Source organism: Mixophyes fleayi, chromosome 8, assembly GCF_038048845.1.
Source record: "Mixophyes fleayi isolate aMixFle1 chromosome 8, aMixFle1.hap1, whole genome shotgun sequence".
Taxonomy (NCBI): Eukaryota; Metazoa; Chordata; class Amphibia; order Anura; family Limnodynastidae; genus Mixophyes; species Mixophyes fleayi.
Window position 1 is genome coordinate 81,563,361 of NC_134409.1, and position 61,971 is coordinate 81,625,331.

Sequence of the window (61,971 nt, forward strand, 5' to 3'; positions counted from 1 at the left end):
ACATGAAACACATAAAAAATAATATTCGAATAGCCTCACCAATGAAACGCAGGCATATAGGAGAAGGGACAGACAAAAGGACTAACGAGGGGGAACTAAAAAGGCGAAAGAAGAAATACATTGTCACACAGCGGGCCCGCTTTTAGGTCCCGGCATACTTACCTGCTCCATACAGGTCTTTCCTCCAGCACTGAGCACCACGATCCTCGGGTGTGCCCACCAAATTGGATTTATTTTATAACCTCTCTCCCCTTCCATTATTGTTTCCTCCTCCTCCTCCTCAGGATATTAAAGACATCTGACGCTGAAGCCAGTTCCAGGGCCTGTTCTTAATGGCCATCGTCTTGGAAGTGCAAAACGTGGCTCCTACTGCTCCACAGCATTTACGTGTACTGTTACATGTTGACTGTGTATTATCTTCCCCGCACTTCAGCTTGTTGTATAATGATACCTCTCTGCAGACTATCACCTTCTGTGTGCAGCATGCTGTTCTGGTGACTCTCAGTTTGTTGTTCAGTGGAACTCTTTCGCAGATTGTTCCCTGCTCATATTCAGCTTGTTGTATAGTTATACCTCCCCACAGACTACCACCTCCTGTGTGCAGCTCGCTGTTCCAGTCACTCTTAAATTTGCTATTCATTGGAACTCCTTCACATATTACCATCTTCTCATGTCAACTGTCTGCTTTCACCTCTTGAACTCTGCTTACTGTTCCAGTGATCTCTTGGTGAGCTGTTCAGTGGTACCCTTCAGCAGCCTGTCACCTAATACTTCATTCTCCTAACGGGTCTCGTCTAGTACTCTCTCAGAGGGCGGCGACCTGCAAGGCAGAGGCCGCAAAGTCCATTCCTTTTTGCAGGGGATTACTAGCGAATTCAACCTGACTCATTAGATTCTGCAAATTTGGGCAGAGTAGTGTTAAACTAGACAGATAAGGGGAATCTGAATTTCAACCTTGTCTTCGTGACATACATATAATTAATGATGATACACTGAATGGCATTTTCAATCTGTCCAAATACCAGCTCAATAATTTAGAATTTTCCATATTATGCAAAGGACTTTCCTTTGCCCCTACTCAAAAACCTAGAAAGTTTCAGATGTACATTGGTATTAATAAATATACTAGGAAGCTTACCCTTAAGAGATACTTTGCAAGGGAAGAATCAACCACAAATTCTAATTATGAAAATATTTCTAAATCAGTTCTTAAAACTGCATCCAAATTTTTTATCCCCTTGAACTAAGGAGTAGCCATATTGATCTTTTTCAGGAACTAGTGGTTAAAGATTTATGCCAATGTGAATATGATCGCCCCGCAACAGGAATCTAACTAGACAAGAATCCAAGGCCTTGAATAAGTTGAAAAAGAATCAGGATTTAGTAATTAAACAAGCGGATAAAGGTGGTGGAGTGGTGTTGCTAGATCAAACTGACTACGTTGAAGAAGCACAGAGACTCCTGAATGGTGTAAATTCATATACTAAACTTTCTAAGGACCCTACTTCAGAATTTGCAGAAGAGAGATTTTGGTTAAGGGTCTATGCGAAAAGTCAAATTCGAATGTAGGCCCATCCAAGAGGGCAGTCCCTAGCAAGTTACTTTAGAGGACTTAATTTTTCCACCATGATTTGGATGGTCCAGATGAGCCTCATCCTATACTTTCAATGGGATGCATTTTGCACCTTCCAGTGGAACTTTTATAGAAAATTCTATCTCTACATGCTGTTTTACAGTCCTTAGGTCTCCTCACACCAATGATTAATTTAAAAAATAAATGAGGCTAAACTGGGCAGTTTTTTAAGAGAAAAATGTAACTTAATTCAAAAAAATGAGTGGTCCTTAAGTGATAATAGTGATAATAGGTTGGATTTTGTAGTAATGTTTGAAGTTCTAAAAAGCGGGAAGTGTGCATGCTTGAAATGCAATTGAGTGACAAATAGGTTCCTTACATAAACACTGAGGCAGTGCATGTCTTTTTAGATTACATAGCTTTGGATAATGTGAAATACATAAACATTTAAAAATTTTAATTCCGTAAAAATAGAAAACAGTACCCCCAGGTCAACATGACTTCTTCCATACAATAGATTTGATGAATTCCATATGAATGCACCAGCTTGGTTAGTAATGAAGGCTCTGCTTTTGTCAGGCAGAACATGATTATTTATATATTACTTTTAGTAAAATATACATATACAATTCAACTTGTTCCCCATGATTGGTTAATGATTGGTTAATAGCTTCTCTCTCCTCTTAACAAAGAGCCATAAATTATTCTAGACACAAAATACATTTAGTCATGTACTAATATGAAGTTATTCTTAGGGTCTTGGTGGTATATTTACTAAACTGCGGGTTTGAGAAAGTGGACATGTTGCCTATAGAATCCAATCATATTCTAAGGCCCGATTCATCAAGGTACACAAACTCAAATGTATGCGAATAATCTGCTAGTCGTCTCTGCGCATGCGCGAAAACGGGACTTGAGCAGCGGAAAGCACCACATATGCTGATCAAACACAGCAGATACAGCACTGAAAGGCAACTCAAACGCAAACTACATCGCAAATAAATTTGAGATGGTGTTGCGATGGTGATTCACCACTTGAGTAGAAAGGGGTGGGAATGGGAGGAGAGTGGGCGCGGACTGGGCGCAGATGAGAGATCACTTGAGTAAAGTAGGCGTTATGGAATGTAACTTAAGCACAGTAGGCGTTCCCTCTCTGCTGTGAAGGCAAACTGACGTCACTCATGCCTCAATTCCTTGCTAAAAATTAAGGAAGCTCTGGGTCATGTTTAAATCCAAAACAGCTAGCGCAAACAACTATTAAAAGCCTTTACTTTGCGGATAAAAAATGCAAAACAAACAGACATATCAATACAGACATTTTTTAGTTTTTTATTGAAAAAAAATAAAAAAAAATATTTTGATATATATATATATATATATATATATATATATATATATATATATATATATATGTCTCAAATGTTCCATTACTGTGATTGTGTAATGAAAAGCCTCTTTGCCTTACAGACACCTTTCTAATAAATGCCACTGGCAACTGTAAAATGTATAATGATATGTAGACCCTTTCGGTTGAAATTGGAACTGCCGGAACGCCGGAATTATTTAGCTTCATATAGCGCACTATCTCCTTGCTGGCTCTTCATTAAAGAGGCCTGGCTTTTATAAGCCTCTACACTGCAGTTTGGTATGCTAGGCAAATATTTTCTCTACTATCACTCCCCATTAAATCTGGCTGCTGGAATGGAGTGCACACTCACACCCCATTTATTCCGGCTGCCAGAATGGAGTGCACACTCATTCCCTATTCATTCCACCTGCCAGAATGGAGTGCACACTCATTCCCCATTCATTCCGCCTGCCGGAATGGAGTGCAGTTTGCATGGTGGAACAAAAAAAACCTTTGTATTCTAGCACTGACATTCAATGTTGGCATCAATATTGATGTTAATTCTCTTTACAATCACCACAACCACCATTCAAATTACTGTCAAGCTGGAATGGATAATGTGACAGTTGTTGATGGTGCTGTTGCATGAAAAAAACACTATTAATCGAAAGGAAAATATTACTTTTTTTGCTAATTAGACTCATGCTTTATGCAGAGCGTAATGTGGCCCCAGGAACACTTTTAACGGTAACACAAATATGGCAAGGATATTAATGATCCCTCAGAGACAAGAGCATTGGTCAGGACTTGAATAGCTAACTGCTATGCCAATGTACAAGTGATGAAAACAACATGTCAAGGAAATGTAATCAAACGAAAAGCTGACCACCTACTTCTATCAGAAGTAGTTTTCCTTTCAGCTTTGTTAAAAAGGACAAATAATAGAAATATTAAACACATACCACATTACAAACAACTCGAAAATACATCCTCATACAGACTTTGGAAGTTGGAAATGCTAAAGTTTCGGTGTTCTGCTGCTGGTGATTTCATTAGTGGCCTTTTAGTTTTACGGAGTAAGAGGTCAAGTGAATGTGTTTTAAAGAATTGTTGGGCATTTAAAAAGCACAACTAAATATACACAACATACATATACATCAATACAGACATTTGTGACTAGCTTTTTATTGTTTACAACAAAAAACATTTATTAGTATTTATATATATTACAAACGTTCCATTAGTATTTGTAGTTCACAAATACCTTTTTTCCTTACATACACCGTTCTAATAAATGCCAATGGAAAGTGCAAGATGTTGGCTGTTATTTTGGCCCATTGCCCTCAATCATGAATTGCTGTAATGGTAGAAGGATGGAATTAGTTCGCTCAATATAGCGCACTCTGCTGCTGAGTGGGTCTTCAGTAAAGAGATTATACTGCTACATTGTCACTTTGAGCGCCACAACTGGCAGAAAATAGAGCTAGCTGACTTTCACTATATAGACACTTTAGTACATCTTATTCATAGAAACTAAGTTCAAAATTACTGATTACATGCGCACAAGTGGATTGGGGAGGACTTGAACTCATGTGTACAGTGTGCAAACGTGCATTCTCTAACCGCTACAACAATTAGCAAGTGAATCTACAAATGTTGACACTTGCAAAAAATTGATTACACACTAGCAACCTTATCTACTTAAACTATGTGTTGTGTTTATACAGATAATGGCAATTAATTCACTAGAAATTATTATAGATGGCACTCAGTGTGATATGCACTGTGTAACATAATAAACAATAATTTTAAAATGCCATTTGACATGTGGGTCAAACATTTCTTTATCCATTTTGGACACTTTTGAGACAAAGGGGTTTGCGCCTCATGTTTGAAAATACACCACAGTCCTTAGTGTTTGATTCATAAAAGTGTTTGCACTCAACTTATTTGGGTCAGCTGAATCGCTGTCTTATTCCTGAATACTCTGTCATGTTGCATTAATTATTAACAGCATGTCGGATAACGTGCAGTTAAATTGATAAACCTAGACACACACACACGTAAATAACTGTTTTACTAAAGCAGTAGGAGCTGCAAAGACTCAACAAAAAAACAAGGAATGATCGCGCAAAAGAATCTTACGACGAGTTATGAGCATTTGTGTATTTAATTTTACTTTTATGCTTTAGTGTGTACGCTTAATGTAGGCTCTTAAACCACTTTGTGCTTAGGGTTGACTTGTGGCCTCGAACTTCAGACCTTAGTATTGGTGGATGGAATACCTAACCACTACACTATCGTCTAACACACATAGTAAATGTTTTCTACGGAATATATTTCAAATGTACACTAATTAAAGCATAATATTGTCACAACACTAACAGCTAAGCTCATTAATTTCATCTGTAATAATCGTTAGATTCTAGACTTACCGTACATTGCATGCACTTTGCTAACATGGCAGCTCACTTTTAGACAAAAACACATTCAGTTCATTCGAACACACCTGTAATGACGTCTGTCCGGCATACTCTCCAGCCTACTCACCGGCATTTAATTCACTAATTACAGTGGTAGTTAAAAATTACTTGCTTGAACTTCTGTGTTGTTGGGAGTTTCACAGTTCTGGGTAAGTAGACCGTAGATGGTCAAATGTTTCTTATTCTGCTGTTTACTGCTGCTCAGCACTCAGTATGTTTATTATTTAGCTAGGTGTTGGTGAGCTAGAAATCGAAATTGATGCAGAAAGGTCTTAATGCTAGTGGTTTTTATGTTGAAGGTTAGTGGAAAAGTGTTTGATTAGCTGCAGAGTTTGAATCTTGAGCCCACTGTGTATACTTAGGATGGGGGCCTGCATAGAGACCTCTAGAATGTAGTGAAATGAATAAATATTATCCATTTACATTGCTTTATTTGTTACCTGTTGACCCTCCCTCACAGATATCGGATCTGTATTTGGACTTTGGTGTGTGGAATTTTGATTGGGATACTAGCCATTTAAAGACAACATTGTCTGTGTGTGTGTGGTAAGTAGAAACCAGATATTGTTTATTACATACCCCTTTTTAAATCACTTTGCAGTAAGAATGGCCATGGTGTGGTATAGGTTGAGTTTTATTATTTGTGTAATCACTTTGTTTTAAGTGTTGGTTTTTTGGCCTAGCTTAAAGACACATTAACACTCTGTATTTTGTGTTGTACTACCTTCAAATTATTACACCAGATCAATTGTAATGTAAGTAATGTGATTTCTGAAAGGGTATATGGCGATGGTAAGTATCACGTTTGCAAGCACTTTGGTGGTGGTTCTATATGAATAGATGCTGTTTGGACAATCAATAGGTTTTGTTTTACTATTTATTTTTTTATCCCACCTTCCACATTTTTTGAAAACATCTACTTATGGACTGTCCTTTTCAACCAAAAAGATTAAGGATGAATAACGACTACATTAAGTATTGGTTGTCTCATTTGTGGCAAGGTAAGAAAAAGCAAAGCGTAAACGTTTCACCTAAGTGTTGGTTTGTAAACTCTGGCTTTTGAACCATATACAGGCACATTCTGTTTCACGAGGGGCCTGCTCCTCGGCCCCGTCCTAACCAGCAACTACGCCAATGTCGCCGTCCGAGGGAGCGCATCTTCAGGCCACGTGTCAGCCTCTTTGGGATGTCGGATGCGGAGGTTGTCCATCGCAATCGGCTTCCTCCACATGTGATCTTGGACACCCTGCACATTGTGAATTGTGACCTTGAGCCAATGCGTAACATCCCGACAGCAGTACCGCCTTTGACCAAACTTGTGGCGGTACTGCACTTCTGTGCTACTGGATCATTCCAGTGCACAGTCGGGGTCGCGGCAGGTATGTCCCAGGCGACCTTCAGCCGTGTGCTGGAGGTTGTCCTGAGGGCATTTCTGTCACGTCTCCGGCAGTTTATCCATCTGCCACTCGATGAGGAGTCTCTTGTGCGGATCAAGCAGCAGTTTGCCACCATAGCTGGCTTTCCGCACGTCATAGGGGCTGTAGATGGGACGCATGTGGCACTGGTCCCGTTGAGTGGAAATGCTTCAGTTTTGATGAACCGGAAGCATTTCCACTCAATAAATGTCCAGGCCATATGTGACCCGTCTCTCCAGATTCGGAACCTGGTTGCGAAATGGGGGGTGGGGGGGGGAGTACCCATGACTCCTATGCGTTTCGTAACTCATGGTTGTGGCCTAGATTGCAACAGAGGCAAGGGGGTGTCAGACCACATGGAGATGCATGGCTTCTTGGTAATTATTTGAAAATAATGGATCTGACAACTCTAAATTGTTAGTAATATTGTATGCCAAAGATTTTTTCTAAATATAATATTGTACTTGAGATGTTACTGTTACACAATGTGTTATATAGTGCATGTGCCTTGTATTTATAGTTGCCGCTACTATAGAGTGATGTAATCAATGTTTAGAATCGTTTAATATATAATGGTAATGTAGGTCTATTATGCAGGTTTGAAGTTCATGGGCATCAAACAAATCCCCAAACCGTGGAGAGGAGGAGATTACATTAAACTCATCTCACAGGAAGAAGCGAAATGGATTCACAAACTAGGAACCATGACACCAAGAGGCCTCAACATCGACTTCGACCTGGGAAGTTTCCTGTAAGTAAGTTTTTAATCTGCCTATCCGCATACCCTCATTCTGTCCCACTCATCCCCAATATATCTCCCAAGCAAATAGAAAATGTATAATCATCACCCCCCCCTTTTTTCTTAACACCACCCAACTAAATATATCATAACCAGTCCTAAATCATCCTATACTTAATTAAGCCAGCCCCCCCCCAACTCGCCTCCCATTGCCAATTTCACTCCCTCTTGATCACAATTTTAACTTCTACCTTAAATCCCCCCCCTCCCCCCATTTAACCCTGCTCAATTAGACCCCAAATAATCCTAGGCATAGCACCACCCTAAGCTAACATGGCAGACCCCTAAATCGCCACATCATTATTCCATCTTCGGAATTTTTGCCCCCCCCCATAATTTACCACCTAAATCCAGAGCCCATACACACAAATATATATATATATATATATATATATATATATATATATATATATAGACATATTTTATATAGATAGATGTTCTGCCATGCCCCCCCCTACCTAGAATAGCACCACGATATAGCAAAATAAGCCCCGCCCCCTACCACCTAATAGCCACACCCCCGTGCCCTTAGCAGCTATCCATGGGTACCAACAAATATAAAGTCCACATAATACCCTACTTTCCCCACACACTTTCAGGAGCCCCATATTTTGTAATGCCCCATCAGCGCCTTTAGTCCACAAACCCACATCAGTCCCGCCCCACAAAACACATAACCCCCATCCCCGTGCCCTACCCGCTACCCAAATTTGCAATAACAATAAAAATAAAGAGCAACACACGAGTAGATGAATATACCATCAAAGTAAACACCAACATAAAAGTATTACACATAATAAACAACAACAGAGAATTCTTTATCCACCTCCACAATCCCTCCCCCCGACTCCCATCACGAATCCCATTGGCTGAAACACTGAAGGACACATATAAGAAGACCCACTCACAAAGACAAGGCATATCCCTAACGAAGTCCGCCCGGACGAAACGCATTGGCTTCAACTACCCCACAACACCCACCCACACAGAAGTACCTGCCTCACGTCGAAGATCCTCCAAGCATCAAGACCCCAGGAGAAAGTAACTCCATACCGCAAGAAGGAGACTCACGAGCGGAGAACCGATCTCTGCAGTGGAACGCACAGGCGCCTGTGCGTTCCAGAAAAAACAGGAAGTGAGGCGTCTGGAGCGCTCCTGCGTTCCAAGAGCACGGGGAGGAAGCTGCTGGGCCGCAGCCAGCCCGACCGCTCGTCCAGCGCTACGATCCAGAATCTTGAGCAGGAGCCAACCCGCCCACCCCAGGTACCCTGTGCACAGAACTGCTCTTTTTAGAGCATTTCAGCAAAAACGCTAATACTGTCACCTAAACATTTTCATAGCACCCACCACATAATACTGTCCTGTTAATTGTAAACTCCCCACATACTCCTCCCCTTATCCACCTATACATATTTTAACTTAATACACACACACCGCATCTCCCTTTGAAAAGGGAACACATCCAAATTTCTTCTTAATTAAAAGCTTGCACCACCCCCTCACCCTCCAGCCACACATTATACCATTCCAGAATAAGCAAGCATATGCAATAATTAGCAGATTAACTGCAAAGCTCTTACCCAAGAGGCTTGAACCGGGCACCGTAATCCCACTGCCCAGCCCCCCCCCCCCAAGAGTCTACTACTCTGCATACCCATATAGTCGCCCCAGTATACACAGCACTAGAGCTATAAACTAGGCAAAACAGCTATAAACAATACTGCAAAAGGAGCTATAAACATCTTCCACTCTAGAAGAGCCACCTGACGGACGATATCGTGTATACTGTCTCGCCTGTTCTCTCTCTTCCCCCCCCCCCCCTCTCTCCCTCCCTATCCCCATCTTATCTCCCCACAGGTCGCGCCACAGAAAAAACAAAGAAGCTATTAGTGAAACAGACCTAGTAGTAAAGAGTATGTGTCCTGTGAATAGTGTACACCGGCAGGTGTGTAAGTAATAGTTTAGTGTACATTCTAAATCTCCAATGTGGAATGACCTTTGTTTTGCATCCACTAATAGAGATGGGTAGTTTTCATAGGATGCTAATTATACAGTTTTATGACTTTGTAACCTTACTATTTAGCATACAATGAAGTTTGGACTCATATTGTAGTATGTTAACATTATTTTTATTGCAGGTATAGTTGTACTCTTAGATCGTATTAATCTTAGTTTATTTTGTTTCCTCTCTTCCTACATAGTAGACAATGCGTATCCCTCCTGCCCTTGGCTCCTCACTCCTATATTGAACCCACACACAGAGCGGGAGGAGGCTCATAGGGCCACCAGATCGGTCATAGAAAGAGCTTTTGGCATTTTGAAGGCTCGCTTTAGATGCCTTGTCCGATCTGGTGGGGCCCTCATGTATAAGCCGAGGAAGGTGTGTAGGATAATCGCTCTGTGTGTAATGTTCCATAATATTGCCATCAGGAGTGGGGCTCCAGGGGTCATGGACGAGGTTGCTGGGGTGGACGAGGCGGAGGAGGAGGAGGCGGAGGAGAAAGATCTTGCAGACCCCCCTCGTGAAGCAGTGCGTGGCTCCAACTTCAGGAGCTATGTTGTTGAGACATATTTTTGAGGTAATGTATTTTTTACCACTTTCTATAACTTCACATTACAAAGCTATGTGGTGAAATCATGTGCAAGCTTAGTCAAAGTAAGATTATATAAGGTATGGTAAGTCAAAATTTGAATATTATTATACATGGCCTGTTGTGATAGTGAAATGTTTTACATGTGTAATAATAGGAAAAAAGCAATGCCAACATGTATTTTAGCTTTACAATGTGTGTTGGAAGTATAGGTTAATGCCTCTAAGTTTAGCCTCAATGTCTGTTGCTAAATGCACCTTTTAATGTGTTCGATTTCATCTACAGGCTAATGTGGCTACATAATCGACCTTTGGTTGAAATGTTTTGTACAGTTTGCACAGTCCAGACTTTGCACACTTGCTGCTTGTATTAGCTATGTCACAAAAGGGCCTAATGGTATAGTATGTCTATGTCGCCTAGTGTCAAAATGCCCCTGCAAAATATTTAGAAAATGAACCCTAACTCTGCTCATTTAGCCATGTGAGGTTTATAGGTTATTGATCAGCACATATAGTGTGGAGAAGTGCTCATTTCTCACACTTTGTTTGTGTTTCTTATATCTATAGGCTGCTTATTACACTTAGCCTGGAGTGCTGGCCTTTGTGCCATTGCACTTTCCTTTTTGAGTTGGTGGATGTTGCCATGGTAAAGGGTGTTGACAAATGTAAGTACTATTGTGTTATCAGCACTAAAATGTGACTGTCAAGTGAGTGTGCTCCATACAATAATGAAGTTAGTAAGCCTGGAATGTGTGGGTGTGCAAACAAAACGTATGGCCATATGCTAGCTATGTTACCTATGGTTTTGGGTTTAGTAATCATGTCAAATAGTACAATCTGATTCCAAGATATAGTTTGAACACACAAGCCATTATTAGACACTAATGTGTAGTATATTACCTGTTTTTTTTTATCACATTTAAATACAGTGGTCAACTTCTTGATTAACAAGTCATCAACTAGATACCTAAATGCAAGTTAGTTGTGAGCTAATATTGCCATATTAAATGCTTGAATCACATTCAACAGGGCACGTTGGCGTGGATTTTGGAGTTGTGCAATTTGTGTCTCCCTACATGTTGAAGTATTTCTCCAGAGCTCCAAGCCTGCTTATGTCTCTATTCAGTCTGGCCAGATTGTCATCTCTTCATCCAAGGAACTTTGCCACACACATAGACCATTGACTTCTTTACTATGTTTTTGTTAGCACGTTTGGATTCATATATGTAATAAATATATCCTATGCTTCAAATGTCTCAGCAATCTGTGGTCATGCAATTTTGTACGCTTACTATAGTGCAGTGATTCCTCTTTGAATACACATAAATCCATATGTAGTGCTTTGCTAACTATTGTGGAACTGGTGTACTTGGACACTATATTGATTCAATGTGTGGTTCTTTAGTCCTTTGCCACAGACACACTATAGCCTACAAACACACTCTCTGGTGTTAATGTACAGTTTTTAAAAATGAGGTTAGTTTGTATGTGTGTTTGGTTGCTTAGTAGTAAATTTCTAGTACACTTTCAGCTTTTAGAGGCATGGTATGTGCATCGCAACATAGCCATTTTTAAATTTTTAACAAATACAAATTAAACTTAAATGTTTGCGAAGTTACCTCAAACACTACCAAGTTTTGGCCCTTGGCCAAACAGGAAAAAAAATCTCTCTTGTGCTAGTGGCACTTTGTTTCCAAGTGGCTCAAGACCCACATGGCAGACACAAAACCCACACTAACAATCATGTGAAATGCGTTATTGCCAGAAGCTAGTGGAGTCTTGCTCCAAGGCCATATTAACATTATGTATAACCCACCTTTGGGACAGTAGATAAACCACTCTCCACCCTTTTCATGGTGTATTTACATTGACAAATATTTGTGATATGTAATACATCACCTAGATTGCTCATTGGTCCAGCCAGCCAAAGTACCGTTTCCAAGCCACACATGTACTAAAAATTAGCACTAGTTAAATTAGTCTCAATATACACATTGTTAGGCAGCAGAAACTTGACATGTTTTGTGCCCTTGACAATGTATGCTCCAAATAGTGTTTGAGATTAACTGATTTTTGAATGTGGCGTATAAATGTGTAATTGTTTGTCCATACAATTTGCAGTTATATTGCCCTCTGAAAGTGCAAAGTATTGAATAAACCCACATTCCAGGTGGATTTTGCTTCAAATCATATATGTCAGTGTGTGTGTAAATAGTCTTTATGGATACTTTGTTGCATAATAGCAACTATGCCTGTTTAAAAATGCTAGCAAATGTAAATCCCTACTTTGAAAGTGTTATACATCACATTATTGTTATCTAACTTACATACTGACTCTTATTTCATGAGGCACACAAAATTTAATTTTTTTATCCTTAAATCCAAATAATCATTTGCACGTTGTGCATTTGGACATGGCTTGGGCAAGGGAACTTCAAACCAAAAATAAAACATTTACGTGGATTTAAGATGATGGGCCCATGTTCTAATTCCTTTAAGAAAATCTTATCCAAGAGTGTCTGCCCTAGCACACATTAGTCCATTGACTGTTGAATGTCTGGTTGATATGGTAGATAATGTATAAATGGTTATGGTTATAGTGCAATTTAGGAGACAAACAAGCTCTTGGACATCACTAGGTAAACATCACTAGGTAATGTAGATAATGTGTTGTCTACTTACTTTGATTACAGGGTGTGCTTATTTGCCAGAGGTAATAATATCCAAACTGCCAATTTTTTTGGGCATTCATACATTATTAGCCAGACACACAGCAAACAGCTTACACAACACTACATACACCCTTATATTGTGTCAAAAAATATGTGCCTAGTGCAATAATGAACATTGATCCAAGTGTTATGCTGAAGTCCTGCTGGTGTACCAGACACTGTGCATTAGCACTATTCTGAAAGGCTAATGCCTTCGTATATATATTTCAATTGCCCATAATCATAACGGTACATATTTGTAGGTAACATTAATTGCCTAGTTGCATTGTTACAATTATTGTTACTAGTCATTTGGTGCCATTAGCACCTGTGATTTGTGGCTCCTTTGTGTCAGATTACAGTTTAAAAATGCTAATTATTCATTAATGGTGGATTTTGCTGAGCTATAAAGGGACACTGTAGCAGTTGTATGCTTGCTTTGCAACCATTTACTCACACAAACCAATAAACACTGCTACTGTGGTCAAATATGACAGTAATTGCCAGACATTACCCAGTATTAGTTTCGTGTTAACTGCATCCACATGACGATAGTTTAAATGTAATTGTTTTCTAATCTGGATTTGAGATGTACATGTGTGCAAAAATGTACACCTTTACTATGCCAATCTAAGCCAAGTTAACATTACAGATTAATCATTGTGTACACTATAGAGACATTTAGGTCTGCAATCGTTTTGGACTTGCTACATATTTTAAAATCTGACTGATAATTAATGTAGCGAACAAATAATTGCTTGCATATTTGTACACAAAATAATCACGTTGTAATTGTTCTGCTGCATGCAAAAACAGTCAGTATTTAAATAGAGAGCCTCAGCAAACAATCGTATGTTGCCATTGCATTGTAACATGGTTTTGGGCAGGAGACTGAAAGAAGAAGTGTCTCAAGTTTAGAATCGCGCGGTCATTCAATATAAAAACCTCACTTTTGATAAAGAAATGTCTTGTCCGACACGTAAAAACAAAACTTACAAAATGATGGACTGTAGACTTTGTGTTCTGAGATAATAATGTGCTTATACTTGATAACAAGTATTGCTTTTAAACAACCAGCATAGAATATGCAATCTCACAATAACAACCACATAGTTTAATTACTAAAACCAATTTTATTCCAAACACAAATAACATATATTGCACCATATATGAAATGATATTTAACCACAAAACATAAGAAACAAAAGTAATTTTTTGGGGGGTTTCTTATATGAAATATTAGTCGACTGTGTCCGACTCTGACTTCTGGCCACCCGTGATGTAGAGGAGTCAGAGGAACCAGCAAAACATGCAAGGGGAACAGATTGTGTCCGACGCTGTGAAGGTGCAGGGTCATGGACAGGGGTTTGGCAAGGGCCCGCGACAGGGGTTTGGCAAGGGCCCGCGACAGGGGTTTGGCAAGGGCCCGCGACAGGGGTTTGGCAAGGGCCCGCGACAGGGGTTTGGCAAGGGCCCGCGACAGGGGTTTGGCAAGGGCCCGCGACAGGGGTTTGGCAAGGGCCCGCGACAGGGGGGGGGCAAACGCTAAACAAAAAAGATGGTATAGGTTTGGGTCAAGGAGGGGGGAGTCAGACACATCAGGGAGGGTGGACGCAACAGACGCAACAGGGAGGGACGAGTCGGACACAACATGGAGGGAGGAGCAAACAGACAACTGGGTATGGGGGCTGTTGTAAAAATATTCTGAACTGGGTGAAGGAAATGTGCCGGAGGTGCGTTAGGTGTGGGCATGCAAGAGATCACCCAGGAGTGTTGCGATAGTTGACATTGTGGTATTTAGAGTATCCAATTGGCTGTTGAGTGTGCTCATGCAAGTGTTGTGTGTGCTCATGCAAGTGGAGAGTGTGTTATTGAGAGTGGCGAGTTGTTGATCCGTGTGTTGGACAGTGCTAGCTATTAGTGACAGGTGAACATTCTGTGCTTCAGTGGTGTTTTTAAAGTCTTTGGGATGCGAGTGAGAGTGTCCGCACCCTTACATGTTCAGCTGGATCCAGCAGACCCACCTCCACATCACGGGCATCTTCCTCCTGTACGTGTGCAGCAGGCTGCTGCTCAGATTCTGTAGAGAGATAAAAATAAAACACTAAGATATTCTATACAAACAGTACGGATAAATATTTTTTATAACTAACAAGTGTTAGTACGCGTGATTGGTCAAGTCTGAAATTACATTGAATGTGCTAGGAGCCCTTGTTAGTCCCCAAAAGCAAACATTGTCACTTATGTTTGTAACTTTTGCTAAATGCCCTACATATTGAGACATTTTGTCTTCAGTGTGTACATTTCATTTTCTACAATGTCATAGGCTAAGACATTGTGCAATTAAAGTTTACCTTCAGACACATCCTGAGAGTTGACACATTTGCTCAGACAGATATAAACCTTTGCAAACATTAACAAAGCAAACTCATCATGTACCTAGTGGAGCGGCCTCTTCTGTTCGGCATGGAATCGACATAAGACTTCATCGACCAACACCTCCAGTTCATTGTTTGTAAAGTTGTGCTTACGCCTGCTTGGCATACCTGGTGGCTGTTCGGCTCTGGTGCCTGGCTCAGACATATTCCTATCGGAAAGATAAGGAGTGTATTTATTGGCAATGCTAACAGACAGGTGCAAATAAAGATTGTAAGCCCATCCAACCTCTTAAAAGGATGCATTTAGCAAACTTCTAGCTATGTATCAAGCACATGCCCCTTATTCAAATAATCATTGTTGCTTCAATATTTAACCATCATTTAATTAGTCCACTGTATTTTTACCTGCTTGCCCTACAATAACTACTTCAACATTCTGCTACTACTACCACTCTTCACTTTTAAAAGCATAACATTGGTTATCAGGTTATCAACACACAAAAATAACTTATATCACATTCAGATTTTTGGTGTGCCAAACCCTAGATTGTGAATAAAAATGTTATCTTCTTGTACTAATCCGCCACCACCTTGTCAGGATTTCCCAGGTATGACCACGGAGAGAGCGTAAATGGTTAAAGTGGCTTTATTAAGAACACAAATAACAGTCCACCACGGATTGTGGCACAGATATACAGAAATGAAAAGACAGAGCAACAGTTCAATGGGAACAACAATATAGAAGAGTTAACAGATCCGTAGATGGTATTCAGCGCAGCAGGTGTAGAGAGAGCAACAATAGCAGATCTTGGAATAGCGGTGCACTGCAACCATGGGTAAGTCTCACAAAGAAAGTCCAGTCCTGATGAGAGACCTGAACTCACAGAACTTGGTAATGCAGACTGGAGCTGACAACTTGGTAATGCAGACAGTGGCTGACAACTTGGTAATGCAGACTGGAGCTGACAACTTGGTAATGCAGACTGGAGCTGAGCACATGGAAATGCAGACTGGAGCTGAGCACATGGAAATGCTCACAGGAACAAAGCACATGGAAATGCTCACAGGAGTGACCTGATGATTTGGCCCAGACTGTTTGAAGCAGGCAGGTTTGTATAGGCCTCATGCAGCTGAAACCACTCCCAGTGATCAAGGAAAATAATCAAAGTAGCACAGTGGCCCCTTTGGTGGGCAGTGGTACTACAAATAGAATACATAACAAATCCAATAAAGTCACTGCAGAATGCAAATCGTGACACACCTCCACACTTAATAGTGTGTACTACAAATGTAAATTGTTCGAGAATCCTCTAAATAAGTTGATACATTTGGAGCCATGTGTCCATCAATGCTATAATCCAATTATTAGTGAGTTTGTTAGGGATAAGGTAATTAGCATAGTGTAGCCTAACATGACATATTTTCCCTGTAAAATGTCAGGGCAAGGCCACTTTTTGTAACAGTATCATTAAAACCATGATACAGATTTTTAAACCTAAACAGCTGGCTACATTATTATAGACAAACATTCGGTATATACTAAAAGATATCTGAAGATTTTCTACTTACTGTTTTAGCGAGTGTGAATAAGCACCAAATTTTTTTTAATTTTTCTGTTTAATGCTTGCCCTGGCCTGCAAAACAGCAATAAAACAGAAATGAAATCCAAGGTCAGGTAATGTGTAATTTTCCTGAAAAGCCAGATGGATTTCTAGTACAACATACATATACATTTTTATCGAGTCATTATGTATGTGCTTTTAAGGTAGCCATATACATGCATTTTGCATACTATACGTCGATTTAATATCCAAAACACAGAAAGGTCATGTGTGTATCACACTAACTAATAGCAAAGCAAAACCAATGTTCATAGTTTTAACATCATTGTTATTTGGCAGTGAATAAACAGTAAAGAGCTATCCCGTAAAAATAAGCCCCAGGCAATTGTGTCATGTTCTGTGTAAACAAACTGTTCATGTCCCTCCCACAGTGGGCATGACATATACATTGCTTAGCTATCCGTCAATCGGTTGAGATCCGTCACTTGTGCTTCTGCCATGTTTAAAGATCCGCAGGTGGGTGTGTTTTATAGCGTTTGCACTGCTTATTTTCGTCCCTTAAGTGTAGAGGACCACAGGAGGGTGTGTTTTTGCTGTTTGAGGTGCCTATTTCACTCGCGTAAGTGTTCGCGTCACTCAAAGTATGCAACGCAGATACGTATGCGTTTGCGTACCTTGATGAATCGGGCCTCTAGTTATCATTTATTTAGTAAATTCTACAAAATGACAGCTAGAATCTGATAGGCAACATCTCCACTTTTTCAAACCCGCAGTTTAGTAAATTTTAGAGATGGTCACTGACCCCCGTGTTTTGGTTTTGTTTTTGGTTTTGGATCTGGATTACCTTTGTGTTTTGGTTTTGCAAAACCGCCCTTGCGTGTTTTGGTTTTGGTTTTGTTTGGTTTTGTTTTGCAATTTTGTTTATAAATCAAGGTTTTTGTGCATAAAATAACCTAATTTAGTGCTCCACCTGTTTCTTGGATAAGTAAGGTAATTCTAAAGCTAATAAATTAGGAAGAAAACAGTTTAATCCCTGGTAGGCAGTCATTAATTCTCCACACAAACCTGGTTGTCTTCCACTTCATCTATGCATATTGGCAATGCAGCCATCGTCTTTGGGTGTATATTACACCCTCCACTTGTAGTTGAATAGAAAAAAAGCAGCCTGCATAGACTGTGGAATTAGAAAGTAAAAATAAATGGACCAAGGTAGTTTGGTATCTGTCTGCATCAGACCCCTCTCCACTAGGAGTAAAATAGAAAACTATTCAGCCGTTATAGAGTCTGGAATATAAATAGAAATTGAGAAAGGCAATTTGGTATCTGCATCATCCTCATAAACATCATTATTAGTGCCCTCGTCGCCTACACAAATCTCCCCCTCATCCTCTTCTAATTCAAAAGTGGCATCCTCAATTGGTGTATCACCGACTACACTCGGGCTGTTCAGGCACACATCAGCAGAACTGCTGAAAGGGCCCTTCTTTATGGGTACATTATCAGAATGTTCACGATTAGACATACCGCTGGTGGATGGACTCTCCACAGGGATTGGTGTCCTTTGTGAATCAGAGCAAACATTATCCTCTAATGCCTTACGGTTATCTTGCAGCTTGGCTTTGACGCGTAACAGTAGTTGTGCACCAATTGTAGGCTCGGTAACTTTTTTGGATCTGCCACTAATAGAGAAAGGTGAAGGCCTCATTCTCTCTTTGCCACTGCATGTGTAGAATGGCATGTTGGCAATTTTTTTTTTTTTTAACGGCACTTAACTTTTCCTCAGTTACACTTCTTTTTCGCTTCAACACATTAAAAAACATTTTGGTGTGTGTTTTTTGGACTGATTTCGAAACACTGTGTAGTTTGACATCACCTTGCCCAGATGACGTACTGTGAACACTACCATCAGGACTGGTGACAGAACCTGGTTGCTCATTCTACTCATATGTGGACTGCTTTGAATCCATTCTGAGCCCAAAGCACTTGTAGTGCTACAAATTATTTGGTAGATACTGCTGACAAATATGACTTTTGACAGCCAGAAATATTTATGCACAATTATGGGGGACACCCAAAAGCACTTTGAGTGCCAAATATTGAAAAAAAACACAAAACTCCTCTATCCTCCTCTCTCCTCTAGCGATTTTTGTTAGCACAATTGGAATCAGAATATTGTATTCTCTGTCCCTGCTCTAATCAGCCTGTGACTACACCCTGCTCTCTCCCTCTGTCAAGTGACAATGGATTGCTGTGGAGGCGTGTATTTATAATCTTCAAGTATCGCGAGAACCGAGCCCCGAGATCCGATGACGTCACGATGACGTTCGGCCTCGATTTGGATTCCGAGCGGGCGGGAGAGTACAGAGCCTGCTCGGCTCGGTACTCGGATAGCCAAAGTTCGGGTGGGTTCGGTTCGCGGGGAACAGAGTCCGCCCATCTCTAGTACATATAACCCTTTGTTTGTTTCCACATCTTGGCAAGAAAAAAAGAAGAAAAAAAGTACTTTGTACATTAGGTACTCTTAAAAGGTATTTATGAAAAGAGCTATAGTATAAGGAATTCGATATTAGGCCTAATCAAGAGATTGTTATCAACTAAAGTAAAAGTGAATTTTTTTTTGTTACCTTTAAAATTATACCTACATTAAAAAGTGAAATACTAAAAACACTAAAACATCATGGGCTAGTGGAGGGTAATAGATTGTTACAGTAGTAGTAGTAGTAATTAAATTAACTTATTTGCTGATTGCAGGCAGGGGCGGATTGGGAACTTAAAGTGACCCTGGGAAAAATTCTGAAAGTGACCTCATGTAGGCGGGACCAAATAAATGGTAGGTGGGGACAATACAAAATTTGGCATTGTTAGCAAACCATTATCCCTAGCCACATAGGTGGTAGACAAGGCCAATGCAACACGCAAGGGTAGGCAGAGTCACAACAACTGCATTTTAGGAACCTATATACAATACAGAAAGCATTTTTTTGACTGATACACAAAACAGAGTGCATCCCAATTACCCATATACAATAGAGAGATCCTCCCAGAGACCGATAAACAATATGACGTGCATCCCAGTGACTACTGCACAATACAGATAGTATCCTGGAAACTGGTATAAAATACAGAGAGAATAAAATATTTGTTAATAAATCGAAGTGACTGCCATACAATGCAAAGAGCATCACAATTACTGATATACCATACAGGAAGCATCCAAGTGATCTGCATAAAAAGCACTTTACATATACACCAAATAAAGCGTCAGTGTAGGGTCTTGGTCATTGAGGTGTCTATTAGCGTCAGAGCTCGGTAAACATACTAATCAGGGTGTTGTAGGAAGACATCACACTCCACTCAAATACTTACTTAAGGCCGTGCAGATGCTGATATCCATATTGGCCTGTTCCAGTCTGCTCTTCTTGAGGCCTAGATGCACAGTAGCGATGGCGGAGGCCCCATTATTGCGGATGGTCAGGTTTAAACTAAGTAACCTGTTGGAATGAGTTAGTTCTCCTCTGGAGAAATTCCCTTCTTGGCTGCCGGACAGGAAGAGGAAGAGGGGAATCTGCAGCTTGGAGTTTCTTCTGTGGAGGTAGGGATGCTCCTCTGGTGCAGGAGTTTGGAGAAAATGGAAGCCAGGGAGTGGCTGGTGTAGGCAGGGCCACCAAGAGGAATTTTGGGCCCATTACAGCAACTTCATGGGGTCCCCTATAGGTGATTAGCATGTAAACAGATTCGCCGCCGCTGCGTGCCATGGTGCAGTCAAAGGGGGTGTGGCATGTCTAGCAGGTAAATAGCACTAGGCCACCATCCTATAGAAAAATGCATTACTCAGACTTGCCCCCTCTCTGCCCAGCAACAATAGTCACACATGCCCTCTCTGCCCAGCACCTTTAGTCACACTTGCCCTTTCTCTGCCCAGCACCTTTAGTCACACATGGCCCCCTCTATGCCCAGCTACTGTAGTCACACATGCCCCCTCTCTGCCCAGCACCTTTAGTCACACATGCCTCCTCCTCATCACATCTTTTTACCTTATCCTCCACTGCACAGCACAGAAAGATTTCCAGCAGTTCGCCCGCACTCTGTATCATGTGACCGCTGGTATGTTAGTGTCCAGCTGTGCACACCCCCCCCCCCACCCACTCGCTGGTGAGCTAGGGTGTGTGCGACACCCGCAAGCAAAAAAAAAAAAAAGTACTTGTGACAGGATGGACCTCCCATGCCACCCTGCCTTTTGTTGCTGGGAACCAGCTGGTCTTACTTTGCCATCATTCCCTTTTGTTATCCCAAATGCGCCTTCTAATCGCAGTAGCAGGGTCTTACAAATGCTGCCACCACTGGACTCCTTACCAGCATCCGGAACCGGGTTCCTTCTGGGTAACTGTCACTGCTAGGGTACCCCCTTGCTGGTACCCCTTACCTCTTACTATGGATCAGGGATGCTGTGGATAGATTGAACCTGGCCTATCACACTGGCCAGAGCTGCTGGGTAGCGGACAGTGCGGTGATGCTGGAAAGCTGGGTCCAAACCTCAGACACCCGGGAACGGATTAGATTTTGGGTCTAATCTGTAGGTCACAGTACTTTCAGCATGGCGAAGATCTCAAGCAGGTCTTTGAAGCAAGTGATGTTTATTTGCTCAAGCAGTCCTAAGAAGAACAGTTCAATTGCAATTCTGTGGTAGTAGCGATCTTTTCAGAAGTATAGATGGTACAAGAATGATACATTAAGTACAAACCAGTACTGTTTTATACAGTTTTGGACACAGCCTCGCAGGGTAAGCCAGCCCCATGAAGTCTGAGTTATTTTTAGCAACAGGGTGCAATATGTTTACCCAAACATGGATTTAAATGCAATTTATACTTAATAAAATTAACTTTTTTCTGCGATATCCTGAATCCCATTGATCGGAGATTTCCTTTCACTTTTACCAGGATACAGGCAACGGCTCACTGCTGTGCATTCAAGTGTTGGTCACTCACATTCAATAGACTTATTTAGCATTTCCTTACAAACAAGGGAAAACCGCACCAGGTAGTCCACGTACTTCCTCAATAGTGTGTGTGTCAATCTTACCTAAATGGCATTATTCATACATATTGAGGATCGGTGCACCCGATCATTTATTTATTGTACACCCGGATTAGAGAGAGAAAAAAAGAAAATGATCAAGTGGGGCACTCAAAATGGACTCTTTATTGCATTTTAATAAATGGGTACTAAATTCTGTTAAATACTACTTTATTGGTATTAATTAAAACATTCTAATAGTGAAATATAAAAAGTGAATATGGAGTGAAACTAATAGGATATAAAACCTGGTAAAAGGGACAAAATTAATTTGTCCAGCCGCGTTACTGCACCATAATCCACTAGACTTTATTAATTGTATTAAATATTATTTATGACAATGTCCCGTGGTAAGTCAATACCCTGGTGGTTAAATTGTGTAGCAATGCTATAGACCGAGCCTCTTAAAATAGGAATGGAAATTCCAATACTCCTAGATTGCAGAGAAGCTAGTACCATGTACCAAGACCAAATGGGTATTATCATAATATTCCAGCTAGTCTTGACAAATAAAGCCCACTTAATTAGCCAATCTTAACCTATCAAGGTATGATATAATATACTATCAAACTGTTAGGGCATAAAGTGGGATTACCGGAGTTTTACCTCCAGTCAGTGGGAAGGTATATATTCCACAAAATATACTATTGGCTTCACTGCCCCGAAGAGATTCATGTACAGCTAATTTACTCCGTTTTTTACTGCCCTTCATATGGCATAGTCATTCGCTTTTATCCCCTCTTATGTTATAAAACCCCAAACAAGACATTTCCTCTACTAAAATACACAAGAGTTCCTCAACAAATGCTTATTGCATCAGAAATGAATACCTCAGAAATGAATGTCATTCCTCTACAAAGTGGCACACAATATAGTAAAATCAGACATTGCAATGATATAAATAAGCACTCTGCACTATTTCCTTTAAATAAATTTATACCATAAGTTATCCAGTCACACTCCTCCCCCCCCCTTGTCCATGCGGGCAACCAGTGTGCCATGTTCCCACGATTTGGCTCCTGGTCCGCAAACTATTATGGTTACCGGGGCTGACCCGGGGAACCCGGCTCTTCGTGCAGAGACAGTCCATTCGCATTGCTGTGAGCCTTTCCTTGCGAGTGAATTATGTGAAAATCATAAATTTGAAGGGCAAGGCTTCAGCGCAACAATCTACCGTTGTCCCCTTTGGTGTGTTGTAGCCACTTTAAAGGATTATGATCAGTCACCACAGTAAAATGTCGTTCATACAAATAAGGTTGAAGTTTTTCCACTGCTCTAACAATGGCCAAACATTCCTTCTCAATTGTGGCACAACTCACCTCCCGGGTTTAGCAGTTTTCTGCTCAAATAGGCCACAGGGTGCACCTGGCTAATTACTGCTCCCAGTCCATACTGTGACGCGTCAGTTTGCAAAATCCTTGTTATAATTGGGCGCCAACAGCACTGGAGCATGAACCAGGGCTTACTTTAATGACTGAAATGCCAGCTTACAAGCGAGTGTTCAGTTGACTACTTTGGGGAGTTTCTTCTCAGCGAGATCTGTCAGGGGCTTCATTACAGTACTAAAGTCTGGGAAGAAAGGTCTGTAGTACCCTGAGGTCCCTAAGAAGTACTTGTTTTTGGATTGTGGGCCAGGGCCAGTCTCAGATTTCCTCTACCTTAGCTAGTTCTGGCTTATCCCTACCTCCCCTCACACGATGACTCAGATATTGCACCTCTGACATCCCAATTTAACATTTCTCTGCTCTGATGGTCAGACCTGCCCTCTGAATTTTCTCTAACACTTGTCCTTCCTGTTTCAGATGGTCCTCCTAGGATTTACTGAAAAAGGCAATGTCTTACAAGTAAGCCTGAGCAAAGCAGTTACATTCTTCCCGCAGGTGATCAACCACACGCTGGAAGATGGCTGGCGCGTTCTTAATCCCAAATATCATGGACTTAAACTCGAACAGGCCAAATAGGTTGATGAAGGTTTTTTCTCCCAGTTTTGCTTGACATAATCATCAGGTCCGAATTAAATTGCTAAAATTTTGATCTTGCTACTGGCCCGGGGAAGGCTGTCTGGAAGGTCGATCTGACAACCTTCCTCCTCCATCAAGAAAACTTCACTCTTTTCCTGGTTTACTTTCGAGCCACTGGCCTTGGAGTACATGAAGACCAGAGTTGCTACCTCCATTGCTTCTGCAGAACTCGACAAGACGACAGTGACATCGTCCGCGTAGCCCAGCACCTTCAAAGGACACTCCAGACCCAATAGCATCCCTCCTATCGAGCCGCCTTCAATCCTTTGAATGAAAGGATCTATTGCAAACACATACAAGAGGGGGCTCAAGGGGCAACCCTGCCTTACTCCAGAGTTGAACACAAAGGACGGACCCACCCAACCAGTCACAAGAGGGAAGCTCTTGGCCTGTTTGTATATAGTACAAAGCCAATTCACCATCCGCACTGGAAAACCGTACCTCAGAAGTAGAGCCCACAGGTACTCGAGTTCCACCCTGTCAAAGGCCTTCGACTGATCAAGAGCTAAAAGATACTGTAACAGATACTGGATTATTATTACAAATCTTTATTAGCGCTGGCTTACCTGAGGTGCGGAGTCTAACGATCTCCCTGGTGTTCACCAAGAACTGCCGCAAGGTGGGATGGGCTTCACTGCCTGGAGTCGTGGTCCTCAAGTTCACCCCAAGATGTAAAGCAGCGGAGTGGAGCGGAAGATGCAGAGTCAATCAAGCCGAGTTGGTATACAGGAATGAAGGCAGGCAGAATCAGGAGGCAGCTCGGAGTCTATCAAGCTAGGGTCGCAAGAGTAGAGGGATAGTCAGCAAGCTGGGTCGGTACACAGGGGTTGGAGAGCCAGGATAGTCTAACAAGCAGAGATCAGAACACAGGAAGACACAGGAGGCTGGAAGACTCAGCAATCCACGAAGCACAGGAGCCAGGAACAGGTAAGTGGTAACTTGTTGCTCTGACAAGGCTGCAGTGTCCAGGCGAGCTTAATATAGTCTGTGGATAGTAAAAGCTGCCTCCCAGCCACGATCATGTGACCACCCAAACCAGGAAGCGCTGCTGTACACAGAGACAGGAAAATCAGCAGCATTAAAGCAAGAAAGTTTGTGACAGTACCCCCTCCCTTAAGGGTGGACTCCGGACACCTAGCAGGATTTTAGGGGAAATTTTTTATGGAACAATTTGAGTAGACGGGGAGCGTGCAGATCAGTGGCTTTTACCCAGGAGCGCTCCTCAGGGCCATAACCCTTCCAATCCACCAAGAACTGTATGGAACCTTGAACTTTGCGAGAATCCAGAATAGTCTTAATCTCATATTCCACTTGATCCTGGTCCACAATCAGAGGAGGAACTCTTGATGGAGAGGAGAATTTGTTGGTTACCATTGGTTTTAACAAGGAGACATTAAAGACATTTGGAATGCGTAGGGAAGGAGGCAGACTCAATCTGAAAGCTACCGGATTGATGACCTCAGAAATAGCGAACGGGCCAATGAACTTGGGAGCAAATTTCTTACTGGGAACCTTTAAACTAATGTTTTGAGTGGATAGTCATACCCTGTCACCGATAGAAAAGCTTGGGCTTACTCTCCTCCTCTTATCAGAAGATTTTTTGGAACGAATGGTTGCGCTTTTTAAATTCCTCTTGGTTTGTTCCCAAATAGAAGAGAAGTTACGAAACAATGAGTCCACTGCCGGAACTTCGGAAGGTGTAATTGTAATTTGAGAGAAGGTGGGTAGTCTAGGATGGCAGCCATAAAGAACAAAAAAGGGGGAGTTAGAGATGGCCTCATGAAAATGATTGTTATGGGCGAACTCGGCCCAAGGGAGAAGATCCACCCAGTTATCTTGATTACTTGAAATAAACATTCTTAAGAATTTTTATAATTCTTGGTTGGTTCTCTCCGTAGACCCATTGGACTGGGGATATGTGGAGGAAAAATCAAGCTTAATTCCGGACTTACTGCAGAAGGACCTCCAAAATTTTGATATGAACTGTGATCCACGATCGGAAACAATATGTTGAGGACAGCCATGGAGGCGAAAAATTTCTTTGATAAAAATATTGACTAAGGAGGAGGAAGATGGACGACCTTTGAGAACAAAAAAGTGGACTGTTTTAGAGAAGCGATCCGTGACCACTAGCACCACAGTACAGGATTTGGAAGGTGGAAGGTCTGTGATAAAGTCCAGAGATCTGTGACCACGTGTATTCAGGAATGGGTAATGGGAGCAAACATCCATAAGGTCTTTTCCTAGAGGTCTTGTGTTGAGCACATTTGAACAAGCAGAAACAAATCTCTTCACATCTTCCAGTAAAGAAGGCCACCAGTAACTTCGGGACAAGTCCCAGGTTTTGTGGATGCCGGCATGCCCAGCGAAGAGAGAGCGATGAGCCCAGCTGAGGAGTTGAGTGCGTAGATGTGGCAAGATGAATGTTTTGCCCGGAGAGCAACCCTTGTTAAGGTGTGTAGTTGCCAAAACTCGTCAGGGGTCTACTATGAATTTATTGTCCTCCAAAGGTTCCATATCAGCTGGATCAAAAGAGCGAGATAAGGTGTCCGCCTTCATGTTCTTGGATCCAGAGTTAAAGGTGATGTTAAAATCAAAACGTGAGAAGAATAAGGACCACCTTGCTTGTCGAGGGTTTAGACAACGGGCAGTACGTAAGTGTAGTAAATTCTTGTGATCGGTATATATGGTGATTGGAAATCGTGCCCCTTCTAGTAGATGTCTCCATTCGGTGAGAGCCAACTTGATGGCTAGGAGCTCCTTGTCGCCAATCCCATAATTCCTTTCCGCAGGTAACAAGCGACAGGAAAAAAACGTACGGCTCCAGTACCAACGGAAGACGCATCTACCTCCAGGATAAAAGGACGTGAACAATCAGGCTGTTGCAGAATGGGTGCAGATGAGAAGAGAGACTTTAATGATATGAAGGCTTGGATTGCCTCAGTGGACCATACGCTAGCATCAGCAGATTTAAAGGTCAATGCAGTGATGGGAGCCACCAGAGAAGAATAACCTTTGATGAACTGACGATAGTAATTGGAGAATCCTAGGAAGCGTTGGGTAGCCTTAAGACCTGAAGGTTGAGGCCAGTCAAGTATGGCTTTCAGTTTGGAGGGATCCATCTCAGGTCCGGTGCCAGAAATAATATATCCCAGGAAAGTAATTTGTTTCTGCTCGAAGGTGCATTTCTCTAATTTGCTGAATAGATGATTTTTTCGGATACGAGAGAGAACCTCTAATACAGGACTGCGATGAGATACTAGATCTTGAGAAAAGATGAGGATGCCGTCCAAGTAGATGACTACGGATTGATACAGGAGATCTTGAAAGAGCTCATTCATAACGCCCTGAAAGATAGCCGGGGCATTACATAACCCGAAGGGCATGACCAGGTATTCAAAGTGGCCGTCTCGGGTGTTGAACGCTGTTTTCCATTCATCCCCCTCCTTAATGCGTATGAGATTATACGCTCCTCTAAGATTTAGTTTAGAGAAGATGGTGGCACCCTTAATACGGTCGAACAATTCAGAAATCAATGGCAGAGGATACCGATTTTTAATGGTAATAGCATTCAGGCCTCTGTCATCTATGCAAGGGCGGAGACCCCAATCTTTCTTTTTTACGAAGTAGAAGCCAGCCCCAGCTGGGGAGGCAGACTTGCGGATGAAGCCCCTTTTTAGATTTTCTTGGACGTACTCCTCCATAGCCTTAGACTCCGGAAGAGATAGGGGGTAAACACGGCCCCTGGGAATATGTTTACCAGGTATAAGATCAATGCCACAATCCCAGATTTTGTGAGGAGGGAGTCTTGTGACCTCTTGTTGACAAAAAACATCAGAGAAGGGTTGGTATGGTTCAGGCAGAAGAGACACTGGAAATGTTTGGGAATGTCTGGAGGGACCACCTTCTGGAGACAATGAAAGAAGCAGAACTGTCACCAGTGCAATATGTGACCTGATTTCCAGTCTAGGATGGGAGAATGGAGACGGAGCCATGGAAGTCCTAGGATGACTGGGTTGGTAGATTTCTGAATTACCAGAAAGGAAATCTTTTCCCGATGAAGCGCTCCGACCTGGAGAAGGAGGGGAATGGTGCATACCAGGATGGACCCCTCAGGAATTCTTCTCCCATCAATGGCCAGCAGTGAGACGAGTTGTTCCAAGGCTTGTGTGGGAATGGAGAATTGTTTGACTACTGCGGCTGAAATGAAATTTCGTGCGGCTCCGGAGTCAAGAAGAAGTGCAGACTGCAGGAAAGTATTATGTCCTAACTGAAGGGAAATAGGAATAGTAAGGCAATCATTACTACAAGGAACTGACTGACACTGAAAGAAGAGGCCCAACGATACAGCTCCTGAACTCGTTAGGCCTGTCGTTTCCCGGACGTTTGGGACAAGAACTTAGAAGATGGCCACCTTCTCCACAAAACAGACACAACTTGTTCCGAAATCTCCTCTCCCTCTCATCGGCCGAAAGGCAGGTCCTCCCCAGTTGCATAAGTTCTTCGGGAGGAAGAACAGTTGTTTGGAAGTTGGGGGCCATACCAATCATACGAGATTGTTCTTTTTCGGAACTACGCTCCCTGAAACGCAAATCAACCTTGACACAGAGGCAGATGATATCATCCAGAGACATAGGGAGTTCCTGAGATACCAGCTCGTCTTTGATCCGGTCTGAAAGGCCCTGCCAGAATGTAGCCACTAGAGCCTCGTCATTCCAGCGAAGTTCAGAGGCCATTGTTCTGAAGTGGACTGCATACTGTCCCACAGACTGGTTTCCTTGGCGAAGACGTAATAAGCCGTTAGCGGCATTAGATACCCTTCCTGGCTCGTCATATATCTTCTTGAAAGTGAACAAAAATGTGTTGAAGTTATACAGAATGGGATAATTCCTCTCCCATAAAGGGGAAGCCCATGCTAACGCTTGACCGGACAATAGTGAAATCACATAGGCCACTTTAGCTTTTTCGAAAGGGAAGTTCCCTGGCAACAGCTCAAATTGTATGGATTTAAAAATCCTCTATAATATTTGGGGTCCCCATCCAACTTAGGTGGGTTAGGTATCCGTAACTGCAAGGAAGAAGCTGCCACTACGGGTGGTGGATCTGGGGCTGCAACCGCCAACGCAGGTGGTCTGCTAGCCACCAAGGTGTTCTGGACAACATCCAACCGAGTAGATAAACTATTGAGGAATTTTAAAAGTTGCTCTTGGTTAGCCTCTTGCTTATCCATTCTTCCCACTAAATGCTCCAACAGATATATTGCCGCTGAATCCATGGTCTGTTACAGCAAACTGTAACAGATACTGGATTACTAATCTTGATTAGCGCTGGCTTACCTGAGGTGCGGAGTCTAACAATCTTCCCGATGTTCACCAAGAACCGCCGCAAGGCGGGGTGGGCTTCGCTGCCAGGAGTCGCAGGTCGTGGTCCTCAGGTTCACACCAAGATGTAGTGCAGCGGAGTGGAGCGGAAGATGCCGAGTCAATCAAGCCGGGTCGCTACACAGGAATGGAGGCAGGCAGAATCAGGAGGCAACTTGGAGTCAATCAAGCCGGAGTCAGTACCCGGGTCAGCAAGCCGGGTCGGTACACAGGGGTTGGAGAGCCAGGATAGTCTAACAAGCAGAGATCAGAACACAGGAAGACACAGGAGGCTGGAAGACTCAGCAATCCACGAAGCACAGGAGCCAGGAACAGGTAAGTGGTAACTTGTTGCTCTGACAAGGCTGCAGTGTCCAGGTGAGCTTAATATAGTCTGTGGATAGTAAAAGCTGCCTCCCAGCCACGATCATGTGACCACCCAAACCAGGAAGTGCTGCTGTACACAGAGACAGGAAAATCAGCAGCATGAAAGCAAGTAAGTTTGTGACAGATACTTTCCCCACTTCTCAGCGACACAACTCAATGGCCTCCCGGACCCCCAGGACAGCACTGAAGGTACTTCGGCCCTTCACAGTGCAATGCTGTGAGTGGGAAAGCATTTATTTGACCAACGATCTACATTAGTCTATTAAAAAGCACCTTTGCCAGGATCTTTCTGTTGGAATTGAGAAGGGCTATGGGGCGCCAGTTCTCAAACACTTCCCTTTGGACAGCAAAATAAGTGCGGAAGCCCTCATGGAGGGAGGTAATAAGCCTCTCTCCAGGCTCTCATTGAAGACCTCTACGAGTCGCGGAGCCAGAATGTCCACCAAGATCTTTTAAGAACTCGGAGGTTAAACCATCTGGGACTGGAGATTTCTTTTTAGAAAATTCATCTAAGGTCACTCTGACCTCATCCACAGTTATCTCGCTGTCCAAAGACTCAAGTAAACTACTCAGACCTTCAAGACCAGGTGTCTCACTCAGAAAATCTCCTTCTTAATTATGAATTGGTATTTTCTCTTAGCAAGTTACCGTATTTCCCCATGTATAAGACGCACCTTTTTCCCAAAAAATTTGGGTCCAAAACCTGGGTGCGTCTTATACAGGAGTAGCGTTACAGGGGCAGCGGAGGGGGGGGGGGGGGTGATCCAGTAGGAGGGGGACAGGCAGCGTGTCAGCGCGATCCAGCAGGTGGGGACAGGCAGCGGGGATGCAGAAGGCAGAGTGTCAGCGCGATCCAGCAGGCGGGGACAGGCAGCGTGTCAGCGGGGATGTAGCAGGCAAGGACAGGCAGAGAGTGTCAGCGGGGATCCAGGAGGAGGGGGACAGAGGCACAGTGGCAGCGATTGCAGGGAGAGTGTGCTGCCTGGCTGCTCTGATCACTATCAGAGCAACCGGCCATTACACTCTCCCTGCCTTTTTTGACAGCTACCGTAATATTTTTTTTCCAAATTTTGGGGCCAAAAGTAAGGTGCGTCTTATACATGGGAGCGCCTTATACATGGGGAAATACGGTATTTCTAGCTACCAAGTCTCGGAAGACACCCTGGGTCCTCTTTTTAAATATCTCTCACCGCTCTGACCTACTCCACCCTGCCTCCAAAAGCGTTGCTTGGGTATCAAAGAAGTCTCTAAAGGACTGTCTTATCTCCTCTTCCTCTAGGAGCTTGGAGTTCAGGCGCCAAAGGCCCCTACCTTTCTGAAGAGTCTCTGAGGCATTCAAGGATACACTGAGGTAAACGTGGTCAGAAACTCTACCGGCTTTAGCTCTGGAGCCAAAGTTTTTGAGCTTTCCTTAACAAAAAACCTATCTATTCTAGACCTCTAGCTACCTCTAGAATAAGTGAAACCTGTGAGGTCTGGGAAATGGCGAACATGCACATCCACCAGACCTGCCTGTCTTACCATACTAACTAGGAAAATGGAATCATAGCCCAGAGAATTCCTTGAACCTTCCCTGTCTTTGGTCCTAATAATAGTGTTAAAATCACCACCATAGACTATCTGACGGGCCGAAAAAAAGATATGACTTTATCTCCCTGAAAAGACACTTCCTTTCCCATTTGGATTGTGGACCGTAGATGTTGATCAATCTCAGGTCGTGTCCTCTCAGGTTGACATCCAAAACCATCAATCTACCTACTTGGAGCTCTATAACTCGTTGGACAGTTATCATGTGGGTAAAAAGGATCGCCACCCCACCATACGGCTCGGCCACAAGATACCAGTATGAAGGCTCACTCCCTCTTGGCTTTATGTAGGTCGGCTAACCGACCTATTCTGGTCTCTTATAAATAAAAAAATCAACCTCAACTGTGCTGAAAAAATTAAAGGCTATGTAACGAGCATGTTCGGACAGAATCGATACCACATTAATGGTGGCAAATCTTATGGGCTGGGAAGCCATCCTTCAGAGTTATACAATTAAGACCCTGACTACTTCTTCTTCACTTGCCTGGCAGAGTCCTCAACAGATGAACCCCACCTTTTTACATTGACCCCAATTGGGATGGACTCCTCATCCAAAAGGAGAACTTCCTCACCATCAGGGTTAGCCTCCTCTGACGCTGGGGCAGATTCTATCTTCCACTTGGAAAAAAGGTCGATACTTTTACTCAAATCTAAACCAGATGAATCTATAACTTTCTTACTCCCAGGGGGAAAACTTAAATCACCAACTGATGGACCTAATGGGGCCTGACCTGAAGAAACAAGAGGCCCTAGGAGTGGAGGACCAGAGGCTGGATCTGGGGCTGACGGGGGAGAGATTAGAGGCGGGTCAAGGGTGGAAACAGACGCATCCTAAGAGGTAGCAAGACTTCGGGAGGAGGGCACAGGGGGGAAGGAAGACATGAAGATACAAGAGTGGAAGAGGTTACAGGGAGGGGCGAGGACAACTCTTCTATATATAAGGAGCTTGAACTACCAGCTTGTGGGACTTTTAAAAAAAAAGTCTTTCCCTGAAACTACCTCCAATGATTGCTTACCCTTCTTATCCTTAGGCTTTTTGTATGTTATTTGTGGCTCACAGGGAACTAAGGTTTTTGATCTGTTCCTGCTTCTCTCACTCCTAGGCCTAAAGACCAAGTTGCCCACATCATCACCTACAATATCCCCTACTATCTCCTCATCGCTTGAAAATCTCAAGTAGCGATTAACCAACAGTAACTCATCAGTGTTCTCTTCCTCGTACCACCCTTCTTATGCTTTCTCTCCTGAAATTCAAAATTTTCCTCACTTGCCTGACTTAATGGAATAGCGGCTGTGAGGTCTGGTTGAGCCAATTCCAAGACAGGACCAGGTACTGAGGGATGAAGGGAAGCAGATATTGGTACACTATTCTCTGCTTCCATCTGATCTGCCAACTGAACAAGTTCCCAATACGATATTTCTGAACTGTTGTGAAAGGCCTGGGGGCACCGACTGAATGGATGGCCCCTACAATCCACACAGGTCACACCGTATGATCATACAGGACTTGGCCTCGTGTCCCAGCCCCTCCGCAGCGCCCACACTTTATGGTGGGGCAATTCATGCTGAGGTGACGGAAGTCACCACAGCGATAGCACATCCTCGGCTGGCCAAGGTAAAAGCATTGAATGCGATCACAACCTATAAAGGCAGCAGATGGAATGTGCCTTGGGCCAATCCCTGTGCATCGCAGATGGACCATGGCTGACTACCCGCCACCCCAGGCATGCTGGGGTCTGGGACCTTCTCTAAATGAGATATTATATCTGCATAACGATGCAGCCAATATGTCAGATCCAACACTGGAATAGACTCATTGCAAACCAATATTGTGATCTTAGCCCTCTGTTGCCGGGTTACTGGGATGGCTTTGAAGTTTAACAATGCGGCGACACCCTTTAGCCCGGCCCATTTTGTCCAGAAGCTCTGGAGCCCCTGATACGACATAAAACTTATATTATACTCTGGGGTATTTACAGGGTGGATACATGCAAATAAGTCTATTGCTTTGAAACCAAAATGTAAGAATAGCAGACTTAAGAAATCTGTGCGACTTGGGGGGGGGGATTCTTTACCAATGTATTTCATTTGCACTACATTCCTACGCTTGAAGGGTTTCCCAGTTACTGAAGGTTGAGGCGGAGTTAAAGTTCTGGTGTGTTTACTTTATTATTTGTGCCACCAGATACTACTTTTGCATCAGATATGCTACCTGACACAGGAGCCACTACTGCTGCACCGCTTACCCCTGCTGTAGACATCATGGGGACCTGTTCTGAACACTGGGCAGCAGGCTTAAGAAGAGTACCACTCCACTGACTGACTTTGAACTGCCAGCCCCATTCGGCTAGGAAAACATCCCTGGCATTGTAATTGCTGCAGCTTCTATAGCTTTTAACGTTGCTATAGTGCCCTAAGCTACTTTTAGAGGGCCATACATTGATTCAATCGCTGTAAATTGTACTGATGATAAAGTACATTTATCCAGACCTGGGGGTAAATGTATCAATATGCGGGTTCTTCAACACCCACGTGTTCAGCCTCTTCCGCGATTAAATTTCAAGCGGCGCTGCATTGTAAAGGGTTAACTTTCCTTTGCAATGCAGCGCCGCTTGAAATTTAATCGCGGAAGAGGCTGAACACGCGGGTGTTGAAGAACCCGCATATTGATACATTTACCCCCTGGTTTGTTTTTGGGAGTAATATCCACAGGTATAGGAGCAGGGACATGCACATCACTCTGCAACATGGGGTTAACTTTAACAGCTGCAGAGTCACTAATGACATTCTCCAATCTACCCTCTCTTAGTATGTAGCCCAGACACACACAGCTTATCAGACTTACACTCCTCCCTAACCATGACAACAGCATTAGACACTGACATATTCACAGGCACATTTGTAGGCACCGGATCTGAAACAAATACATCACCTTGCAACATAGGGTTAATGTTCATGACCATGGGGTTAATAGTGGTGCTCCCCACATTACTGCCCACATACTATGCAGCCTAGAGACAGACTGCTGATCGGGCTTGGTCCTCCCACTGACCGGGATAACAGCATTAGGTACAGAATCTGAAATAAGAACATTACATTGCAACACAGAGTCACTCTCCCCGCTGACCGAGACACCCGGAATTGCTGTGACGGCGACTTCTGCCCTCAGGGTATCACACAACGCCGGCTGCATATCCGCAATCGAGGCTGGGGAAGAGGACGCCGGCCCGTTGCATTATCTGCAGCCAAGCACGCGACCCCCCTACCTCTGCACCTGCCATGCTTGACCCCATCATCGGTGTCTCTGCTTTCAGGGACCTGATGGTATCATATAATGGGTTGTCATGTACGGGGATGAGCGGATTGCTATCAGCAATAGGGCCAGGCATGTTTGCAGACAATGACATACTTTCAGATAGCTGCACATTCTTAGATAATAGCACATTTATAGATGATGACACAGTTGCTGACCCAGACACACTACCAGGCATTGGCACAGAGTCTGCTAGGCACTGGTCACTTCTCAGTTTGTTCTTCTGAGTTTGCCGTTCCTTTAAAATGTTCATTTTACTAATTTCTTCTCCCAGTGCTGACTCCATTGCCTCCATTTCTCTATTGTATCCAGCACGATCTGAACTATAAGCGGAGTTGCGCCTTCTCTTCTTCAGGGTAATCTGGCGACGTAGTTTTACAATTACTTCTTCCAAAAGATGAATCCGCTCCGGCAGAGACATCTTATCATCCTCACTATGATCAGAATCCGGCAGGCTGAAACCACCGGCAACCTCCTCCAGGTGAGCCACTGGTTTCATATTAATTTTAGCAGTTACCCCTTCCACCTCGGGGAGTGACTTGGGTATTGGGAGTTCCACTTCACCCTCTATAGGGCCTGCTGCAGCAGAAATCCCTTTTCCTTCAATACTTATGGGTTGACTCGTTATTTCAGCATCAGCCAAACCAATTTCAGACACTGCACCATTTGCATTGCTGCCAGGCTGTACATCACAGTCCATTAACTCTTTCCCTTCCAAAGGCAGACCAGACAAAGGAGGTAAGCATATAGTCTTTACAACAGCATCCAATATCATGCTCGTACCTGGCTTATTGGTAGCGAGATCCATCACTGCAACCCTGTTTCACCTCTTCTGAGGCCCCAGCTAGATCCTTCTCTGCTGGGCTCAGGCCAAGCTTGATTACCGAAGCATGGGGAACATCTTTTGTTTCTCTGGCAGATTTTACAGCCAAATCAGCAGTACATTCCTGCTTCACTCCAGCTGAAGGCCCAGCATGGTCTTGCTTTGCTGGGCTTGGGCCTGGACTAGGCCCTGAAGCCTGGGGAGTCTCCGCCATACCTTCCCCATAATCCTCCATGCTTCCCTGGTCATTATCTCAGGGATCACTGGTTCTCAGGAGCTCTGCAAAAATGCTACTACACACCACAGCTGAATCCAGAATTAGGCTGGAAATATTTTTTATTTAAATCTTGCAACCTTATATAAACAATTTGAACCAAGTGTGGCACCCAAAGCATAAAAACATATATATATTTGGGGAAATTTCCACCTTAAAAGTCTAGCTTAAGTCCATAATAAATAATCAATAAAAACAGAACATAAAACAGAAAGGGTGCCTACACCATAAAACAACAAACATATCACCCACCACCACTTCACAGGGAAGGACCTTTGGTCTGATAGAAACCTGACAACTAGCGTTCCAAGCGAAGTATCTAGTAACTAAACTAACTAAAAAGAGGGTGCCAAAATCAAAACCCTGCCACCTATCCTTGAATGCACCATAGAGCCATTCAGGGTAACTGAGCCACGAAAGACAAAGGGTGCCCAAGGACCTGGAAACTCTCCTGTAAATTTCTATGTTAAAGGGGCACTCAAGCAAGCAGTGGTCCATGGTCTCCTCCTTCCCCTGACACTCCTCCCGTGGACAACCACGATCGGAACTTCTATACTTCAGGTTCCCTCTCACATAGAGTCTACCATGGAAAGAGAGCCAGGCAATGTCCCAAAACTTCAGAGGAACTCTCCCGGAATTAACCAAGGAAAGACCCTCCGAACACATATCTCCTGGGCAGTCCCTCAGCGACAGCTGAACCCAGAAGTGAAAGTGCAGGATTCTCCTCTCCAACTCCCGCCTAGAAAATTCCTGACTTCTCCCGCCTCCAGGTCGCAACACCTTGTCACTTCCAAACCAAGAGACACATAGATCGGGAGATAACCATGACGGACCCGAAAGGTCCTCATCCTGCCACCTTCCATCCAAACATTAAGAAAGGGATGCACCCAGCCCTAAAGTCGCCTTCCCATTGAGGAGGAGTCTCAAGAAAGAGACTACTGAGGTGCAACTTTAAAAAAGTTGTTAGAAAGAAGAGCACTGGGTTAACCATACACAGGCCACCATCCCTCCTCAATCTGTAGGTCACAGTTCGCTTGATCAGGTTCAACCTATTCCCCCAAAGTAAAAGGAAGAAAACTGCATAAACCCTAGACCATAAAGAATGTGGCAAAAGGCACACATAGCTAATGTACAGAAACACCGGGATCAGGTAGGTCTTCACAAGGTCTACTCTTTCCCTAAGAGAAAGCTTCCACCTCCTCCAGCTCTCCACTTTCCGAGAAGCTTCCTCCAGTTTTATCTCCCAGTTTGTTTGACATAATCACCAGGTCCGAATTGAATTCCTAAAATTTTGATCTTACTACTGGCCCGGGGAAGGCTGTCTGGAAGGTCAAACTGACCACCTTCCTCGCCATCCATAAAACTTCACTCTTTTCCTGGTTTTCTTTCGAGCCTCGGAGTACCTGCAGACCAGAGTTGCCACCTCCATTGCTTCCGCAGGACTCGACAAGACGACAGTGACATCGTCCGTGTAGTCCACCACCTTCAAAGGACTCTCTGGACCCAACAGCACCCCTCCTATCGAGCCGCCTTCAATCCTTCGAATAAAAGGATCTATTGCAAACACATACAAGAGAGGGCTCAGCGGGCAACCCTGCCTTACTCCAGAGTTGACCACTAAGGATGGACCTACCCAACCATTCACAAGATGGAAGCTCTCGGCCTGCTTGTAAATAATACAAAGCCAATTCACCACCCGCACTGGAAGACCATACCTCAGAAGTAGAGCCCACAGGTACTTGTGATCCACCCTGTCAAAGGCCTTTGACTGATCCAGAGCTAAAAGATACTTTCCCCACTTCTCAGCCCGACACCGCTCAATGGCCTCCCGAACCCCCAGGACAGCACTGAAGGTACTTCGGCCTTTCACAGTGCAATGCTGTGAGGGGGAAAGCATTTGACAGGAGATCTGCATAAGTCTATTAAAAAGTACCTATGCCAAAATCTTTCTGTCGGTATTGAGAAGGGCTATGGGGCGCCAGTTCTCAATACGCGACTGATCCTTCCCTTTGGACAGCAAAATAAGTGCGGAAACCCTCATGGAGGGAAGTAATAAATTAAAGGTAATTAAAAACTTCCACGAGGAGTGGAGCCAGAATGTCCACAAAGATCCTAAAGAACTCGGAGGTTAAGCCATCCGGGCCTGAAGATTTCTTTTTTAGACAACTCGTCTATGGCCATTCTGACTTCATCCACCATTATCTCGCTGCCCAAAGACTCAAGCAAACTGCTGAGATCCTCAAGACCAGGTGTCTCCCTCAGTAAATGGTCCATCTTCTGTCTAGTGATTTCACAGACAAGAGAGCAGAGTAGAAAGACTGCACAACACCAAGGATGCCTTCCCTGTTTTCTCTGAGTACACCCCCAGCATCGCACAGACCCCTCACCTCTTTCATATCTACCGACAGTTCAAGTAAGGATCGGGTGAGTGGTACTTCCCGTAATCCCTCTCCAGAACCAAGGCAGCATACCGGTCATATTGTATCTCCCTCATCTGAGCCTTCACTCGGGAGATATCCCCACCATCTCCCTTTTCAGAGATCAGGAATCCAAGTTTCCTTCTTAATGCTGAATAGGTATTTTCTCTTAGTAAGTTATTTCTAGTTACCAGGTCACGGAAGAAACCCCGGGTCCTCTTTTTAAATATCTCACACCACTCTGACCTACTCCACCCTGCCTCCAAAAGTGTCACTTGGAATTCAAAGAAGTCTCTAAAGGACTGTCTTAACTCCTCTTCCTCTAGGAGCTTAGAGTTCAGGCGCCAAAGGCCCCTACCTTTCTGAAGAGTCTCTGAGGCATTCAATGATACACTGAGGTAAATGTGGTCAGAGAACTCTACTGGCTTTAGCTCTGGAGCCAAAGTTTTTGAGCTCTCCTTAACAAAAAACCTATCTATTCTAGACCTCCAGCTACCTCTATAATAAGTGAAACCCGTGAGGTCTGGAAAATAGCAAACATGCACATCCACCAGACCAGCCTATCTTACCATACTAACTAGAAAAATGGAATCATAGCCCAGAGAAGCCCTTGAACCGTCCCTGTCTTTGGTCCTAATAATGGTGTTAAAATCACCACCAAAGACTATCTGCCGCGCCGAAAAAAGATATTGCTTTATCTCCCTGAAAAGATACTTCCTTTTCTATTTGGTTTGTGGACCATAGATGTTGATCAATCTCAGGTCGTGTCCTCTCAGGTTGACATCCAACATCTACCTACTTGGAGCTATATAACTCGTTGGACAGTTATCATGTCAGTAAAAAGGACTGCCATCCCACCGTACGGATCGGCCGCAAGAGACCAGTATGAAGGCCCACACCTCCACTCTCTGTTAGCTTTATGTAGGTTAGCAAGCCGACCTATTCTGGTCTCCTGCAAAAGTAAAAAAATCAGCCTCAACCATGCTGAAAAAAAATCAAGGGCCATGTAACGAGCTCGCTCGGACAGAATGGATGCCACATTAATGGTGGCAAACCTTATGGGCTGGGAAGCCATCCTTCAGAGTTATACAAGTAGGATCCTGATTACTTCTTCTTTACTTGTTTCACAGAATCTTCATCAGAAGATCCCCACCTTTTAAAACTGACCCCCACTGGCAATGTGTCACCTTCCTGGAGAACTCTCTCTTTCCCTACTGGGACCACCCCAGCAGACCTAACCAAAGAAGACTCACCACCCACCATCTTATCTACACTATCAACAGGACCCAAATTGTCATCCACCAAGGGTTCCAATACCACCCTCTGTGGGTCAGGTGGTCTCCCTGGGACTGTGAAACCTGATTTGATGATAACAGGTGGGATGAGAAGACGAGAGTCTGACTATTCACTTTCAGGTCAGACCCCTTACCCTCCAGATCAGAGGGACCCGGAGGAAGAGGAACCGGAGCCAACTCCTCCACAGTACAGGACTTAGGGAGAGAAATTTCTGGCTGCTTTAGAAACTCTTCCTTAGATGTCTTAATTAACGATATTTTACCCTGTACATCAGACTTATCCTTAGGTTTTCTATATTCAGAGACCCCAATCTTCTTGCGTTTTCTAGTCACTTTTGGTCTGAAACTCAGTTCACCTTCCCCTGACCTAACCACCTCCCAATCCATTTCCTCATCACTCGAAAAAACCAAAAACCTATTTGATAACACTAGACCATCACTGCCTTTTTCCTTAGCCCGATTTCTTTTCCCCCTTCTACCTTGCACAACAAAAGGTTGCTCTTTAGTCACCTTAGAGAGAGCAGAAGCTGTTCTTGAACTAATGAAAGGGCAGGATTAGCGGTAACAATCTTTAAAGCAGAACACCCCTCTACCAACACCACTTCCCGTGCCTCTACTACTCTAACCAACTATGCATCAGGGATATACCCACTGTTATTATGTGATGCATGAGGGCATCTGCTAAACGGATGCCCCATTTCCCCACACAAATTACAGCGTATTCTTACACAACCTCTAGCCTCGTGCCCCACTTCACCACAGTGACCACACTTTTGGGAGGGGCAGTTGGCACTGAGGTGGCAGAAATCTCCACAACGGTGGCACATCCTCGGCTGACCTGGATAAAAGCATTGTATTCTGTCACGCCCTATGAACGCAGCCGATGGTATATGCACCAGGCCAGCCTCCGTGCACCGTAGATCAACCATGGCTGACCATCTTCCACCCCAGACACCATAGCTAGGATCAGGTACCTTGACTATAGGAGAAACCAGGGTTGCATATCTCTTTAACCAAAATGTGATGTCAGATGAGTGTAAAGATTCATTCCTCACCAAAATCGTTATTTTCACACGTTCTTGTTTTGTAACAGGAATAGCTCTAAATTTTGACCATGGATCTGTTCGCCTGCATCCCGCCCAATGGGTCCAAAAAGCCTGCAAACCGCCATAAGAATAAAAACTGACATCATACTCTGGTGACCCGACTGGGTGGATGCAGGCAAACAGATCCGCAGCCACAAATTCAAAAGCAGAAAGAAACATTTTTAAAAAATCTGCTCTATTTGGGGGATCATTTCCTACAAATTTTAATTGAACTACGTTACGTCTCTTGGGAGGCTGTCCCCCAGGAGGTATTATTGATGCACCTTGCTTTGCCCCCCCAGACACAACTCCTGCATAGGACACTGTACCAGGCATAGGAATAGGGGTTGGATGGGGATTGTTTACTGGACAGGTAATGGTTACAGTAGGACCATCGTTCACAATAGCCTGATTTAAAGCAGAAAGTACATTTGTTACATTAACCCTTTGGGCTCCCAAGCCACTCTCTTTAGGAGCTGAAGCCTGATTTGTATCAACATTCTGTTTGCTAGAATGACCTGCTTCAGGCATCATATTTGGCATTTCTTCTATTGCATTTTCAATTAACTTCAAAGCTCCTTTTGTTATATCGAACATTTTCAATGGACCAAAAATTGTCTCAATTACTTTTTCTGAACATCACTAGTTTCAACATTACAAACTGCAGACACAGAAATATTATTAGTAAATTTTACATTAGGCAACATATTCTGTACCACGGAAGCTTTGGACATGCCCCCTTTACTCCTGTAGACAATACCACTGGTTTCAACATGAATATCGGATACAGTAAGCTTATCAAAAGATTTTTCATTTGACAAAATATTCTGTACATTCTGAGTTTTGGCGACGCCCCCGTTGCCAATGGAGACGACACCACTAGTTTCAACATTGCTGGCAACAGACACAGTATGCTTATCAATATGTTTAACATTAGATGATACACTCTGTACCTCCGGTGCCTCAGCCACACCCCTTTCGCTCCCGGAGGCAACCTCCGCTTTAAGCTGTAAACAAGGGGACTCACCATCTGCAGGCAAACGCTGGGCCAACGGATCTGAAAGACTCACACAAGGAGGACTCAGAACGGCATTATCTGCCATAGCCGCGCTCAGGATACCGGTACCGGGACTTCCAGTTTTTGCCGGAAGTGACGTGGGGATAGCGAACGCTGGGTCGGCCACAGTAACTGCGGTCACACCTACGCTCTCCCCAACACCACCTGCAGTCCCCACCGGTTCCTTCATTGGCGGTTCTCCCTCCAAGACCCTGATATTATCATACAGAGACACCGAGTTTGTAACAGTCTCTGAGGCTGTCAAATTGTCAGGCAAGGGTACTGAGGAGTCCTCTCTTTCAGACAGATTCCTCGGATGCCACAGTTTGCATACTTGAAAATAAAGCTTGTAGCCGTTGTTCTTTCCTTTTGAGGGTTGCATTCATGTCTTCAATCTCTAGGGAGATAGAGACCGAGCTGCTACTATAAGCATTATTCCTCTCTCTTTTTCTGCAGGATTTGCCTTTTTAGCTTTAATATTTCAGATTCCAGTTTTTGGATTTGTTTGTTTACTGTTGCCTCATCAACACCGCTGGGCTCTGACTCTGGAAGACAGACATCTGAAGCACTTAGTTTAATATTATTCACAACTGCCGCAGCATCACACTCTGCATTGGAAAAGGATTCCCTGTCAGTACTGGATTGCTTTTTTGTCAGATAAGGCTTGCACAGCTTCACTTTGTCCAGAATCTGGTAATTCGACTTTTGCAGTGACCCCTTCACGGTGAATGGCAAATTATTTGTTAGCATCTGCAATCATCATCACCATTTATTTATATAGCGAAACTGACTCCGCAGCACTGTACAGAGATCTCACTCACATCAGTCCCTGCCCCATTGGAGCTTACAAACTCCACACAGATAAGGCAATGTCTGCCACTCCTGCCACAGAGGCTGCCTCAGGAGCCTGGGGAATTTCCATAACTGACATAGTACATGATGCAGAGGGAGTGCAGCGGGTATAACCTTCATTACACATAGGCTGACTGGTTAACCCCTCACCAGCCATATCACTGTTAAACACTGCAGACTGAGTTTTACTAACAAGCTGCTTTTCACTGTCCATTGTTTCTTCCACTTTGCTCAAAGGCAACACAGATGATGAAGGGGGACACACAGTCTCATCAGTGTCTCTCATGCTCTTTTCAGCCCCTAATTTTCCCTTAGCAGGATCTTTATCTTCCACATTCAAACCACAACAATTCCCCTGCTTTACTTCCATTGAAATCCCAGCATGATCTTGTTTTGCTGCATTCAAACTTTGCATAGGCTGTAAAGACAGGGTGGATTTACCTGATTTTGTAGCAGATTTAGCAACTACTTCTCCACTCAAATCTTTATCTTCCACAGGCTGAGTATCAGATGTTTCCTTCCTCTTTCACCTCTGGTGCATCAGGAGGGAGCGTTTTCTCCACAGAGGGAGTGTTAACTGGACTGGAGAAACCAGTGCCATTTCCTGGGTGCGACTCTGATGGAATCTTCGTTGCAGTACCCAGGTTTACAGCAGGCTGGATTTCACTTTCCAAGTCCTCATCCTCCAAGCTCACAAATGGCCAGTTGTAACACAGCTCTGGCTGGTCACCAAGAGTTTTGCTGTGACCTTCCCCCCATTGAGGAGAGAAGGGGTTGCAAGCGGTGCTTCCTAGTATCCACCTGTTCAAGGTCGACATTCCTCAACATAGTAGGCGGTTTAGCTAGTTGCAGACTCTCCTCCTTAGCTGCTTGCTTCCCAGCATCCACTATGACATGGTCCTTCCCCAGCTGGGTAGCAAGGTGTCTCACCTTAGCTGACCTCATAACATCAGCAGCTGGATGGGGCATCTTTTCCCTGCGGTTGACCTCCATAGGCTGGGTGACCACTTCTTCAGCTAGTGGAAGAACCTGCTGCAGGCGATGCCTTTCGGCATCCACCCTTTGGCACTGGTTTTGCCAGATTAGGCTATTAAGCTCTCCACAATCTGATGCCTCTTCTTGTGCCAATTCAAAACACTCCTCTAAGCAATCCAGCTGCTCCAGGAGACTCTTCTTGGGCTTAAGAATCCACCACCGGTAGTCGCTGAAAGCCTTGAATGGGTTTGCTTGATCACGTTTGAGGTCCCTACAATCCTGATAAAAATACGGAACACCACGAAGTTGACATTCAGCCACTAACACCATCTGGTCCATCCCTTCTAAAGAATCTCTCAGGGCAATTTTTATGGTGGTGCTGGGACCCACTCTAATCGCTGCGGGTTTATGACCCACCACTCATTCTCAAATCTCAGGGCCTTGGCCCAAAATCTCACACTGCTGACTGGGTGCACGGACCCACTAGCAAGCCGGTCTGTAGGTGGACCGTTGTTCCAACCTACTGCAGGCGTCACACTTCTTCAGTGTGGCTACTACCTACTCTCATACACAATAGGGCTAGGACCCATTACTTCGTACTGCTCTCACTTCACTTAGTACCTCTGAGAGGGCATGCGGACCCTACTCCAGCCAGTACAATAGCCTTCACTTGTGCCTGCTCCTGTTTTGGATATCTGCAGAGCCCTGGTCCACACCTCGAGTATCTTCCCCTGCGGCTCTACCTGGCTCGCCTGCCCGGGACTGGGTGATCCCACTGCTGCCACCAAATGTGAGGGATCGGTGTCTACCAATGCTGTCTACCTGTATGTGGGTAAATACTTACACCCAGGCAGATATCCAACTGAACCAATGGTAGCATTTCTTAATGGAACAGCAACAACAGGCACAAAACCAAGATATGTACAGGAGTAATAATTACAGGTATGCACAATGGATACGAGAGTAGTACATACAATACAATACCGGTCCCATTATTGCACCTTGGGTAATCTGACTATAGGCTTACGCTTTCCTGGGAGTGCGAAGCCCCAGTAACTGCCAGCAGGGCGGTGGTCCAGCTTCACTTCACCTCGCTTTTGGCGAGCACACAGATTCACAAGTCCTGGGGTACCTTATCCAAAGGAAGAGGAACAAGGATCCTCGCAGTCTCTCTCTCGATCGCCGTCCTCCATAAGCAGACAGGAACCATTATCTCCTACACCCGTGTGATCTCAGGCTGTAGGGTGTGTTGACTGTCTGCTGTGTCTTAGCATAGTAAGGCAAAGGAATACTATACACATTTCCTAATTAAGGTGCTTAAATCAGACACAGAAAGCCATCTTGTCTGGCTTGCGAATATACTACTAAACATTATCTTGTTTGCCTACAGATGTAGTCAAAAGCACAATATTACAGTTTCTCATTTTTAGTCTGTAACATGTGGTTAACTAGCAATGTAAATAGCAGGGTCAAATATTCACAATCCACATCAATGGTTAAAGCATAATGTATTGGTGACTATTCACTCAATTGTGTTATAAACATAACAATTGCCTGACTAGATTTAAACAGAGGAGGGAACACTACCCCTAGCTAGATCTCCTGTTGTTTAGGTAAACAAAGATAGTTTCTGTTAAACAGTAGTCTGGTCTACCTGATAATGTAATTATTGATGTATTGTTTCTGCAGACCTAGAATACCCATAGACTTACTCTTTGGCATAAGTTAACAATAGGAAGCCCTAGAAATAGCATTAATACCTCACCTACAGTGTAATAGATAATATGACACAATCTTATATATTACCAATCTTAAAGTTAATATTCAAACACAGTACAGGGGTGAGAGCACAGACATGCCATGGGAATGAAAACACACATATGGAATATACAGTCATAATGTGTGCTAGGGCAGACACTCTAGGGCAGGGGTGTCCAACCTTTTAGCTTCCCTGGGCCACATTGGAGGACGACGAGTTGGTTTGGGCCGCACATAAGATACAATAACGATAGCTGATCATCCAAAAAACCATAGAAAACATAGTTAACACACACACACATATATCACTTTTTTTTCAAATCCCCCTATACTTACCTTTCAATCGCTCTGTTCAAAAAATCCTCTCTAGTTATTATACTATAATCACTTTTTGTATTGTTTCAAAACAATATCAATAAAGTGCATTTAAGCCAGGCATTGTATATCAGGGTGCCCTGACCAGGCCTGCGGTACCTGACATATACATCACTGACCCCAAATTGTGACTTGTTTTGCTAATGACACCACTATGTTAAGGGATAACAACTTATAATGCCCCATTAGTATTACAAGTAGAAGTATGTAGCAGGGAGATTAGGTCCATGATGCTCCAGGACCAGGTGACTTTTATTCATTTGTCAGTGTCCCTTGAAATAATAAAAAAAAAATCCCCCTTAACTTACCTTTTAATCGGCTTGTCCTCCTGTCCTCTTCTCTTTTCCAATTCTGTGCTGTTGATTGTTCTCCTCGCGCGGGTGACTCCTCTGTGCTGCGTTCCGCAATGGATGTTGGGCGTGATGACATCACGCCCGACATTCACTGCGAGCACCGCACGGAGGAGACAAGGGAGGGAGCCGGAGTACCAGCTGACGTGACAGCGTGACCGCAAGGTAAGTAGTTTCTTTTCTTTTTTTTGTAGGATTTTTTTTTTCATTAACAGTGCTGCCCCCTTGCTACAACCAAAACTCATTCTGGACCACATTTACAGGCATGCTGGGCCGCATGCAGCCCGCGGGTTGGACAACCCTGTTCTAGGGGGAACATGGGGATAAAAAGTACATGTTCAACAGTAGTGTGACAGTGTGGTTTGTTGTTAATATATATTACTTGCTGTTTGGGACCTCTCCCCCTCCCCCTCTTCCTTGCCCTCTCTCCTTTTATGATTTCCTCACATTACATACAGTAATTTATTACTCCTATTGAAATGCTTTGGACACTGCCAAATCTCAATCATCCCTCCACAAATCCTCCGACTAGTATAATTTTCAAAGATCTTGCTTCCTACTTCAAGAACAAGATTGATAAGATAGATTCAACATGAAATGGTATCCTTTTTATCAACAAAACCACCAGCTAATTACCTTCTCTATATCCTCTGGCACCTCTTCTTCATTTGATCCCACAAATTAAGATGGAGTATCTACTCTATTCTTATCTTCCTACTGTATCACTTATCCTCTTAATTCTATAACCTCGCAAATTAGTTGATCCCTGTATCCTGTGCTCATCCCAACTTTAAAAATCTGTAATCGTTCTCTCTATATTCTTTATATCATTATTCATGTATGCAGTGATCTCTCTTATTCTGAAAAAACTAAATTCTCTCTCAATTTACTGTCCCATCTCTCAGCTCCAATTCTACTTTAAGCTACCTACACTCACCTTACATGTTGTACTACGATGGACTCTCCATCTTACCTGATGGGGTCCAGCACGCTTACCTGTCTGCATCCGTTGCTTCCTCTGGGGCTGAGGCGTGGCATCTCAATAGATTTATCTTTTCTGTTTCTCAGCCATTGGCTGACCAATTACCTCTTTTCCTATCTCTCCCAAGAATTTAAGGCACCTGTTCCTTCCCAATAGTGCCAGATCTTCTTATCCTACACCCTGCTCCGTTGTATCCAGCTTCCCAACTAAACCTGGAAATCCTGCTATGCTGTACCTACAGTTCTCTACCATGCCTGGTATCCAGTAACTCCTGCTTCTCGGCTAAACCTGGAAATCTTGGTATCCTGTATCTGCAGGTCTTTCATCTTTCCTGGTATCCCAGTCCTCAGACTTCTAATATCTTATCAAACCAGTCACTATGTGCCCACTTGAGAACCGGAACCTACGGGGTTGAAGCGGCTAAGGCAAAACCTCCTTGCGGTGGTCCCTGGTGAACACCTTCACCTCGTTAGCCTTTTCGCCTGTGGTGGATAGAGTCAAACCACGCAGACTGCAAAGGATCCAAAAGGCTTGCCATGTATCATGGTACATGCTTTCTTTCCTTACACAACCTATTGGACAATCTTCAGTCAGGCTTTTGTTTCCAACACTACACAGAGATTGTGCTGATTAAGGTTGCCCATAATTTGATCACTGCTAAATCTAAAGGCTATTACTCGCGTCTAATTCTCCCAAATCTCTTAGCTGCATTTGACATTTTTGACCACCCTCTTTTCACACAAATGCTCCAATCCCTAAGTCTTCAGGACACTGTCCTTTCCCGCTTTTCATCCAACAATTGTAATCACTCTGACAGTGTGCACTTCTCTGGATTCATCTCCTCTCCACTTACTTTATCAGCTGGAGTACCACAAGGCTCAGTCCTAGGCCCTTTGCTCTTCTCTAGCTATACCATTTCTCTTGGAAAACTAATAAACTTCTTTGTATTTCGGTATCATATCTATGCAGATGATTCCCAACTTTTTCTGTCCTCTCCAGATCTCTCACCGTCTGTTGGTCCATGTAACTAGCTGTCTTTTATATCTTGACGTCCTCTTATGAACTCAAGCTTTCAAAAACAGAGCTAAGAATACCATCCAACAGAAAAAAAAAAAACCTGACAGTTCTATTTCTGATGACGACATATCCATAATTTCTACAAGCTCACTGCAAAGGTGTGATCCTTGACATAGGACTATCCTTTGCTCCCTCATTAAATCTATATGTAAATTCTGTTACATACATCTAAAAAAAACATTTCCAGAATATGCACATATCTCACACGAACATTGCAAAAAATGTAATTCATGCAATCATCATCTCCCGAATTGACTATTGCATTACCTTCCATACTGGTCTTCCCCAAATCAGACCTCAACCCTACAATCTTTTTTTGTATGCAATGGTCAGATTGAATTTTCAAGCAAAATGAATCTACTGCTGATTTGCTCTGGCAGTTTCTACATTGGTTGCCTGTTTTTTACAAATTAAATCTAAAATATTTGCACTATCATACAAGTGTGACAAAATGGACCGCCTATGGACCGGTTTGGCTTGCCTTGCCACTGTCCCCTTTTCGTTATCCCAAATGCGCACTCTAACCGCAGTAGGAGGGGCTTAATCTGCTGCCACCACTGGACTCCTTAACGGCATCCAGAACCGCATCCTTCGGAGTAACTGTCGCTGCTAGTGTACCCACTTGCTGGTACACCTGGGCTAGTACCCCTGACCTCTTGCCTTCAGATCAGGGTTGCTGTGGATGGTAACCCTGGCCTATCACACTGGCCAGAGCTGCAGATAGTGGGCAAAGAGTTGGTACTAGAAAGCTTGGTCCAAATGCAGAACAGCTAGAAAATGGATTAGATTTGATGTAATCTGCAGGTCACAGGAATTAGACATCAAAGCAAATTTCTTAAGCAGTGATGCTGATTACCTTAGGAAGTCCTAAAAAATGACAGTTACAGCCACTAGTTGAAGGTACTTGCGACACCCAGAAAGGTACAGATGGAATGATACACTTTTGACATTCTGACACACCCTAATCCTCCCCGGCCCCAACACGTCTGAGTTATTTTTAGTATCAGGATGCAATATGGATTTACATGCATTGCAAAGGTAACAAAATTTTCACTAATCCGTTATATGCTAAAAATTGCTGGTTGCATTATTCGGAAAGGATCTGAGATGCACAATGAAAAGCCTCACAGGCAGAGAGGCAGCGGCCCCCTCTGTCTATACAGGCTAAACAGATGTGTTGGCTACTGAGATGGAAAGGTCTAAATAAAATGAGGGACTTTCTTTAGAAAAGTTATACAAATCCAATCTTGACAACCTGTTTCAGAAGTTAGTAATCAATACCTTCGAAATTAATGTATTTCCTATACAGAAATATAACACAATATAATAAAATAAGTACATTTCTAATACACAGTAGCAAGAGTCCATACATTTGCAACAATCTAAATTGGCATACCGTGCTAATAATTTAATTATATTATTGCAATGAGTTATTTATAAGTGATCCAGCCACAAGGTCATCAACAAAACAAATCTAAATCAAATAAAAAAAAGCTACATCTCTTCACTTGTCTCAAAATATGTCTCAAATTGGCACCCTCGTTCTCCACAAGATCTGCGTCGCTCATCTACACATTTCCTGTTTTCATTCTCGGTTACAGGACTTATTTTGGGCTGTATAGAAAAAAACACAAGAATTTATACAGCGCTGGGAAAAACTCAACCCAAATGTGTATCAATTGGTGCAATTTCAATAAAAAACAAACAAAAAAAAAAAAACACAAAAACACATATATCCATATCTCAGATAAAACATGGATAATTTAACAACAATGCAAACAATTAATAATTCATGTAAGACTTAAATATAATGAGGACTGACATAAATCATAAAAATGAAATTATACACAACATAAGATGGGAAATAGATAGTACTGCCTTATCAAGGTGATGGTAGATATAATGAGAATGTTTAATCCAGTGTAAATCCTGAATGGAAAAGATCTGGTAGCTGGACACAAATAATGGATCGATTAAGCAAACGGCAAGGATGCCGATGAGATGGAATGAAGAAAGTATCTGGGGACTGGATAATAAACTGGGGATGAGCGTGATGGTACACACTTACGAGTCCCCGTGAAATCCGTTGATGGAAGAATAAGTCCCGCATTAAACTCCTCCGTGCTGGCGCTGTCAGCGTGTCAGCATGTAGCTCCGATGTGTGGATGGAAGAACAGGTACGCAACTGTAAGAAATCCGTGAAAACACACTATGGCAGAATGGTTCCTAGTGAGTCCATAGATGGTATATCGCATCAATGATGTGGACTGGATCTCCGTTTAGCTGGTAAGTGTAGAAGTTGGTCACGATAATTCACAGCAAACAGCTGGTGTCTGCATGTACGGCAATGCGTTTTGTCCACTGATTGTGGACTTTCTCAAGCCTCGATTCCAATAGTCCAGTTGTTGATCTTTAAATAGCCCTCCCTAAGTGGGCTTAATTGATTGAATTGATTATACCTGATGTTTCTGATGGCAGTACTTATCTATTAACAGAATAGATATACAAAGTGCTAAACCCATTGATTTTTCACAAATAACATTGCCACCTTGGAGAGTCTCATCATCCAGTTTCCAATATATAAAACATATAAAGAAAATAATATAAAATGAGAATAAGTACACATATAAAAATAAAAATAAATAAGAATTATATATACAATTATATCTCTAAAAAACCACAAAGCACAGAGTAGGTTGACCAAGTCAACACTACATAGTGGGTAATATGAAAGTATATTCAGAATACTGGATAAAGGGAGTTTTATGGGTCCCAGGACAATAGGTCCACCAAAACTCCACACATCCCATGACATCATGTATCCCTAATCTAAAGACAGCAGTCATTGAACTCAATCGTCTCGTTGAGACCTTCTGGGAATAAAGTTTGTAACTTGAAAATCCACATAGCTTCCCCTCTGCAAAGGTTGGAGTATCTATCCTCCCCCCCCCCCCCCCCCTCCTGGGAGTGGCATCAAACCTTTCCAACCCTATCAATGTAACACCTGAAGCTTCGCTCTTATGCTTCTCGGCAAAATGTCTTGAGACTCCATGTGTGAGAAGTCCTTTATTAATATTAATGCAATGTTCTCTGAATCTGTTTTTCAAAGGGCAAGTTGTTCTGCCTACATATTGAAGGCCACAAGGGCACTTCAATGCATATGCCACATATGACGTCGCACAATTAATAAATTGAGATTTGATATACCGTCCCATTCGAAGTTGATTTAATTTCTTTAATCCCATTAGAGATATGTTTACATGTCAGACAGGTGTTTTTATTGCATCTATAGCAACCGTTCGCGAAGGGATCCAGGTCCTCTCTACATTGGATCCAGATGACTGTGATTTAAAGAAACTTGGTGCTAGCAAACTCTTCAGATTATGATTCTTCTTAAAAACAATTTTAGGTTTATCACCTATAAGATTACGTAAAATATTATCTTGTTGTAAAATCTTAAAATTGTCAGTGATAATCTTCTTAATCTTATAGGATTTAATATTCTATTTGGAGATGAATAATGTGAGACTCATCTTTCCAATTTTTCTTATTTCAGGTCCCCCTGCTATAATATACTTGTCAACTTTTCCTCGTTGGCTTCAGGGAGATTGCAGGGGGAGGTGGACGTGCAGCGGTGGAGCTTGATGAATCTCATCATTTTGGCCCCACCCCCTAAAATTGTCACAATTTTGCCCAATTACAGCAAGGGGATGAGCTAAGATGACGCGATATTTGCGTCATTATACCCTGCCCCCCACCACTTATCTATTGCGGAAGAGAGAACCGGAAGGTTGCCCTGCTCTCCAGGGAGGTCTCCCGGAAATGTAGAATAGTAGGCAACTAAGCATTAAAGGAAAGTAGCTAATGAATCTCTAGAGACTGAAGTGTCTTTTGCATTTCTGTCTCCATTACTGAAGTCATGTTTTCTTACCTGTCAATCTTTGATTAAATCTTGGTCTCACTGAAAATGGCCACCTGCATAGGAATCAATACATGGACATAGGACACAATTTCTGAACTGTCATCATGCCACAGATGGCGAAGCCAACCACGTCTTGTACTGGCTCAGCATCAGGGAGAATGCCAGGCTCTTCAGGGAGTGAGGGAGATCACCCCTATTTTAGTGAGTCTCCCTGACATTCAGGGAGAGATGGAAAGAAGTTGCTATGATGACAACCAATCCCAGGTTGGCCAGCTAGGGGCTGGATTCCCTAGGGAGTTGAGGTCTGACCAAAAAATGTGCAGCCCCCACTTGGGGTACACAGCCCTGTGCTGCCAGCACAGAGGGCACTTCCCACACACCTGGCAGTGGGTGTGGCGTAATTAAAATTTTAACTGACCCTAATGCTTCCAGCCTATTGCTGGCCGGACGATAATCGGAAGGACAGACAGCATGGGGCCTGGTCTATTTTTCTCTAACCAGCTCTAGGCTTAGCAATCCAGGGCTAGTGGCACCATAGCAGGGAAACCCGGAGCTATGATAACCAGCCCCAGGCTGGTCAGTATGGGACTGGATTCCCTAGGCAGTGGAATCCACAGAAATAAATTTGTGCTTTACCCCCTCTAGGAATACCTAGTCCTTTTCTGACAGCACTAGTGCTCTTCCCAGTCCCCGGGGCATTGGGTGTGTGCAGTGGCGGATTGGTAATAGGCCTTACCGGGAAGTTTCCCGATAAGCCGGTACCCTAAAGAGGCTGCCTTTGTAATGAATAAAAAAAAAATTTCAAGCACTCCTGGAGCGCGCACGCCTGTGCTTGGTGTGGGGCATTCAGCGGGGGAGGGTAGCTCTGGCGGCTGCCTCTGTAATGAGTGAAATCTTTTTCTCCCTCATTCGGCAGGAGGGGGTGGCCGTTGTTTGTTGGGGCTGGCCCTATCAATGACCTAATTGAGACAGGCAGCTAGACAGACAATCACACTACTGCCAAACTGCCTGTAATTTAACAGCGCGGGGCTTTTTTGGGAGAGAAGTCTACGGACCTGCCAACTGTCAGCAATAAACTTCCAACAATGAATATTTGCAGACAGCAGCTAAGTGCAAGGGGCCGGCGGTGGGGGTGTTATGTCTGTGATTGTGTGTGTGTATATGTCTCTACAATAATAATAGTATGTATATGGTAATAGTCAGGGGTGGATCTAGAAAATACTGCTACCCGGGGCGATGTAGGGGGGGCGATTTAGGCCCCGCCCCCTTTTTGACATCTGAGGCTGTCGGCGGCTGCATACTATGTGCAGGTCCGTTCAGCAGTGACAGGCAGGGACAGTGTGCTGCCCGGATGCTCTGATTGTGTTTAAAACACAATCAGAGTGGCTGGGCAGCACGCCGGCCCTGCCTGTCACTGCTGAATGGACCTGCAAATAATGTGCAGCCGCCGGCAGCAAGCCCCTGCTAGGGGGGGCGATCGGGCAGGGCAGAAATATTTATTTAGTTGTATGCAAAAATAATACACATAAATCGAAGTGAAAAGAATATTTGTATATATTTCAATTATATTTCTGTCAAAGAATAATTTACAGCAAACTCACACTGTACCCGTTCATCTCCACACACTCTGTGCCCTCCTTCATCTCCACACACTCTGCCCGCTCTCTGCATCCCGGGGGCCAGGAAGAAAAATAAAAACGAAAAAAACAACTTACCAATCCGGCCATGCCCAGGACCCAGCATCCTCCTCTCTCCTGCGGCTTGTCACTGAATGCCGGGCGTGATGACGTCACGCCCAACATTCAGTGAGAAGCGTGGAGGAAGGAGGATGCTGGGTCCTGGGCACGGCCGGATTGGTAAGTTGTTTTTTTTTCTCTTCCTGGCCGGGGCACCTCTGTGACAGCGCCGGGGCACCCCTGGGAGCCGCGGCGCACACTTTGGGAACCACTGACCTAGGTAACGAGCTTGCGGGGTGGGATTTATGGTCATGTTATCAACATAAATTGAAATGTCAGGCAGGAAGCTTCTGTTTTTGTGTGGGAATATTATTAATTCATTAGTTTTTGAAAGATTGAGTTTGAGTTGGCGAGATGAAAAGATGAAAAGATGAAATGGTAGAAAGACAGTCAGTAACGCGAGACAACACAGATGGTGAAAGATCAGGAGAGGATAGATAAATTTGTGCATCATCCGCATAGAGATGATACTGAAATCCAAAAGAGCTTATTAGTTTTCCAAGAGAAGTGGTGTAGATAGAGAATAACAGAGGACCTAGGACTGAGCATTGTGGTACTCCAACTGATAAAGGAAGCGGAGCAGAGATGGATCCAGAGAAATTAACACTGAAAGAGCGATTAGATAGGTAGGATGAGAACCAGGATAGGACAGTGCCTTCAAGACCTAGGGATTGTAGCGTTTTTATGAGGAGAGAGTGGTCAACAGTGTCAAATGCAGCAGAGAGATCCAGGAGAATTAGAAGAGAGTAATGGTTATTATTTTTTGCTGTGATCAAATCATTGACAACCTTGGTCAGTGCAGTCTCTGTGGAGTGTTGAGAGCGAAAGCCTGACTGAAGAGGATCCAACAGGTTGTTTTTTATTTAGTGGCCACCTAGATGCCCTCTGTATTGTGTGGTGTGGGCCACTAGGATGCCCTCTGTATTGTGTGGCAGTCACAGAGATGTGACAGGCTCCTCCTTGTATTGCTGTGATAATGCTGTGCTAACCCGGCCTACAGTTAATTTGGTCCCGCCCACATGAGGTCACTTTCAGGGTTTTTTCCAGGGCCACTTTCAGTTCCCAATCCGCCCCTGGGCCCCTGGGTGTGTGGGATTAAAGTGTGCGTAAAAAAAGAAAATATGTGTAAAACACATACCAAAAAATGTTCCAAAGTATAAAAAAAAAGAAGCCCATAAAATAATCCAAAGGAGAAAAAAAACAGCCATCGGCCCTGCTCGCATTGATTGGTGTTTTAATGTCGGCAGTGTGACTGTCAGCATTTTCACTATTTTATCCATGTTGGGATTTCTTCCGTGGAGGTGTTTATTCTGTTGGGATTTCTTCGCTGTCAGTATTATAACATTGAGTATTTCCTCCTTGTTAGTATTTTCATTGTTGGCATTTTTGTGTCAGTCATATTTCCGTCTGTATTTTCACTGTCGGAAATATGACTACCACTGCAAGGAAATGGAAGGGAGGAATTTTTAAAAAAAATATTTATACTCTCACAGGCAATCTGCCATCCATCACTGGGTGGTGTTTTTCAATTGTACTTTTTATCAAATTAACTTTTATGTGTGGTTTGACCGAATATAAAATTGTAAAATGAAAAATGCTGTTTTGCAAAGCTACCCTATAGTATATTTTGGCAAAAGTATTTTCATATAGGATCTAGTTCTGTTTTACTAGATTAAAGGAAAATATTCAAATCTAAAACAACCAGAAAAGGAATACTGGTGCTTGTAAAATGCTAACAAAATATTTACAAAAAATGTAGTTATGGGATTTTCAAAGGACAACCTCATATTTAGTGTAGTTGTTGCTAATTAAATATACCTCCCCCCTCACATAATGTAAATTGTGGGTCCAGTTGTTTAAATAGAAAAAACATGGAATTACATTTAAACTGCATAGATGGATAGAAAGAAATGATTGTACACTTTATATTCTAACTTTTTTTGCATGTTGCATCCCAACAGATCACACAAATTTCAATAACATGGGGCTGACTTCCGATTTGGTTCCTCAGATTGGTATGTCACAAACTCATAACAACCGAACACAGTTGGCCCCAGGGATTGCCTTACAAGACCATGAATTATCTTCCAAATATGCTACAATAAAAGTCACTGGTAAGTTTTTATTAGAAAAGAGTTAAAACATTAAAATATAAAAATATACAACATGTTTGATGACATAATGATGCCTAAAGGACCATGTTAATGTACTTGTCTAAAAAAAAATAAAAAAAATAATATATATATATATATATATATATATATATGTTTATATATATATATACATATATATATATATATATATATATATATATATATAGATATATATATATCTATATATATATATATAAAAGAATAGATACAAATGGCGCTATGACACTGCACCACAGTATAATAATATTAGAGTCCAATGTTTTGAAATGATTCCTGCTTATATAACACTTCCCCTGTGCGGGCGGCTGCCAATCCTCTGTAGCAAGCGGTGTAGCAGGAATAAATCTAAAAGTAAATGAGAGGAGGCGCACAATAGTGTAGTAAGGCTAGTTAATGGAGCCAAGTGGAAAATCCAGAAAAGGAACCAAACCACCAGAAATGAGTGAGCCAGAGCTTCCCACCATGTGGATATCGACAATGTCTAGAGTAGATATATATAGCTCATAAGGTGAAAGATCACACAAGGCCAAATGACGTTCAAGAAGATAAACAGGTCACACCAATGAAGATGTATGCGTACCAGAAGCCAAAGGTTAATGGCTTATCTGTTGGATTATCCTGTAGACTGTGAGGATGTAATCAATCTTCAGCCACCATTGATTATCCAATTGGTTACATGCTTTGAAAGTGTCTTTTCCCACAGATACAGCAGACTGACAGGGTGTGTCTACAGTGAGAGCAATCAAGCAATATATATATATATATATATATATATATATATATATATATATATATATACAAAACAGTTCCTTGAGCTTATCAGAACAGAAGATATTTGAGGTACAATTGAGAACATGATACAGTATGCAGAAGACACACACACACACACACACACACACACACACACACACACACACACATATAATGAAATGTGTTATATTATATGTTTTCTGTTTTTAAGATGTTTGCCTGTGGAGCCTTATTGTTATAGAAGTTATTCACCTCCTACATGTCTGTTTGTCTCCAGTTATAAAGTGGACTGGGATATAGCAAACTTTATCGAATCAGTCCATTCAAATTCTCACAGCAGCACAACATGTTTCAGGAGATAAATGTTCTAAGTTGTGGGATGCAATATCCTGCCCACTTGTGTGATTAAGTGAGGGTTATGTCAAACTGAGGCTGGAACATCAAGAAGCCCATGCATTTACTTTGTGCTGACACCTTCACAATAACCCCAAATAATACTCCCAATAAAATAAAGTCAAGGAAATAAAATTGAGGGTGTAGCTGTCACTCTCAAATGCTTAATTAAGAGGTACATCTGACTAGGCAACCCTTTGTAGTACATTTTGATCCACTGGATAGATGCAACTACAAAGCAATATTTGAAAGAAAACTAACTTTATTATTTTATATTGAAGTCCCACTAGAAACCTCATCCAGATTCTCCGCAAAACATTCACTTTTAGTTGGAGATCCCTGTTACTAATGATTTAAGATTCCAGGCTGCCATGAAAACCACAGTCACAGCAAATGATGTAGTGAACAGAGAGGCTTTGGAATGTCCTTCAGATCTTTGTCTGTATTATGACATCCTCCTTCTCCCACCCTCTGCCATCACAGGATAGCACTGGGGTAATGTGTTTGATTCCCAACTAGGGCCCTATCTGTGTGGAGTTTGTTTGTTCTCCACATGTTTGCATAGGTTTTCTTCGGGTGCTCTGGTTTTTTTCCAACAATCAGACACATACTGGTAGATTAATTGGCTTCTGACAAAATTAATCCTATTGTGTGTGTGCATGTATGTGCGCGTTAGGGACTTCAGCTTCTATGTAGCAGGAACTGATGTGAATGACAAATATTCACTGTACAATGCTGCGTAATTGGTGGCATTAGATAAACAAACAATGATGATGATGCTTTAAGCCTCTGTCTGTGAAGCAGACTGATTGTGTTTTAAAAGGAGATAATGATTGATAAGAGGATAGCCAAGACAAAGTGACTATAAGGTGTTTACTTAAAAGGTACTTAATTTTCTATTTAAAGAAGAAACAAATCTTCTATGTGGGACTGCTACTCTAAGAGTCTAGTTAGGCTTGTGCAAAGTCCTAACATCCTTTTCACAGGTGATCCACCATGTGTTAAAAGTTTGCTGGGACATTCTTCAACCCAAATGGTACAATTGTAATTTCAAACAGCCCAGACAAAGCTGTGTGCATATGCATCCATGGCAGCCACCTCATTCAACTTTCTGTAGTGCACGCAAAAGCTGGTACTTCTGTCCTAGTTTGGAATTGACACGGCAATAGTCGCCATGGTTTGCAGGTGAAGTAGGCACTCTGTATCTCTAATACACCCTTGATCTGCTGCCTCTATCTCTCTGTTCATGTCCTGCCTTGAGATAATTTATATTATAGGTGTGCAACCTCCTACCAGAGCTTTCCAAAGATAGAACATGGTATACTCTGCCTCGGTATTCTACAACTGTGTATGGTCCATCCCAGTTTGCCTGAAGCTTGTGCCTCCGCATGGGTACTAGCAGCATAAGTTTATGCCCTACCACCAGTTTGCGATCATGAACCTACTGTTCATGATACTGGCATTGCCCTGTTCTGTGCACCTTGACTACATTAGCCTGCCAACTGCATTAATTTCTGCAACCTATCTCTCAGCTGTATCACTCTAATACTGGAACCTCACCTTCCCAGATTGTCCCTTCCCAGGTTCCTGAACTAAGCCCAATGGCCAACGAACCTTCCGACCATATCATAGTTCAAAGGTGGAAGAATCCAGAGAAATCTTATGGCACTTTGCGATATGCCATCAAAAGTTGCTGCAATGACATCTCCCAGTTCTACATATGCCTGCAGTAACTGATTGAGGGTCCCATTGAATCGTTCACAAAGTCCATTGTTCTGAGGATGGTAAGGAGTGGTGCATACGTGCCCTACGCCAGTCTGCTCCCACATCTCCGCTTAGAATTGCATGCCCTGATAATTGACTATTTTATGTGGGTAGCCCAAGTGACTAATTATATCTGTGTGGACTTCGGCAAGATGTTTAGCATCTATGGATGCTTGTGCCACTTCGTCAAAATACCTAGTAGCATAGTCCACCACAGACAGTATGAATTGGCTTTCCTGTCCTGATACGTTTACTTGAGGGACCTATGAGGGCTATTGCCGCTCTCTGAAAGGGTTCCCCAATTATGGGCATGGGTTGTAATCAGAGATGTTCACTGACCCCTGAGTTCTGGTTTTGGTTTTGGATCTGGATTATCTTTGTGCTTTGGTTATGGTTTTGGCAAAACCGCCCTTGCGTGTTTTGGCCTTGCTTTTTTCCCCCTTACATTATTATTACTCTCAATAACTCTAATTTCAAGTCATTTGCAGTTAATTTTCACCACCTCAGGTCACAATATTATTTTCATACACTTGCAAAGACTGCGGCAGTTCTTGTCAGTGATAAGAAATCCATTGTCATGCCTAGGCATAAGACCAAAAAATCCACCTCTTATGTGTGGAATTATTTTTACCTAAATCCTGACAACAGTTGTCTAGCCATTTGTAGCATTATAAAGCCACAATCAGTAGAGGTAGGGACCTTAATCATCTAGGAACCTCATCCATGTTGCGCCATTTGAAGCGAGTTCATGGAAAGCTTTTGTGAAAATCAGAAACTTATGCTAAAAAATAACAACAAGCAGTCCATCAGCTACCTCCCTTCTCTCAGCTAGAACCCAGCACCTGCAATCTACACCCCCAGCAACTTCATCATCAACATTCTCACAAATGATCGGAGTTAGTCCTGCATCCAATTTTCTAAGGCGAGATGACTACTCCCCTATCCAGGACTCCTCAGAAAAATCCCTGAGCGTTAGGCTCACTGCCAGTGTCGGACTGGGGCATGAAGGGCCCACCGGGGGACTGCAACACTAGGGGCCCACCAGAGGGGGTGTGGTCAGCCATCATAGAGGTGGGACCAGAAACTAGAGGGGAAGTGGTCAGTCCACGAAGGACAGCTAGCACCATAGTGTAGTATATAAAGAATGCAGTGTGTGTATAAGGAGTACACAGGGTTGACTTGCCCCTTAGATTGGGCAGAACAGTCACCAAAAATCAGGATTGTCCCACTAGACCAGGCTTGGCTAACCTGTGAAACTGCAAGCCCCCGCATGCTTTGCCAATATATAGCAGCTTATTGCTGGAAGGGTATGCTGGGTTTCACAACACCTGGAGTACCACAGGTTAGCCAAACCTGCACTAGACTCAGATCATTTGACAGACTGTCCTACCTGTTCTTCTGACTTTTACAACCTGTGGCTGCTGGTTTCTTTAGTTGCGGGTTGTCTGGATCCTGGAATGTTGAGGGCCCTATTTGGAGAAAATAATGTGTACATTTAGAAAATTCCAACCAGCCCCGGCATTAAATAAATAGGACCCACAATTAATACTTAGGCCTTCCTCCAGCCCCAACATTAAATAGTATTCCCATTTAATAAATAAACCTGATACCCTCCCTTCAAACAGCGCCTGCAATTAATTAATAGCATTTACATTTAATACATCCATTACCCACAACCATTCCCAGCATTAAATAATATTCACATTTAATAGATAGCACTCCTCCACACACTTAGCCCCACATTCAATTATAGACCCAAAACACCTCAGCATTAAATTAAAGGTCCCATCACAGCCAGTCACCTTTCAAATGCGATCGCAGCTGGGATCGCATTTGAGGAAGAAATATAAGGATTTGGTGAGCGCTCCTTAGTTGAGATAAGGGGGAAAAAAAGGGGGATGGGACTGCTGCTTAGGGGGATTGTGATTTGTAAGGGTAGTTCCAACCCTTAAATAGGTAGGTTTAAGTATAGTGTCCCCTTAGCGCACACATAAGTAATATGTATAGAAATAATGGTTTATTTGGTGACAAATTGTACAGTGATATCACATAAAATAAGGTTGCAATCTCAATAATAGTAAACAGACATGTCACATATAAATTGGCATAAACAATCGTGATATAGACAAATAGTCGCCTTGGTTCAAACCTAGACAACTTGCAATATTCCTATAGAATTGGACACAGAGGTCCCAAGGAAGCTGTATAGGTATAATGAGTCCCAAAAAAGTACATAAATCCAAGTTGTACTTAGAGTCACAGTCTCTGAATATATGACCAGGCAATGCCTCACACTGGGATAAATGGTAGCGTTATCGGAGGCAACAGTAAAAATCAAAGAGCAAAGTCAGACAATATGCAGCTAGCTCGGAAAGCAAGCTCAGAGTCCTAGAGCTGTAGTGTTAGTAAAGTTCCGGTACTCATGATCGGCATTAATGTGATGTCATAATGCTGATTGAATAGCATAATGGTCCGATCCAATGTTGCAGAATATTTGTAGTAATAGACTTACCCCTATGGGGTTGGTGCGCTGCTGTGTCCTCCCAAGATGACTGTCTTTTTAGGCGTGGAGTATAGCGAGACAGAGCTGTAACTAGAGATTTTAGTGCCCTGGGCGAGAGACACCATTGGCGCCCCCCCCCCCCCACACACACAATTTTGGTGGGAGTATATGCTGCCTCCCAATGCGTGCACAGCTGGAAGAGAAGTAGCCATCCTACTGTGGTGCGGGGGGGCTGTCCAAATCTCTCCTACCTGTTCTTGTGGTTTGACTACCTGGTGCTGCTGCTGGCATCTTAAGCTCACTTGCTGCTTGGCTGGATCCAGTTGGGACCCTGTTTGAAAAAAAGTTATTATTCACCACAAGGAAAGCAAAGCAACTGGTGAATACTCTAGGTCTCCCTGCTCTAACCAGCCCTTTCATTAAACAAAGTACTCATGTTTAATAATCAGACACACACACTGAGGGGGAGTCAAAAGAAGAGGAAAGAGTGAAAGACAGAAGTTAACAGGCTGGGGAGGGGTAGAGAGAGATTCACAGGTTGGAGGGGGGGGATTCACAATTTGGGAGGGGGGAGAGATTCACAGGTTGGAAGGGGAGAGACAGGCCGACTGGGGGGGGAAGAGAGACAGGCCGGCTGGGGTGGGGGGAGAGAGACAGGCCGGCTGGGGGGGGGGGAGAGAGAGGCCGGCTGGGGGGGGGAGAGGGACAGGCTGGCTGGGGGGGTAGAGAGACATGCCGCCTGGGGGGGGAGAGAGAGACAGAGACAGTCTGGCTGGTGGGGAGAGAGAGACAGAGAGACAGTCTGGCTGGAGGGGAGAGAGAGACAGTGA

General features: G+C 43.2%; 1 long non-coding RNA gene across 2 annotated transcripts; it reads right to left on the reverse strand.

The window, feature by feature from the left end:
* Positions 1 to 14,461: 14,461 nt before the first annotated feature.
* On the reverse strand, positions 14,462 to 50,267 carry LOC142100114 (uncharacterized). 2 transcript variants are annotated; one of them, XR_012678711.1, is made up of 3 exons: positions 49,989 to 50,267; positions 15,359 to 15,506; positions 14,462 to 14,999 (listed from the first exon to the last, which is right to left on the reverse strand). It is a non-coding gene; the product is annotated as an uncharacterized LOC142100114 (long non-coding RNA). The 2 variants fall into 2 exon arrangements; XR_012678712.1 differs by lacking the exon at positions 49,989 to 50,267 and adding an exon at positions 16,867 to 16,931.
* Positions 50,268 to 61,971: the final 11,704 nt, after the last annotated feature.